Source organism: Cyclopterus lumpus, chromosome 20 (genome assembly GCF_009769545.1).
Source record: "Cyclopterus lumpus isolate fCycLum1 chromosome 20, fCycLum1.pri, whole genome shotgun sequence".
NCBI lineage: Eukaryota > Metazoa > Chordata > Actinopteri > Perciformes > Cyclopteridae > Cyclopterus > Cyclopterus lumpus.
Genome location: NC_046985.1, coordinates 13,317,394 through 13,385,438, shown reverse-complemented (window position 1 = coordinate 13,385,438; position 68,045 = coordinate 13,317,394). Strand labels below are relative to the sequence as shown.

The window sequence follows — 68,045 nt, the reverse complement described above, 5'->3', positions numbered from 1 at the left end:
CCCCATCTCATCACCTTACATCCTCACTCTGATCCCCATCTCATCACCTTACATCCTCACTCTGATCCCCATCTCATCACCTTACATCCTCACTCTGATCCCTATCTCATCACCTTACATCCTCACTCTGATCCCCATCTCATCACCTTACATCCTCACTCTGATCCCCATCTCATCACCTTACATCCTCACTCTGATCCCTATCTCATCACCTTACATCCTCACTCTGATCCCCATCTCATCACCTTACATCCTCACTCTGATCCCCATCTCTCATCACTTCTAAACAGACGATATTTGGTTTCGAGCAGAACTATTAATCAATTCATCAAACTAAGGGTTCATAATGTGCTCACCTACATATTTATGACAAATACATACTAAAAATAGTAAGTGATTGTTTCTTGTCTTTTTGAAATAGTTATAATACAAATAAATGTTAAAAACATACTCTGTATCCTGTAATATCTGACTTCCTGTAAGTAGTCAAAGCTAATTAATTTAATAGTAGCTGTGGTTCAAATGTTCACCTCTTGTGGAGATTTCTTTTATGCCTCAAACTGCGAAAATGTCACAATAGTTTGTATTAATAAAAGCCCTCCAACGATTTATGCTTGAAAGTAATCTGTGAGACAAAGAACACATAACGCTTCATGCTGACTTTTCCTGTTCAAACCCACTTCTTCACTCAGCTGTGCTGCAGTGGTGGAAACAGAGATTATCATTCACGGGACTCTAAACTTCCCCACTGAAACCTTTAGCAACACAATTCTACTCACTGACCACTGAGATGTAACTTTAGATGAGTCACTGAGTCTGTGACCTTTTAGACTTAATCCTGTTGTTATTGGTTGGACACAATAAATACACAATAAATACACTGTGGTTCAAATGTATACAGGAAGTCATCCGTATTCTCCAGATGTGCCGAGTATCAACAAAAAACACAGACTGTAACTTATGTGAAAACTAGTTTATTAAAGACGAAAGCAGCTTCAACACAAACATTAAATTCAGTTTATTTTGTATAGCCCAATATCGCAAAATACAAATTTGCCTCAGAGGGCTTTACAATCTGTACACATACGACATCCCTGTCCCAGGACCTCACAACGGATCAGGAAAAACTCCCCAAAAAACATATAGGATGTCTGAGTACACAGATCAAACGTATGGAAGGATTCCCTCATTGTCCTTTAGGTTCGAGGTGGATTCAATGACCTCCTTGGGGAGGAGGACGGAGCAGCTTCCATGTCAAACCGGACTCATGGAGCTGTGACACCTTGCAGACTTGGTGGAGACCTGGAGTCCAGCTGGAGTCTGGATGTGATGAAGTTCAGGACTACAAACTGTCTGCGATGCAGCTGCAGATGAGGACACATCTGGAGCTGCTCGTCCTCACTGGAAACAGAGTGAAGATATGGCAGATGAGAGGTAGTAACAGGTAAATACTTGAGCAGAACATAATTGAATAAATGTATATTTATCTTTTGAAAGGAGAGGGTTCACAGTGCATCCTGTCTCCTTTCCTCTTCTCTCTTCTGGTCTGCTCTCGTTTCCTCTCCTCTCTAAAAAAGACAAAAGAGGATACAAGAGGAGACGGTAGTTAAAAAACAACTCAAGCAGAGTTATATAACTTAAGAAATAAATGTATATTTATCTTTTGAAAGGAGAGGGATCCCAGTGCATCCTGTCTCCTTTCTTCTTCTCTTGTGTCCACTTTTTCTTGTTTCCTCCTCACGTCGTTTCTCTCTCTAAAAGACAAATAACAAACAATGAGGAGTTACAGTTATTAACTTTAACAGAAGAACTATTGATCAGTATAAATATTCTGATAAAACATTAAGTAAATGTGTACTTATCTTTTGAAGCCTTCCTCGTGTCCTCAACTCTCTCTAAACTACAAAAGAAAGACAAGAAGAGACAATAGTTCATAAACAAGTAAAATTATGAATTAAGAGTTTTGACAACACAAATAAATGTATATTTATCTTTTTTAATGAGAGGGTTCCCAGTGCATCCTGTCTCCTTTCTTCTTCTCTTGTGTCGTCTTTTTCTTGTTCCCTCCTCACGTCGTTTCCTCTCCTCTCTCTGAAAGACAACAAAGGACACGAGAGGAGACAACAGTAAATAAACAACGTCAACAACCGACAACAACCTGTTTGTCCATGAGGTGGTTGACAGTCTCGTCTTCTCTTCAGTCTCTGAAAGACAAATGGCGGATCAGGGAAAAACAGTTCATAACTTCAGCAATGAGGGATACAGAAGGAATATTGACATGAATAAATGAACCTGTATTGATCTTCTTAGACCAGAGAGTTCACAGTTCATGCTGTCTCGTCTCGTCTAGTTTTGTCTAAAGACAAGCAGATGATAAGGAGGACCAAAGTTAATATTTTCAAGTGTTTCTAATATTTGGGTCATCTCACTTCCCCATGAACACAATATATTTAATTTTTCCATCGTCTGTAAAGGACGACCTACCAATCAGCCCACTCCTGGTGTCGTTTCAGAGCAGAGCTGATTTTCATTTACAAGTCAAAAGGTTTCCATCCTTCACAAAGCGCTCAGTGTTCCTCAGCTGGTTGGTCCTGTTACCTGGAGAGACGTGCAGGTAGAGTTCATGTCACCACTGCTTTCCATCAAGCCGTCTCTGTCCTCTCCCTCGTCTTCTATCAGTCTGGTCTCCCTGCCTGTCATTGGTGGGTCTCTCTGTCTGCAGCGCTGTTGTTCCCTTGTGTCCTTCTCTTTCTTCACTGACATTTCAAGCTTGATCTCAACGGATGATGAGTCAGCGACAATATCTCCATTTGGAGTGGTTTTTCAGGAAGTGAGTTCCCCGTAGCTCCCTTTAGTTTCACCAAGTGGACCCACAGGCCAGCTCCAAGAAATAAAGAAAGGTGCCAGACGCACCAAAAACGCTGACCTGTGTGCTAAATCCATAATGACCAAAGTATATCTAAATATTTACTCCTCAGACAACCGTATAGGGTTCATGTGGGGCAGTCTGCAGTCCCGGTGCAAGACGCTACCTGGGGCCCTCCCCGGCCCCGCAAGACGCACAGGCCGGCCCTGAGGACTAAACCTAAAAGTCTCTGTATGCAAAGGTGGACCGGCCCCGGTGCAAGACGCTACCTGGGAGGTCGCTCAGCACACACACATTGTCAGTCTCATGCAGGAGGATCCTTGACAAGGAATCCCTTCAAGCCGTCCCGTCAGACTCGGAGGCGTTTCTCCGGAGGAGACGGGCAGCTGCTGCTGTCTTTTCACTTGCTGCCCTGTCTCCGAGTCGGGGGGCACTGCGTAGACTCTTTAGTGAATCGACAGAGGGCCGATACGAGAACTCGTCCATCTTCCCGGTAGTCGCTCACTCTCCAGCGGTTTTTCAGTTCATTGCTGTGAGAGCGGTACATCGGAGAGATGACTCGGGTCACAGTCCTGCCCGTTAACCTGCGTGCGTCCGACAAAGTTTCTGCAGTCCGCCTTCAGGGCTTCTGGAGTCATTACTGCTGCAGGAGGAGAGCTGGAGTCTGCAGGGGGCACCATGAGACCTGATGGGGCCTCCATCAAAGGACACGTTGTGGCGTTCTCCCTCTGCTCCTGCTTCACGAAGGCCTTAAACAGTATCCGTGGGCTGAAGTGTCCTTTGAAAGGAATTATGGGATACTCTTTGCAGCCTGTGATGAGGTTGTGGTACAAGCTCATAATTGAGTCCCTCATGGAGCCGATGCTGTCTCTGCTCAGAGGACGGTTCCTCAGGTTGGTAAATACCATCTGAAGGAGGCAATCTGGCCGAGGTAGAGCAGCTGAAAGTCAAGAAAAGGAAAACATTAGTCACGTTAGTCAGGATGAGACAACATTTCTAAAAAAAACATACCCAAAAACAACACATCTATACATCTTTGACGTTAAAATCACTCAGCATTTCCAGTATGGAAATCAGGACCAGACCAGGTTGTGATGTGTTTATCTGAAAGGATTAATCAATTTCACCACAATATTTGATATGTTTTTCTGATACTGTTAAAGGTCACATTCTTGATATTGAAGGACTTGTGTATTAATAGTGGAGAACGGTAAACCACATATTTAACCCATTAGGGTTATTACTGTAAAGTATATACTGATAACTTGAAGTTTGAAATGTCATTCACTAATTAAAGACATGGAACAAACTTTTTAGATTTTACTTTCATGTTTTTTGTTTTACAATCATTCCTACTCGTGTATTATAATACATTATTTTCTCTTTTCTAGTTGCATGTAATCTAAAGATTTGGGAATAATAAAGTACAACCACATGAATAGAAATATATGCATTGTTGTATAAAGACGGGTCCAGATATATTTGCAAAGAATTTGCAAATTGTTGTCTTTATCTATATACTATATTATTTATAAACGTGGGTGGGCAGCAGGGGCCTTTTCCTTTGCATATATATATTTACTAGTATATTTATATAAATATATTTATCTAGAGTATATTTACACACATTCATATCTGTGATATCAAGTGTTTGTATATTAAATTGGATCAGTATTTAAAACAGTCATATTTGAACCCCCTTAACCAACTAAATGTGTTTTAGCGTCAATGTTACAATAATATGAAATCAAATAGTATATCCAATTTTTACAGAATTTTACAGAATATACAGAGTACTTTTACTTTGATATTTTCAGTACATATTTGCCAATAATACTACTATTCTTAACTGACAAGACTTTTACTTGTAATTGAGTATTTGGCTTATGGTATACCTCGTCAATTTACACTTCACTCTTGTGATATTCTTAGTACAGAAAGTGTTTTACACCATCTGTTATGGAAGATGTATTCTTCATAGTCTACAAACCTTGCATTTTCAGATTCCAGACATCTGACAGAAATGTCTGTCAGCGAACCGTCTGTCTTTGTCATGAGACAAAGCAGCGCAGCAAGAGAGACGTTGTGACACCGGTAAGACAGCTGAGAATGAGAATCTCAACTCAGATTGGTATGTTCCACCCTGGTAGCGAAACAATGCCCTCAAGGTTACAGAGCGTCGCTCTGAAGCCGAGGTGTGGAGCCGTGGGAGTGCAGGGCAGGGCGGTGAGTAGGTCGTCATGCTCTCTCCAGCCGTTTACGACCATGCCATCGCCTTGTAGAGAGACGGCACACTTTCTAAAGCACTCGACAGCTCTTATGACCTTCACTTGCTCAGGAAATACATTCAAGAGCTGTAGCGCTTAGCTCAGCACATTTGTTTATTTACATCACAACTGCTTGTTATAATTCCGACGTCAGCTTGGAATCTGTTTTATGATTTCATTGAATACATAAAAAAAAAAAAAAACATTGTGATAACGTGGCTATTTCTGAAGCCCTGCTCCAGTGCCAGAATAAAAATAATCTCAACAACTATTGGATGCACTGCCATGAACTTCTTGCCATGAGAGTCTTGTAGAATTTATCTGATTCTCTGGCTTTTCTTTGAGCGCCTCCTTGAGGTCAACATGAGTAGTTTTGAGTTAATTGTCCCCTCAAATGTTGGATGGATCGCCAGGAAATGTGGTGTATTGCATTGTAATAACATGCACCTGACTTTTTCCATCTTCATCTTCATCGAAATGTTCATTTGAATACTTCTGTTCGTGACCAAAAAGCTGCAAAACTGTCGACATTCCCGTTAACCTCAGCTGTACTTTGTGCTTATTATCAAATGTTAACATGTTCACTTGTTAAACTACGAAGAACCGGGTCCACATTAAACCTGCCAAACACCTGCCCATGCCATCTTACCTGTTCTGTTCGCGCGACCTTCTTCCCCTTCAACTTTACTGGTCTCTCCATCCACCTCTCTCTTTTTAATGAACCCATAGGGGACATAAAGGAGCAGTTAAGGCCTCTTCCAGAGACAACCAATGCAGTCCAGCCCATTTCAGAGTGTCTACAAAAATTATTCCAAGCTGTGTTTTTTGCTTCCCTTTTCCCTAAAAGTTTGCTCACACGTGGTAGAGAGACATATCTGGCGACCGACACAAAGAATGACTGCAGATCAAGACGATGTAAGAGACCAACTCTTTCTACAGCAGCTGATAATGGGGCCGCAGACAGGGAGCGCTATGCGAAGGCTCATTAGACGGCCTCAGGGTCAGGGCCTGAAGTGTTGGGCCTCAAGTGTTGAAAGGGTCTTGTTATCCAATGCAGAGGTCTTGGAGGAGTAGATGTCATCCCCGATTAAGTTTGAGAAAAATTTTCACCTTGTAGACAGCTTTACACGCCTGCGTGGTGCAGAAATAGCTGGGTTGATGCTTGTGTTGATTGTAGCCACTTGAGAATTCGATACACTGTTAATCTTGACCATGATGTAAAAGTCCCTTCTCTGCTCCCTAATTGCTGGACATTAAATCAACTTAAAGATAATTAAATTTGTTCTCGGGGCACATGATGTTGGTTGCATTGTCAAAAGATGGCAGTAGATTAAGGTCTCGGTTCAGGAACAATCCCCGAAATTAACAACAGCTTTGACTCCAGACAGCTGACTTTAGAGCTGTGGACAGGGATCAGTTTGTTTCATTTTGTCCTTAGCTCATTAAACCTTTTTTCTTAAATTGAATTGCGCGCACACACACACACACACACACATAAATACACACACACACACACACACACACACACACACACACACACAAAGTGCTTTCACCGGAGCTCAGTAGAAGGAATCTCAAAACAATTTCACAGGGTTATCTTTGTCCTCAAGGTTAAAGAGAAGGAAACAATGCCAGGCCAAAAAGAAGGAGTGTGGAGTTACACTGTGAAGTATCAGTTAGTGCCACTGGGGATCTGCTTGTTGAACAGCAGCTGCGGTCGTGATTTTTACACTAAACTTTAATTGTTACATCCTTTCAACAGCACAAAGAAAAGACAACAAAAAAACACATAATAAAAAATAGGAAACTGACATTTCACTGATTCAGAGGTTACATTTTTTTTATTTAATATATTTATTTTGCAAATGATTTATGTGTTCATGGTGCCACCACACAGGAAGGGCAACCTCCTTTCTTTTGGGCAAACAGTTGTATAAAACACAGAACTGCCTATACTCCAAAAAAAGAAAGTGATGTCCCAGTGTAGGATGTGAAGCAGTGCTGTTTTATAATAGCACTTTCATATTTGGTATGCTCGTGGGTGTGTGAGTGTGAGACAGAGCCAGTAAGTGTGAGGGTGTAAGTCCAAGTTTGATATTATGTGTCACTGTGCACTTGCGATCTGTCATGTGGTTCTCTGAGCTCAAGGACTAAATCCAGGAAACAATGAACCATAAAGACCTGTCAGTGCACCGTTTGACTGACTTTCAGTAGGCCTAGTACTGTCTGTAATCAAATAAAAATATACAGCAATTTAGTGTTGAGACCCCATGTCTACAACCAGGTTTTATTAGCCAGCTTACAAGTTGATTTTAAACCAATACATATCAAAATCATTGACAGATGTTTCCTAGATTGCAATGCAATGCACACGACCTGTTTACCTGCATTCAACCAAAGCATGCACACATGTGATTTGTCAATACTACTCGGACTAGAACCAAAACTGTTGCAGATTCGGCACTCATATGCAGAATTTTTGCTTCGGGGCAATGACCAAGCTGCGATATTTGACGCATAGGCGTAAGAATGTGTTGGATAATCATGTCCGCCTATAACATAGGTGGTGTCACTCGGAGCAAATTCCTGATTAATGATGAAAATAATATTGACCTCAAATCTAATCACGCACAGACAAAAGAATACAACTAAACAATACAACTATGACCAATGACATGTCTGTTAACCACCGGCCAGACCAGGGCCCCTGCTACATATAAGAAGGCTGATGAAGCTTTATCATAAGTGTTGACAGCAGACGGACCGGAGACAGCTGGGAATGACAGCTTCGGCGTTGCCTTTGATGTGTTGAGGAATGGTACGCTGGGTGTCAACAACCAACCGTCAAGGCCTACAAGGTCTGAAGTTGAAGGTGTGAAGTTGTTAAAGTCAAAAGGGCTTGTGTGCTTCTTGAGGAGGTCTTCAGGTTGTCCACTCAATAAACACATGATTTAAGGATCACCTCTGTTAACGCGAGAGTTATTACAAGCATTAGCCTGTTGTCATATATGATGTGTACATGGGGGACGTGTTAAGTGTTCTGTATGACACATTTGTATTTCTTTACACTATGGCCTCTGAAAGCAGGCAGCTGTCATACCCAATCTTTTATTTTAGGTGGAGGAGGGTCAGCTGAGGTCCACTGGGAGGCAAAGACCAGGAGAAGGAATCCAAGTAAAATATTAAAGTTTATCTTTGTCCTCCAGGATAATAGACGACTGTGTTTATTATAGAAATGACAGACCAACATGTTGTGCTGTTGTCTTGGTGTAAGGAAGTTCAAATTGTTATGTAATTAATATTACCACACAAAAACAGGGACAGATCCACATTTTTGACGATGTGTAAAATGTTTAAGAAACATTGTTTATTATAATACATGTTATACATCGCTGAATTATCTTTATATCTTCTATAATTAAAAAACCTGTTTCAGTCCCTTGAAGGACAAAATAAAAATAGATGCTGATTCAATACCAGCTCATACATTTCCATCGTCTGGCCAATGGTTACATGAGTGCTATTGTCCACACCTTTATCTCCAAATACAGATCCTACTTTTTTTGATTAGTGTCCTTTGTTTTCTTGCTCTTCCCTCATAGGTTGGCAAGGTGCCGAAGCTCTGCCTCCTGGATGAATATAAAGAGGGGTTCAGAAAGAGGAGTAAGGACAGGAACACAGCACCTGCAGGTATAAGTATATTTGACACGACTTAACTATCATGTCACATATTGAAAACACATTGTGACTTTTTCGTTGTTTCTATCTAGAGACCAAGCTTTTCAAAGGGGAGAGGAAAAGGAATCAGGTAAATAGCTCTGTTTTTCAAAAATAAAATCAATTATATGAAAATGAATAGACTCAAAATAACATGAATAAACAACAACAGAAGTTTCTGAGGCACCTCTGAATTATATGCAAATGCATTTCATCAAGCTGACTTTAAATAATTGTATATTCTTGATTGTCATAAATTCATAGGTAACTACAATGACTGCCTTTTAAGTTCAGGATTTTTTTTTTTTACGAGAATGAAAGATATTCTGTATGTATAGAAATGCATGAAATCATACACTTGCTGCAGGGACCATGCGATCAAAGAGCGTTCAAACCCATGTTCTCGGTTCACAGCGTTCACGATGTCAGGCGACATCCTTATGGCGGAATTTGGGGCTGCCGCTTCCTTTCTGAGAAAGTCAGATAAGGAGCGTCTGGAGGCCCAGACACGACCCTTTGACATTAAGAGGGAGTGTTTTGTGCCCGACCCTGAGGTGGAGTATGTTAAAGCCATGGTCACCTCCAGAGATGGCAACAAAGTCACCGTTGATACTGAGTTTGGAAAAGTAATTATGTCAGCTATGAACACTGTTTACACTGTGACCTTTAAAGACTTTTACAGCAATTCTAATTGAGATATTCTCTATGGTAAATATTTTCAGACTACAACCCATAAGGAGGAAGATGTCCACCCTCTGAACCCGCCAAAGTTTGATAAGATTGAGGACATGGCAATGTTCACCTTCCTCCATGAGCCTGCAGTGTTGTTTAACCTCAAAGAGCGTTATGCAGCATGGATGATCTACGTATGTAATGAACGCAGATCGATGTTGTTTTTCACTGCATGAAATCTAAGCCCAAATAAATAGACTTGTTTTATGTGTGTTCGTCCACAGACCTACTCAGGGCTGTTCTGTGTAACTGTCAACCCCTACAAGATGCTGCCAGTGTACGATCAGGCAGTGGTCAATGCCTACAGAGGAAAGAAGAGGAGTGAAGCTCCTCCTCACATCTACTCCATCTCTGACAACGCCTACCAATACATGTTGTCAGGTATGTCAAGCTCTTTTTATATGTCATCTCATCTCTAATGCAGTGCTTTACAATCTCTAACACCATCCAAACGTTCAAAGATAACTGAACATTGTCTTAAATCTTGCAGACAGAGAAAACCAGTCTGTTCTTATCACGTACGTTTTTCATAAAAGTCTCATCTGATTCCAATTTTAAAAGCACAGTTTGTTTTGTCTCTTTGAAATGTTCAGTTTGATTATGTTTTCATCTGCAGTGGAGAATCTGGTGCAGGAAAGACTGTGAACACTAAAAGAGTCATCCAGTACTTTGCCAGCATTGCAGCTGTTTCTGGCAAGAAGGATGCTGCTCAGGAGAAAAAGGTTGGTTTGGTTATACTTTAACAGGCTTTTTTATTTTTACGATCACATAATATTAAACTTTGTGGCCTAAATGTTGCCTCTAATAAATCTGCAGGGTACCCTGGAGGATCAAATCATCCAGGCCAACCCTGCTCTGGAGGCCTTTGGAAATGCCAAAACCATCAGAAATGACAATTCCTCCAGATTTGTGAGTTTCCTTATTACTCATTTTTATTAAAAAGGAACTGCCATTGTGCCCATCAGCTCCCCAAACACAGATTTTATCCCAGGCTACTGTGGATGCTTCAATTTCAACCCAGCTCACAGTTGAGTTCCCAAACATCTGTTTTTGGAGGAAATAAGGGGATTTTGCAGCACTAAAACCAAATCTTTATCCTTAAGTTACATTATTGTAATGGTCCAATGAAATTGTCTTTTTTTCCCTTCTCAAAGGGTAAATTCATTCGAATCCACTTTGGTGTCAGTGGAAAGTTGGCTTCTGCTGACATTGAGACATGTAAGCATGAACATGAACATGAACATCTCCATTGTGCAATACAATACCCAGGGAGGTTGTGCACTATAACAGATGATATCATTGTCACATTTGTCAGATCTGCTGGAGAAATCCCGTGTCACTTATCAGCTCAAGGCTGAAAGAGACTACCACATCTTTTACCAGATTCTGTCCCAAAAGAAACCAGAACTGCTGGGTGAGCACTGGGTGAACCATATCATATATTGTAACCTAAAGAAGTGCCACATACACACAGAGACTGACACTTTTCTTTGACAGATATGCTGCTAATCACCAACAACCCCTATGACTACGCCTTCATCTCCCAAGGAGAGACAACTGTAGCCTCTATTGATGATGCAGATGAGCTGATGGCCACTGATGTAAGGAACAGAGTGCATGTTAAAGACTCCATACATGAAGTTTCACAACTAACTTAGATGCAATTATTGTTATTCAAGGCAGCTTTTGATGTCCTGGGCTTCACCCAAGAGGAGAAGAATGGCATCTACAAAATGACTGGTGCCGTCATGCATTATGGAAACATGAAGTTCAAACAGAAGCAGAGGGAAGAGCAAGCAGAGCATGATGGCACAGAGGGTAAAAGATAATCAAGACAATACGGCTTACGTTTATTCTCTTAAAAGAGTATAACTACCACCAATTCATGACTTTTTTGACACAAAACAATGCAGTTTATGCTTTTCCTAAACAAAATCCATTACAGATACAGACAAAGTTGCATATCTTATGGGTTTGAACTCTGCTGACCTCATCAAGGGCCTCTGTCACCCAAGAGTGAAAGTGGGCAACGAATGGGTCACCAAAGGTCAAAGTGTGCAGCAAGTAAGTTGAAAAATGCAGGCACTCCCTTGAAATACATCTGGGGTCTGTTTGCATTTCATTGTAATTGATTTTATGCAATTATCTAGGTGAACTACTCTATCAGTGCACTGGCCAAGTCGGTGTATGAGAAAATGTTCTTGTGGATGGTGGTGAGAATCAACCACTCTCTGGATACCAAGCAACCTCGCCAGCACTTTATTGGTGTGCTGGACATTGCTGGTTTTGAGATCTTCGATGTGAGTATAAAGGGTTTTATTGAGACTTGAGTATAAAATAAACTTTTACTAACTTCTTTCTTTGAATGCTTTTCCTAGTTCAACACATTTGAGCAACTGTGCATTAACTATACCAATGAGAAGCTGCAGCAGTTCTTCAACCACCACATGTTTGTGCTGGAACAAGAAGAGTATAAGAAAGAGGGCATTGTGTGGGAATTCATTGACTTTGGAATGGACTTGGCAGCCTGCATTGAACTCATTGAGAAGGTTGGTGCAGAGTTAAATTGTATTTCAGAATTCATGTAACAAGCAAAAGCTAACCTTTGTAACAGGTTTAATAATCAATTCCTTCCTTCAGCCCATGGGCATCATGTCCATCCTTGAAGAGGAGTGCATGTTCCCCAAAGCCAGTGATGCAACATTTAAAGCCAAACTGTATGACAACCATCTGGGTAAAAGTCCCAACTTCCAGAAGCCCCGGGTAGTTAAGGGGAAACCAGAGGGTCATTTCTCCCTGCTTCACTATGCTGGTACTGTTGATTACAATATCGGCAACTGGCTGGTGAAGAACAAGGACCCACTGAATGAGACCGTGGTTGGACTGTTTCAGAAGTCCAACCTGAAGTTACTGGCTGTCCTGTTTGCTGGGTATGCTAGTGCAGATTCAGGTAAGGGGTCTTTGACCACACTGATTATTCATCCTTGAATTGTTCAGATTATCATCAAAGAAGAAAATGACAATGTACACTTTTATATCTACAACTTCTATACAACCCAAGATGCAGGAAGCAAGGGAAAGGGAACAAAGAAGAAAGGTTCTTCCTTTCAGACTGTATCTGCACTGCATAGGGTAAAATATGGCTATGGTTTGGTATAGTCCCAAATGTTTTATATGGGACCTGTTCATATTCATTGTCTTCATTTACAGGAGAACTTGAACAAACTGATGACCAATCTCAGGTCAACTCACCCCCACTTTGTACGCTGTATCATTCCCAACGAGAGCAAGACGCCCGGGGCGATGGAGAATCCTCTCGTCATGCACCAGCTGCGCTGTAACGGTGTGCTGGAAGGCATAAGGATCTGCAGGAAGGGATTCCCCAATAGGATCCAGTACGGAGACTTCAAACAAAGGCAAGAAAAGCAATGTTTATTGATTGTGCTTACATAAATCTCGCAATGCACTTGGACACAACATAAGTGATGTAACCTAGTGTCATCGGGCACTTTGGGTCTCAGGCCCTAACTTGTGTATAGGTATTCTGTGTAGTCCATGAGTCTTGATCCAAAGGCATCACTCTCATTGCTGTTGTCATTTATTTGCTAATTCATTATTAAATTATTTTAATGATGTTACGGTTGTACCACTTCAGATATCGCATCCTAAACCCTAACGCTATCCCTGAGGGGCAGTTCATTGACAATAAGAAAGGAGCAGAAAAACTTCTGGGATCTTTGGATATTGATCATGAGCAGTACAGACTGGGACACACAAAGGTTGGTTCTGTTTACAAAGAGAAGGGTTTAATGGTGGGATAAACAATTGTGCTGGGGAGAAAAACGTTATGCAAAATGTTCTTTCAATTTCAGGTGTTCTTCAAAGCTGGTCTGCTTGGTGTTCTTGAGGAGATGAGAGACGAGCGACTCTCTCTCATCATCACAGGAATTCAAGCGAGATCCAGAGGACTACTCGCCAGAATTGAGTTCCAGAAAATTGTTGAACGCAGGTCAGTGCTTTACTTTACTGTAAAAAAGATACAGGACACGGTACAGAAAAATAGATTCTAGCTAAATTATGTTGACTACAGGGATTCGTTACTGGTAATCCAGTGGAACGTGCGGGCCTTCATGGGTGTCAAGAATTGGCCCTGGATGAAGATGTACTTCAAGATCAAACCTCTGCTGAAATCAGCCGAGTCTGAGAAGGAGATGGCAAACATGAAGGAGGAGTTTATAAAGCTGAAAGAGGCTTACGCTAAATCGGAGGCTCGCAGGAAAGAGTTGGAGGAAAAAACGGTCACCCTTCTCCAAGAGAAGAACGACCTGCAGCTCCACATTCAAGCTGTAAGATGAGTCATTCAGTCTACCAAAGACCTACAACGGTGTACAAAATGGGATGAATAACACATTTGTTAAATCGGCTGTTTTTGCAGGAACAAGACAATCTCTCAGATGCTGAGGAGCGCTGTGAGGGTCTCATCAAGAGTAAGATCCAGCTTGAGGCCAAAAGCAAAGAGCTAACAGAGAGACTGGAAGATGAAGAGGAGATGAATGCAGAGCTGACTGCCAAGAAGAGAAAGCTGGAGGACGAGTGTTCAGAACTCAAGAAGGACATCGATGATCTGGAGCTGACTCTGGCTAAAGTGGAAAAGGAAAAGCATGCCACAGAGAACAAGGTAATGAAAGCAGCCTGTTGTAGGTTTGCAGTAGCAAACCTGTTCTTTAGAGTGGATTTTGGACCCAAAAACAGAAATCGACCAGAGGTTTCCAAAGGTTGTGCATTTGAATCAACTGAACACACTGCTGGACATTAGTAAGACAGATTTAAACCCCCCAATTCTTTTCTGTTGAGTATTTCAGGGAGTCTCAAGTGTCAGTCAAGCGGATTTCAAACACTACCTGTGCATCACTAACGAGCAGACAAATAAAGATCGCTACTAGCTATTAAAAGTATTGACACATTTAGCATATAAAGACTAGAGACATAAACCAGACAAAATATCGGACAAAAACATGGCTCTAAATGAATGTCAATGTTGCTTTATGTCTGCTTGATGTCTAAACAGGCAGCTCTATGCTAAAAAGTTAGCCATTGACTTCAAAGGTGGCCCAAAAAAAAGACCGGTTACATGTATTAATGAAGAATGTTTCTATATTCCTGACTTAACACCAACTGAGATTTGATTCCGAAGGTTAAAAACATGACTGAAGAGATGGCAGCTTTGGATGAAATCATTGCTAGGTTGACCAAAGAGAAGAAAGCTCTCCAGGAGGCTCATCAGCAAACACTGGACGACCTGCAGAGCGAGGAGGACAAAGCCAATGCTCTGACCAAGGCCAAGACCAAGCTGGAGCAGCAAGTCGATGATGTGAGTACAGTGGTATTTGCAACTATAGTTCGCAAGTTCTCGAGCCACAATTTACAGAGTAATGTTTGACATTTCTGTTAGCTTGAAGGATCCTTGGAGCAAGAGAAGAAAGTAAGGATGGATCTGGAAAGAGCCAAGAGAAAATTGGAAGGGGACTTAAAGTTAACCCAAGAAAATTTGATGGATTTAGAGAATGACAAGCAGCAGCTGGAGGAAAGACTCAAAAAGTAAAGCTAATTTTTTACAGTCACAATTACCCATTGTGCGCTAACAGATGATTACTCAAGTGAACAATGTTGTCTTCAAATGTAGGAAAGACTTTGAACTCAGCCAGCAGCTAAGTAAGATTGAGGATGAGCAAGCCATGGGTGCCCAACTCCAGAAGAAACTAAAAGAGTTGCAGGTAAAAAAAAAAATACATTTGTTGCATTATCTTCTACTTAAATATATTCTTCCTACTGAAACTTTATAATCATCGGATTAATTTCATCAAGGCTCGCATTGAAGAGCTGGAGGAAGAACTGGAGGCAGAGCGAGCTGCCCGGGCCAAGGTGGAGAAACAGAGGGCTGACTTGTCCAGAGAGCTGGAGGAGATCAGTGAGAGGCTGGAGGAGGCCGGAGGAGCCACTACCGTCCAGATCGAGATGAACAAGAAGAGGGAGGCAGAGTTTCAGAAGATGCGCAGAGACCTTGAAGAGGCCACTCTGCAGCATGAAGCCACTGCTGCTGCGCTGAGAAAGAAAAGTGCAGACAGCGTGGCTGACCTGGGAGAGCAGATTGACAACCTGCAAAGAGTCAAGCAGAAGCTGGAGAAAGAGAAGAGCGAGCTCAGACTGGAGCTGGATGATGTGGTGTCTAACATGGAGCACATTGTCAAAGTTAAAGTAAGACATTGAACGCATTATTTCACATTTTGTGAAATATGCTGTATTTGCATTCTTAAGAGTTAGATGAGAATAAATTATCATCGGGCAGAGCCTGGCTGTGGTTTCCCCCCCCATTTGCAATATTTGTGCTATGCTAAGCAAACGGGCTGCAGATGAGAGTGACATAGGAAGATCAAAACGACGTGTGTTTGGAAAGTGGCATTGATGTCCTCATCTAACTCTCAGTAGTCTAATTAGCGGATTTACCGAAATGTTAAACTAGCCCATGTCTTTAATACAGAATATACAGAAAATGATTGTTGGATTGTATACATTCTATGATTCTCATATTAATATGAATAATTTAACTCAGACCAACATGGAGAAAATGTGTCGCACTCTGGAGGATCAAATGACCGAGTACAAGACAAAATCGGAAGAAGGCCAGCGCACCATCAATGACTTATCAATGCAAAATGCAAAGCTTCAAACTGAAAATGGTAACCAGGTTAACTCACATTCCTTTTTACTGTTGCCGACACACACCTTCAAATAACAAACATCAGACTATTAGGGCATTCAGATCTACTTTACATTATGTTCAGAAGCTTGATGTGGGGCTTACCAACCGTTATTTTACAGGTGAGTTTGCCAGGCAGCTGGAGGAGAAGGGCTCCTTGATCTCTCAGCTGACCAGAGGGAAGCAGTCTTTCACTCAGCAGATTGAGGACCTCAAGAGACAGCTGGAGGAGGAAGTCAAGGTACAGTTGTTCTTTAGGAACTCATGCTCTTAAAATACAGAGCACGATGTCTACTGGCAAAAGGACTTTAACCGTGTGTTTCTTTATCGAAGGCCAAGAACGCACTTGCACATGCAGTGCAGTCTGCTCGCCATGACTGCGATCTGTTGAGGGAGCAATTTGAGGAGGAGCAGGAGGCCAAATCTGAGCTCCAACGTGGCATGTCCAAGGCGAACTCTGAGGTGGCTCAGTGGAGAACCAAGTATGAAACGGATGCCATCCAGAGAACAGAGGAGCTGGAAGAGGCAAAGTAAGGATTCAGTAGACCCATCACGAGACAGTGATACCATGATATTTCCATTTTATATGAGAGGTAATAATTGCTTTCATTTGTGCGATTAGGAAAAAGCTAGCTCAACGCTTACAGGATGCAGAAGAAGCTGTTGAAGCTGCTAATGCAAAAGGTTCCTCCCTGGAGAAAACCAAGCACAGGCTTCAGAATGAGATTGAGGATCTCATGGTGGACGTGGAGAGATCTAATGCTGCTGCTGCAGCTCTGGACAAGAAGCAAAGAAACTTTGACAAGGTAATGACAAATCAAATGACAGGGATAAGTGCACTACAGTTCAGGGTGAATACTTTGATTGTGTGTATGATTTAATAACGTGCCATCATTTAATATACAATTCAATTAGGTGCTGGCTGAGTGGAAGCAGAAGTATGAGGAGTCCCAGACTGAGCTGGAAGTTGCCCAGAAAGAGGCTCGTTCCCTCAGCACTGAGATCTTCAAACTGAAAAACTCATATGAAGAATCTCTAGATCAGCTGGAGACCATGAAACGAGAAAACAAGAATCTCCAAGGTAGGAACATTTATAAAAACATAATGTTCCTTTAAACATATACTGAATACAGTGGAAAGGTTGGGGCTATAGTAGAATAAATGAATATGTACAAAACAGAGGAGATTTCTGACCTGACTGAGCAACTTGGTGAGGGAGGAAAGAGCATCCACGAGCTGGAGAAGATCTGTAAACAGCTGGAGCAGGAGAAGGCTGACATACAATCTGCTCTAGAGGAAGCTGAGGTGAGCAATATTAAATGCTGTGAAAAATGTACATGACATTTTTTCATTGCTCCATTTGCTGGAATTACCTTTCTGACATACAGTGCATCATTGCTTTTAACAGGGCTCCCTTGAGCATGAGGAGAGTAAGATCCTCCGAAGTCAGCTTGAGTTCAACCAGGTGAAGGCCGAAATCGAGCGGAAGCTGGCTGAGAAGGACGAGGAGATGGACCAGGCCAAGCGTAACCATCTGAGGGTGACGGACACTCTGCAGAGCTCTCTGGAGACTGAGACTCGCAGCAGAAACGAGGCTCTCCGGGTGAAAAAGAAGATGGAGGGAGACCTCAATGAAATGGAGATCCAGCTGAGCTTGGCCAACAGGCAGGCATCAGAGGCTCAGAAGCAGCTCAAGGGAGTCCATGCTCACCTGAAGGTACTATATAGAATACATGTTTTCTTTCTTTTAATTATTAAAATAACGGATTTTAAGTCACACCAAAACAAAAACAAAACATCTTTTCGAATAGGACATGCAGCTGCAGCTGGATGATTCTCTCCGTGCCAATGATGATCTGAAGGAGAACATTGCCATTGTGGAGAGACGCAACAACCTGATGCAGGCTGAGCTGGATGAGCTGAGGTCTGTGGTGGAGCAGACTGAGAGAGCTCGTAAACTGGCTGAACAGGAGCTGCTGGATGTCAGTGAGAGGGTCCAGCTGCTGCACTCGCAGGTATTTTAATTCTTCATGCCATGGTATTTCAGCATATTTAAGTTGCACACTACTTTTAATTTATTTGATCTTTTATTTACCGCAAGGCAATCAGTGTGACACTTTGATTCTGTGCAGAACACCAGCTTGTTGAACCAGAAGAAGAAGCTTGAGGCTGACGCGTCTCAGCTTCAGAATGAGGTGGACGAGGCGGTGCAGGAGTGCAGAAATGCAGAGGAGAAGGCGAAGAAGGCCATTACTGATGCGGCCATGATGGCAGAGGAGCTAAAGAAGGAACAGGACACCAGCTCTCACCTGGAGCGTATGAAGAAAAACATGGAGCAAACCATCAAAGACCTGCAGCACCGTCTGGATGAAGCTGAACAAATAGCCATGAAAGGTGGCAAGAAGCAGATCCAGAAGCTGGAGGCCAGGGTGAGTATTTCTAACTTCCACCTCATAGTACCATTATACAGTACAATACAACACTCCATCCATAACTGCTCTTTTATAGGTGAGAGAGTTGGAAAACGAGGTGGACATGGAGCAAAAGAGAAGCAGTGACGCAGTGAAAGGTATCCGTAAGTACGAGAGGCGCATCAAAGAGCTCACCTACCAGGTACGCGCTACAGACACAACACCGTAATAAACATTCACCAAAAGATGAGAGGTTATGCTTTAACAAGCAATATGTCTTATGTGCTAATTCAACAGACAGAGGAAGACAAAAAGAATCTGGGCCGTCTGCAGAGCCTGGTGGATAAGCTGCAGCTGAAAGTTAAATCCTACAAGCGAACTGCAGAGGAAGCTGTAAGCGAAAAATATTACTCCTTCGATTCCTGAAATGTGGTCCATTTGCCTCTTTATGGCTCGGTTCAATCACAATTGTCCATACTCGCATGATTTTCTAGGAGGAACAGTCCAATACAAATCTGGGCAAGTTGCGCAAGATACAGCATGAGCTGGAGGAAGCAGAGGAGAGGGCTGACATTGCAGAGTCTCAGGTCAACAAGCTCAGAGCAAAGAGCCGTGACATTGGCCCTAAGGTCAGTAATCATTAAGAAGAATACATTTTGAATTAGTAACTATTTTGGAATCATTGCAAAGCAGAGAAATAAATCTGATTATCTGCCATTTTGTTTTTGTACAGAAAGCACACGACGAAGAGTGAAGCCTTCAACGGTTTCTTCAAGGATAAACAGTAGTTTGATGGTCGTCTTTTAGTTCCTTTATTCTCCATGCAACATGAGTGAAATAAAGAATACATTACTGCACCACTTTGTTTATGTCCCCTGTATTTTATCAAATAAATTAATTGAATCACTACACTACAAAGAACAATAGTTCAGTAGAGACTTGCACTGTGAGTTAGTATATCATTAATTAAAAACTCCTGCAGCACTTCCCGAGAACAGCGTTCCAACCAAAAGAGTTGCTTTTCATGTTTCGACACGACAAGAGCGGAAGAGTGAGTTGGTAAACACTTTTTGTCAAAGAAACGTCAAACTGAATATCGGGAGTTGTTTATGATCATTGACAACATCTCATCTGAGTTTGCCTGCAAAAAGCTGACCACAGAATTCATTCTATAATCAAGCTATTGCGAGGATTGTAGGTCACATGACCCAAACAGTGTGGAATTAATCCTCATGGGTGGTGAGCTTTTCAGTTATTATGATTTCACATAACTACAGTAAATACACTAAGCAACCACTAGATGGTCAAAGAGCTCCACTCACAAGAACACATTTCTCCATGATAATCAACATTTTATTTGAACCAGTATATATGTCCAGTGTGGTGGTTAACAAGCGTCAACAGGCAAAAAAACATTTCTCAGAATTATAAAATAACAAAATAACATGTAGAATTATTAAATCTAAAACAGATTTCCTACTGTGTATTCAATACTTAAAGGATTCAGTATATCAAAATAAAACCAGACTACATCATTCCATAACAATATGTATGATATTGTGCCTCAAATCACTGTTCAAAGCTATTCTTTGTTTCACTTTCACACATGCACATGCACACACACACACACACACACACACACACACACCACCTCCCCAGGCTGTTTGATGCCCACATGCCAGGTGCTGCAACTCTCCATGAGAAGTAAAAGCTGTTTGTTATTTCGTGAAAGCTGATACTGCTGTCCTCTGCATTTAGTGGATTCCATACTGCAGAGAATGCAGCTTTACAGGTTCATTTAACGAGACGCACAGATGGAGGGAGCTTCAAATCCTACTTTTTCTCACCAAAATGTTAAGAAATCATTTTAAAAAGTACCTATTCAAACAAAATGTTTCTATCTTATCAGGGAAAATAAAAATGATTGCAAGTCTGCCTCGTGTATATTTGGTTTGTGGATTTGGTAAGCCTTAAATTAAGAATGTTAGTAGATTTAACACAAGTAAACATATTTCTGTGGACTTCACATACATTCAGTATACAAGCTAAGTACATCCGGCTACATTCACCCAATGTCTAGCTATAGCAGCACTTAAATATTGCCGCTTGTGGTCTTTATCATGGTACAAAACACAAGATAAGTCTCTTATCAGCTTCGTGGCCTCAACAAGTCTTTACTCAGGGAACCCAGAGCTCTTGATGAAGCTGCTGGCTGGAGAAAGTGTTTCATCGCTGCAGTGCTGCACTTTGTTTTATGACATATGACATAGGATGGAAAACAGACTCAACATAATTGCTCTGAAGACTATCACATGATGTAAAGTAATAATGCCTTTCCCAGTTGATGTCATGGCAAATAATACGAAGCAGAATGTATTGTTTACGTGTAAATGTCTCTCTGGTACAAATTATACAGTGAAGGGGTGGACAAGGAAACAAAGTACATGACGTGCAAACATACACATGCAGCGACAATTTTACAACTCAATCCACCCAGTCTAATGGATGTTTTATCTAACCATCACCATAACAGTTTATGTGTTGCCACAGCTAAGAACAAAAAGGAAACACCCACTCGAATAATGTGAAACGGTTGAAGCCACACCTAACAACACACACTTTTTAACAACAGCGTCCAGCAAAGCATTGTGATTATTATGGTCATAATTTCCCTGCAGGCTGGATACTTAGCATACCAGTTCACTTATGATGGCATGTAAAGGCTGCGATTGTGTCTGGATAAAGAGTCTACCTAACTTTTTAAGCAAAAAGACTTATTTAACACAAACTTAAATTTGCTGTAAATACTACATTTATTTAAAAAATAGATATTAAGACTTTAGATTGTCACTGTGCAAATAAAAGCAAGCACTGTACAAAGTACTTTATAATGTTTGACATTAAACATTAAATTGTAAGATACAGTATGATTACATATTACCTTAGAATAATTTAAACAAAATGTTTTCAATAAATCTGCATTATGCGATTACCACAATTCATTTCAATCTTCAAACATAGAAGAAAACAGACAATGAAATATTACATGATAGCACATTTATCAACATTACTCAGCACTGGATGAAATGCAAACCTAAAGATAAGTGTTATGGAATAATTATAACTTTACACAGTAGTACACTATAAATGTTAAACAATGAAGATTGCAATTATGCAGTTATATACAGTATACTGTACATACTTTACCATATTTAAAACTTTGCTGACAATATCCTGCTTGCTCATTTGTCTTTTTGACAATGCAAATCATGCAGTAACAAACGGTCTCTATTGACCTCAAGTCTCCTTTGTGAGAATGAGAGAGCAGAGAACAAAAAACAGGAGACAAAGGAGGTCCCTTGACAGAATAAGATACATGTTGGCCCATCTTTCTTCTCGTTTATAATGAAGTTGAGAAAAACAAAGACTTGACAGATGGGAGGATTTAAAGCAATTGTTCTGCCTTCACAATTCTGTCTCTTTTTCTTTGTCTTCACCTGTTTCTAAGTAATATTCATCATCTGTTGTCGTGTCTGAGCTGCTGTCTGAAGACTCCTCAAAGGTACTAAGGCTGGATACATAACCTCTGGAGGGCAAAAGCCCTCTGGGAGACAGGTTGTCCACTTGCTGTGATGCTCCTGATGAACTCGGGAAGGTGGGGGAGGAAAGGCTGGGAGGTTTTGACATGGGTCTGGACACTGGTGACAGGGGAGGGGTTGGAGGAGGGGTTGGAGGACCTTCTGTATCCCATGGAAAGTGACAAGTGTTCATGTTAGGGCTCCTAAGGCGGGCTGAGGTTGTAGTTGTTACAGGTGGAGAAGTTAAGACTTCTGAGCCCGAATTTGCTAAGCGCCTAGTCAGTGATCGAGGAAGAGATCTTGATCTCATTTTACCAGGGTCGCTGGAGAAATATGACAGTTGATGGCCCTTATTGGGCTGGCAATCATATGCTGTGGTCCAATCAGGAGTAATAGACCACTGATCCAAGTCCTTGTGAGTGTCTCGACATGTTAATGCAGAGTCAGTTAGGTCACCCACACTCATGAACCGGGTTCCAGTGGAGATACGCCCAGGCCCTGAGGGACGACTGGAAAGTACCGAACTCACAGAAAACGACCTCCCAGGCTCAATGCCATACTTTAAGTCTGCATAGGAGGATGCCAAGCAGTCCTTGTCCTGTCCTGGACCTGCACTTGGAGGACCAGTAGATGCCCGGCTTCTTCTTGAACCCCCCAGGCGGATTCCCTCTCCCGGTTCGCATGGTGAGGGGGATTCTCTCTGACGCTGTAACTTTGGGCTGTAGAATACACTGTCATCTGTCAAATCCATTGAGGTAAATTGAGAGACAGGGGAAAGAGAGGAGAATGGGGAGAAGGGGCTCCTGGGGCTGGATGTGGACTTCCTGTACTGGGTGGGATAATCAGGAGAGGGGTTAGAGATCGTACCAGGACTGGGATCTCTACAATAGAGGAGCTGGTTTGTTGGTTTGTCATCTGTCCCGTTGTCTTTGTAAAAGTCTAATTGGTGCATTGTTGGGCTGGTTATTGTCAAATGAGGTTGGTTTTCCATGTGTACTGCATAAGCAGTTTGCTTGTCTTGGTCAGTTTCCTGAGTTGATTTGTCTGGGCAAATGTAAAGCTCATCTCCTGCCATTGTACTCCCAGCAGCTAAGGGTGGTATGAGAGTGTATCTGTTTTTTGTTGTCCATCTATTGGTACCCTCTGTTCCCTTCTCATTGTCCTTAAGCAACATCCCTTTCTTCTGCTCTTGCTGCTCTAGCTTTTGGGGATTCTCAACAGTGATATCACTGACATCATTTGATCCACTAAGAGAAGGTGTTTGAGAAGCTCGCTTCCATTTCCATGGAAATAATACATCATCATCAGACCGCCTGGAGCTGAATGTTTGTCTCAGCTTGGTAAGGACCTGGTCCATTTTGTTATTAGTCTTGCTAGCCCTCTCTGACTGGGATCTTGACAAACTGGTGTGTGGTGTGGCAGTTTTCTTCAGTGCAAACAGACTTTTCTTTGGGCTTTGTTCATTGTTGCTCTCCACTGAAAACAATCTGCTTATACCAAGCACATTCTCCTTCATTCTTCCGTTAGAGCTTGAACTGCTACCACTCGAACTCTGATCTGAATGACGATGTGGTTCTCTTGCAGCCTCCTCACTTTGCATTCTGTGTGACTGTTGACTTAACTTGGTCTCCACAGGAGCCTGTGTGTTTGCGGTATTTTGCAAATGTTTAGGTGTGGTCTTCCTTGGGGCAGCTGTATTAGATTTAATACTGTAAACCAATGTCTCAGTTAAACATGTTGAGAAGGAGTTCTGTGCCTCATGAAGTCTGTTGTCGACAAGTAATACCGGACAATTCTGGCAATCTTGACTGTTGCTCTTGCTTTGATTGTTGTTGACTTGATCAGTTTCTGAAACCCCACACTTTGCATTTCTTTTGGTGGTGGTTTTGATTTGGAAAGGCAAAGATAAGGGCGTGGGGAGGGTGATAGGCAACAGAGGAGGTTTGGACTTGGGCAAGGTCATGGCTGCAACTGAATCAGTACATATAGAAAGATGTGGCGTATAATTTGACTGAGACTGTTGGAAGAGGGGTGATCTGGGTAATATAGTCTTTGTTTCTCCCTGTGTTGACCTGGTAGAGATGAGAGTGGAGTAAGGTGGGGAGCTATAGCGAAGCTTATAACCACTTGAAAAGTCAGAAGGGAGGGAGAGAGGAGCAGAAGAACAGTCCTGAAGTGTGCCAGACTCCGCTGAGAGTGTCCTCTCTGGTCTGGGTGTGGTTATGTCCCGTCTTCTTTGGTCGAAGATCATAGTGCCACTAGGTGTTTGCTCTCTCGATGCTAAATCAGCAGAGTCAGATGACAAGGATCGATACTTCCCTCCTTTCTCCACCTGTATGCTGGAGGTTTTTGGGCTAGGGGAGCAAAGATGAGATGCATTTGTGGTTGGACTGCTTGATCTGTGAAAGGAAAAGATGGACGGAACTTTGCCGCCTTGCGGAGAGCTGGAACTCGTTGGGACTTGAAATAGCTCTGACTTCTCACCTGTCACAGGCTCAGAATGCTTCAGATCCACAGAGTCTTCCCATGTAACTCTTCTCACTCGCTTTCCTTCTACATAGTGCAGTTTCTTTGGATCGCTTTCTTGGCTGTTTGAGAATGTCTTTCTCTCCTTAAGGCTGGAAGTGACTGAGTCGTTGGAGCTGATAATGATAGTGGTAGCAGGTGGGGTTGAGAGAGAGGAAACAGGGATAGTAGTGGAAGAAGATGCAATGGCACAAGTTACAGGAGAGGTAAGGAGGGATGTGCTTGGAGCAGTTATGGCTGCAGGATGGCTGCCAGTGGCAAAAGAATAGCTGGTGGAAGCAGAGGATACTGGACTGTAGTTTGTTTTAGAGAAAGCATGGTCTGCGGTACTCAGACTAGATATAGTTTTATGGTGGAAAGGCTTGTGAACAGAAGAAAAGCTTCTTTCAAAGCCAAGAGGTGAGGCATGGGTTGTGTTGGTGAATTTGGGTGTTTGGGAGGAAGAGCCAGTGTATGGTGAAGTGCAAATATTGGTCTGTAAAGCAACTGGATGAGAGTGGATGGAGGAAGTAGTTTTAGTGTTTGTGGTGAGGGGTAGACCGGAGATAGTTTTTGAGGTAAGAGCTTGACTACTAAGAGTGTTGGTAGTCGCAAGAGAAAGAGGCGGTTTGGTAAACTTTTGAGAGTCCTTGTTGTGTGAAGATGCGGGGGTGCTGTTGGTTTTGGATGTGCAATAATCATTATTGTACTTGCTGCTGCTCTCAGTGGGTGTATTTGAGCTCTTGGGATTTAGCCAAGTAGGTAGTAATTCAGTTGCGTTTGCTGTAAATGACTTAGTATTTACATCATGCCTACTGAGATCTTTGGGAGGATGACTCAGCGTTGTTTGCTCTGTAGCTCTGCTAATTTTAGAACAAGAGAAAACATCAGACAAACTATGAGGTTTTTGTGGTTCTCTGTTGTTCAAATTGGAGCCATATTGTTGTTTGACAAGCCTGTCTGATCTTTGGTCAGGTGAATCCTCAGCTTTTCTTTGTTTGAGGTTCTCAGTTCCTCCCTGATTTTTCATAATAAGGTTCATGTTACCTTTGCCAACTGACTCTGTTGTGTTATTGGTGTCTCCGTTATTGGGGATTTGACTACTAAATCTGTTTGTGTCAGTTGGACTTGGAGAGGCAAAGTCTCTATTATCATTACAGGGTGGAACTACGGGTGTGTTTGATTTTTCTTTGATTTCTTTAACTTGTTTCCAAAAGGAAGTGGCTGTTAGGGCAGTCCTTCTAGAGAGGGAATGGGTATTTAGGAGGGAATGTCTCGTTGAAGAGGCAGAGCTCTCTGAGAATACATTTGTACTTTTGTCTGAACCCTTGCAGTTCTCTCGCCTCTCTGTTGGCCCTCTAATTGGAAATGCTTGTTTGAAACATGAAAGACTGGATTCGGTCCTAGACATTGTTTGAGCTTGTTGGGCAAAGGGTGTGTCTTCACTTGTCCGTAAAGCTGAAGAGAAGCATGTTTCAAATGTGTTCCTTTCTCTTTGGCTGGAGGATGATTGAGAAAATATCGGCCCAGTTTCAGTTGTCCTATAAGAAATGGGCGGTGAAGAGAGGAGAGGCTTTGACCTTTCTTGCCCATAGTTATTATTGAGAAAGGTTTGAGAAAGGTGTGTTGTGAATAATTGTCCATCTTGATCACGTGGCGAACTGCTCAGAGGCAAATTATTTTTCTCAGGGATGGGGGAGGCAGCATTACTGTTCTTGCCATTTGAGTTGATTCTTCTTAAAGACAGAAGCATACTGCTGGTTGTTGGTTTTGAGCTTAAAGATGACAATCCTCCTTGATGATCTGTGTGTGGATTCCTCCTTTGTTCGTTTGGTTCAAGGGAGAGGGGAGACAGAGGGGCAGCTGTGGTAACAGGGCTTACAGCACCTCCATACATGTTTTTATTGTTCATCCTCCCAAAGTTCACATCCAAAGAGACAGTCTGAATAATTTTCCTCTTAGATTCATAGTCAAAGCTTGAGGGTCCACTCTTTGTTGACCAGTCCGCAGTATTCCTCCTGGTACCCAGAAATGGCGCCCTTGGTTGCGCTTGCGATCCATCTGTCAATGAGCTGTCTCCAGTCTCCTGAAAGCGTTCATGGGCACGGTTTGCCGCAGTGTTTGTCACATCTTGTAAACTCCCCTGGGCTTCGGAATTGCCTGTAAACTCAGGTCTTTTGGTCCGTTTTTGCCGGCCATTCCGGTGTGGAGCAAGAACTGTTACCACAGTGGAAGACAACATGGTTCTAGTAGGGTTGGACAGTTCCACAAGATCAGTATGCTTCTCAAACCTTGTATGGTCTTTTATATCCTCTTCAAACTCAACTGATCTAGCATCACTCGTTGGTTGTGGCCCACATGGAAATATGTGCAAGCCAATAAACTCATGTGATCCAAACTCCCCATTTGAGAAACTATGAGTTATACTCAAGTCCCTGGTTGTCTCTAGTTCATTGCAAACATCTGGGATGACCTCTTCTTTCTTCTTGGCTGGAAATGGTATCCTTTCAGATAATGTAGAGTCACTGGCTTTCTTTATAGAGGTGTGGGCTAGGGACGTTTGTCCATTATCCTGTCAAGAGAAAAATAATAATATAGATACTGTATCCTGATTTATATTTAAGAGATTAAGGCCATGACAAACAGGTTATCTTGAAAAACAGGAGATTTTCAAGGACACACACCCAAAAGTACACACACCCTGTCGCTAAAACAATAATCATTCTGATGTTTTCAAGAACACGCAATGCCACTTATCATGTTGGGATGTTTACACAGACAATTACTTTGTGAATTTCAAAATGCATTCGCTTTTAACTTATTACTTGTTACTGTAAGTATTGATTGGTTGGGAATATGTTTAACATTTGTTTTTAGATAGCATTCTACATTGTAATGATTCCAGCAAATTCTTACTTGACAGCTGCGGTTGTCAGTCTCTGCCTGCTGTGTTTCAGTTAAACTGGCAGAACAGAAGTGAGGGAAGACATGAAAACCATTAGTCATACTATTACAGATTCCACCAGTCACGTAACTGCAGATTGGACATAGTATACAGTATGCAAAACATTTTACAGATACCCTCTATATGAAGACCGAAGACTGTTTTCTTTAATTTATGATATGATGAATATGGTTGCTGTGGAACTTATGTTATTACATATATATACTGGTCTGGTTGAATACTCAATTCTGATTGGCTGCATTGTGTAAGTCTTTATAATAGAGACCTACTTAGTAGTTCTAGTTAAACTGTCTGCTCTCCGGTTTAAATTTATGGAGCCTGGGAAGGGACATGAAGGGGGACATTTTTTTATTAGGTTTTTATAGGGTATGCAATGCCGTTTTGATTCCGGGTCATTTCGGAAAAAAACCACAACAATGGAGTGCATACCTAGAGAGAGGTTCCTAGAACGTTATTTTGAGATTGGTGTCAAATAAAAATACACTTAATCAGTGCTACTAAATACTTTCAATTAAACACTGTGGTTAAAGCAGGGCAGTCCAGGGGCCAAAAGTAGTCTGCACTGATCTATGAATGAATCTGGGTGATCTGCTTTTCACAGCTGCTTTGAAGGCTACTATAAAAGCTCCTTCAGTCCATTAAATCCCTGCAGCATCAGAAGGCAGCAGGACACACGTGACGATAAATCCATGTGAGAAGTGCAGCACCAGAGTGCCGCTGTATTTACCTGAATTTATCATGAATTTGCCTAAAACAACCCAAGGGTGCTGATGCACCCTTGGGTTGTTAAAGGTCATTAAAGGTCTGCATGTTTGCATGCAGACCTTTAAACACATCACACTTGATATTTCGAGTGTGATGTGTTGCACAATTGATTGTTACAGAACTATGCTTTAGTATTGTTATTACTGGTGTTAATCACACAATAAATCAGTTAATCAACTAGTTGCACTGTTGTACAAGTTTACAGGAAATATACTTTCAAAGATACATCATGGACACTTAACTTGATTGAGAGGAGAGAATGTCTTTCTGTCTGTCTTGGCTTTTGATGTTGTGTATTGTGCAATATTTCATATTGAGATGTTGGGGATTCTTGATTGTTAAGTAAGGTTTGACAGCAAGACTTAATTGGCATTAGGACCAACCAGCTAAAAACATTATAAAACTGATAGTCTGGATGTGAAAATAAACTGTTACATAATTTGATTGCTGATACAGTTTAGAGTAAAAGCTAATAACACAGGCAGATATTCTGTGCTCGCCACTGGGTTTATGAGACACATTTGAGGGATTGGATGTCTCACATTTGTCACAGCAATGCTGATCAACAGGATGGTCAGCATTCCTCTCCTTTGTTCATCTTTCCCTGACTGTTTATTGAACAATTTGCTTTGAATATGATAGCGCATGGATCACAGATGGGCGTACTGCACACACACACAGACACACATACACAGTGCCAATTGTCTATATAAGGTTATGTTGGATGGCATGAACATACTGCAGGTGACAGGCAGACACTAAAAGGGGTGTGTTCTCTGTTGAACCAATAAAGCCCGTTTGCAATCTCTATATGGCGTTTGCAATCTACAGGCAAATATGCTCAAGGGAAAATGTGCAGCACATACAAACCTTCTCCACCATTCACTATGTGAAAAGCAATTAAGTCATATCAGATTATATCTAAAGAAAAGTACAATCACTTTTCCCTCAGGAGAGAAGTCCAACCTAAAATGACCTCCAATTAATTGTCTTATATTGCTGCCTTGAGGAAGTACTGTGATGTAAAAATAAACAGCCGACTGGTAGATGGTTAATGATAAGGTGGGTAAGGAAAGTAAAAGCTTCCCCGAGAGCTTTTTATTTTCCTATACTGGATACCAGGGCACGTAGTGTGAAGTCACCATACTAACAAAGATGTGCATGTCGTTAACTGAGGGACAGACAAACAAACAGAATCATCACACCACGTCTGACCTACTAGTGGTCACATAGAGGTCACACAACCGGGTGTACTTCCTTGTTAATACAAAGAGCTGACGCTTCCAGATAGCGTGCCACATTCTTGAGTATGCAGACAGGGTTCAGTGGTTCAGTTACTGTTTGACTAAATGTTAGAGAGGACTTGTTATTTCAGTGACTGAGCACAGACGTCCGGCTGGTCTGTCCGGCTTAACAACAGCCCATTGTTGGGGAAAGTTTAGGGAATAGCAAGACTCATTTAAGATAGCAAGCAGCTAATAAATACAGCATGCACATTATAAATCAGCACTGAGTTTCATTAATACTTGGCTCAGGAAATAATCTATTTCTTTCCTTGCTTACCTGTGCAAACAGGGGTCTAAATTCGTCTTGAGTCTTAGCTCTGGCTTGTCAAGGCCTGCATTTTTGGAGAGTCTAAGGTGGAGGCAGGCGGTGAATCTGGGTCCAGTGGGCTTCTGGTTTTGGACCTTTGACTCAACACAATGAGCGGCCTCTTCCTTTTTTAGTTGATATGGCCTTAATATTAGTGCTGCAATAGATTCAGAATAGGGGATTATGTTTTGGTCACTGCTGTAAATTTAAAGATGATATAGAATACCGAAGTGTACAGAATACTGTATATTACATGCTGTACATTTGTCTGATGTGTGCGTGTGTGTGCAAGTCACCTTTGTGTGTATCTTCCTGTCTGATGGCTGATGGGTGACACTGCTTTCCAGTTTCTTCCTTATTATCATCATCATGATTCTCCTGCTGGAACCGTTCACTGATCTTTTCATTCTGCTGTTCTCTAAACAAAAAAAGGAAACCCAGAGAAGATGAGGGAGTTAATTCTAACGATAGGCTAAAATAATTACGATTTTCATTTGTGGAAAAATGTAATGTGCTGGTTCCAGTCCTACCGCCCGTCACAGTATAAACCCCACAATGAAGCAGCTGGGGCCACAAAGATAGCGTTCCTGCTGCTGCAAGCCCTTCTTCTACATAGAGTTTGCCTTTCCCGATGGCCGGAATGTCATTTATTTTAGACAGAAAAAATAAATACTACTAATTCATGAAACTGTGCAAGTCACTGTCCAGCAAAATATGCAATACAATGTCCAAATACTGTCAAAATAGGCCAGACCTTAAATCACAGCGGAAAGCATTTCAACAAGGGGTAAATCCAAGCTGGACATGGTCGACACAAGGTGTGGATTAAGCTTCTTAGTGCATGTGCTCTATACACAGTAACAAACAATGAAGCTTGAATTCAATTTCTTGCCCAGCATCAAATGGGTAAGTATGGTATGTATTTTTAATATGCTGAACATTATAAATCATTAATCATTTTGTCTCCAAAATGCCCCCTCAAAAAAGTACTGTTCGAGCACAAGGTTATAGACAATTTAAATAAGTACCAATGGTTCATTGAAGGAAAGCCAGATCGCCGTGCTTCTCTCTTCTTATCAGTTCCACAATGCTGGACTGATACACTGTAGTTATATAACAATTCCACTTTGCTCTCCCCACACTTTCTCTTACAACCAGAGCTAACACTCCCACAGTCACTAAAACATGCACATGCACATGCACATTTTACTGCTGCAATCCAACGCTGCCCCACGCTACTGTGCCAACTGCTGAGCACGATGATGACACCAGAACAAAGGTGAGGCAGTTATCTAAAGAAGTCTACGTGTCACTAGGACCTTTGTTCATTGACCATAACACATTAAATGGACAGCTCTCACAGTACATTCCAGGATCCCTTTCTCTCCTTTGCTGTATCGGGTGCCCTGTGGTGGTTCGCGTGATCACAAAGTGAAGCATTTAGATTTTTCTTTCTCTACCTTTTTTCAATAACAAGGAGCATCTCTACCTCTCCAGATCCACCTTGCCTTCAGGGCCAACTCATTATAGCTTAATCCCTGTTTGCTCATTGTAAAAGCCTGACATGACATAAGAGAGAAGCAGGGAGCAACAAATAGAGGGAGGATCTTTATGCTCTCCAACAGCTACTTCGGTGCCAAGGCCGACATGCCTTCCATGTGGAGGGTACTGGGGGCTTTTGATCCTACCTCTCCCGAGGCAGCAGAAGAACATGATCACATCACACTGATAGCGGTGCATGTAAACCTGTAGATAACCATGTTTGTTTAGTAAAGCAGTAAGAGTTGATGGGGCGATGTTTCCCTCTCATTTTCTCTACCTGAGCTCAAAAGATACAGAAGTCTGAGGTTTAAGATTACTGGTTTAGTCCATAAAAGAAAGTCAGAAGCATGCCCATCACAAGTCTCTAGAGCCATTCAGTTGTCATCTTCAATTGGCTTGTTTTGTCCAACCAAACATATAAAACCCAAAGATATTCCTTTAGTTTGGGTAGAAAGCTGCAAAATGGTATGTTTTGGGAAGCTTTTTAAAAAAAAATATCTAACTTGTCAACACCAGAAAGCACATCGTCTGTGGCTGTAGGTGTGAATAAATAAAAGACATATTAATCCAAAACAAACAAAAGAAGCTATTCAAATGTCAACTTAGGTATTGAATTATTTCCTGAAATTGTAAAATCCAAAAGACGATTCACTGATTAAGAAAACCATCAGCAAGCTTATCAATATTGAACATATGTATTAGTTGCAGCATCAACTAATACATAGTTTGCACAACATTTTTTCGACAATATTAACTAGAACAGTTGGTGTTAAAAAGGACTACGGTTGCAGTCGGATAATGTGACCAATCTACTCGAGGTTTGTAATTCTATTTGAGTCGTGATTTTCTTCCTACACATGATCAATATATTTCTTCACATCTTTAAGTCTGCATTTGAGGGCTTTTCTCATCGGTTATTTACTACATTAATCTATTCATTGTAAAATGTCAGAAAGTAGTCCAAATTGACTTACACAAATTGTTTAAGTTATGTAACCACCAGTCAATAACCCAAAGAGATATAATTTAAAATCACAGAAGACGAAGCAAACCAGCAAATATGTTTACTGTGAAGAAGCTGTAACAATTGACTTTTGGCAATTTTGATTAAATAATAATTTCTGGTCTATTCGTTTGAAAAAAATAAATCTTAAATTTAGCTGTGCTACTCATCAGGCTCTCCAGGTACTTCTCAGGAACTACAACAGACATTCCTGTAATACAAGTATGAACAGTTGGGAACAACAGTGACAGTTGATCAGCAAAAAGAAACTAAATCCAACAACAACATTTTGTGACTCAATAAACGATTTTATTCATTCTCTATATAACATATGAGGATTGTTCTGCTTTCCATATCATTGCATATGGAATGAAGCAAAGCAAATAAAAAAATGCCAGCATGGGCTTTGGGAATTTTTAACAGCATTTAACAGACATGAGAAAAATAAATGACAGATTAATTGAAATATAAAATATTTTGTTGGTTGCAGCCCTACTTTAGAGGACTAGTTTTCCCAAATGTGTTGTGATGAAACAAACAAACGGTAAACTCCAGTCAACGCTGCATGTTGGGCCGTGAGAACAGTTTGTTCTGATGGTTTGTGATTGTATGCATAATTGCCATCTTTGTCTTTGTATCTTTGGGCTGCTCCATTATGCCCATGGCTCATACAAGTATGTTGGCGTATTCCTCGCTTCATGTCCGCCTCGCCGTGGGTGTGTGGTCGTATCTGCCAGCACACACTTACATAATTAGCGCGGCCTGAACTTCGGTGTGGGTGTGTACTCAACACTGACAAACGTGTGTAATGTTTCCAACCACCGCAAATGATTTACACCCTAAACGTCTTCAACCTAATGACTTTAAGTGACTGCATGAGGCAACATGAAACTTGTTTGGTTTGCTGACACACCTTCATCGGCTGTCAGACTTCCAGGGGAGCTGTTTACTTATTTAGCCTATAGGTGGTTGTACAAGAGGTATAGGTTTAGAAGGTATTAGCAGGAGGATGTGCAGACAATCAACAGAGGTAGGGCTCCGAACATGCACAGGCAGCTGCCTTGTGTATCCATGGCAGGCCTGGAGGTGCATGTATGAGCTCGCCTGCTGAGCCACTGAAATAGAACTGAAAGACATCCACTGGATGATGCTGGGTGGCAGTATGTTTGGATTACAGTGTTTGTTTAGAGTCCAGCAAATGCATCCAAATACAACTCAGCCCAAGTATGCATGTTTGGAATTGAACGCATCACGAGTGCTTACAGAACAGCCACAGTGCTCAGTCCAAAACCATACGCTCAGAATCTCCTCGGATATTTCCGATATTTATTCTCTGAAAGTGATCTCGAGCCCAGATGTGCACACGAGTACACACGAGTTAGAAAAAGAGCATGTCAAACTAAACCGTATTTTAGTTGTGTTGCCGTCAAACCAAGATCAGTTAAAATGGTTATACTGCCTACTCTCCAAACACGGGACACCTGTAGTTATCCAACAATATCAACACAATACACATTTTAGTGCAAATTCGACTCTCTGAACAAGTTATTCCCGTGTTTAAAACACTGTGCGGCTGGCAATGTGGAGCCGAGGACCCGAGAGTCGAATTCACGGCCAAGCTCCGAGCCGAATATCCTCACATGTTGGCCGTTGAGTCGTGAGGCACTTTCGTGTGACTGAGCTGACACGGACATCTTTCCAGACACGCGTTGGAAACTTAAACATACACATGTATACACGCAGCTCGGCTCCCTTCAAGAGACTCGCGACGCTGCTCGACAACTCAAAGTCTCCGGAAAAGCAAACGGAGACATAAAACGTTCGGCGCAACATATGCAAGGTCGACAAGAAGCACGACGGACACTGGAAGTGTACTAACTCGTTGGTGAAGGGCCCTTTGAATACTAGTGTGCCCTTTGAGTACATGGTGTGCCTACCTTGCGCTTGTGGTCCGCGTTGCTCGGTCGGTTGCTCGCGCTGTCCCGTGAAGAGGCGTCGCTGTCTCTCCTCCTCCAACTCTGAGTTCCAACTCTCCTGCGTCACTTGTTGACATCCTGATTTAACCGGTTTAGTAAGCCCTCGAAATTCAGGCGGACAAGACGATGCAAAAAAAAAAAAAGAAGAAGAAGAAGAAGAAAAAGAAAAAGAAAAAGAAAAAGAAAAAGAAAAAGAAAAAGAATTGACCGCAGCTGACCTGCGACTGCAGTGGAGCAGTTGATGCCTATGTGTCACTGCGGAGGTGAAAGTTCAACACCTCCTGGTCGTCAGGTGAGCGGAGCAAGCGCCACCATATAATTACCCCCCTCCTGCTCCCCCCTCGGCCATTCCCTTAGCAGGGCACTTCAGCTAATAGATGCTACATTGGAGTTCCCAAAGCGTTTATTAGCTATAGGCTACAAATACCTTATTTACCCAAATTATAATTTATGTTGCTGATGTTGTGCAAAAACCTGAAATACAAACTTTATGATGCACGTGTGCCAATTCAGAAGTCCTGATCAGTCATACAGTCGTCAGCTCCTCATCTCAAAGATAATAAAATAAAATATGGCCGTGGGTGTTTTCAGATTTTTTGAGACAGTTAATTCCCGTGACCTCGACACCATCAGCAGTGCAGTAGCGGAACACGCTCCACCACCACCTGCCAACGCTCTGCAGCTTTGCTTTCATGCAGAAACTGCATGAAGACGGAGAACAGCTCCCCCTTCCTGTTCCGGCTGTTACATCAGAGCTGATGGAGGGACTTCATCCACATTTAGAGGTGGATGAAGTTCAAAAGTTTTGCTGACAAATAACATCAGATGCAGAGACTTGACCAAATAGAAAAGGTTCACATGTTCCTCAAGTCCTTCTACCCCTACCATGGTGGCTTCGACAGTATTACTCAAATGGGTATCTTCCAAAGTGATGTACTTTCTTTCTGTACAGAATTCCCTCGGTTTGTTTCCCTGATGTTTTCTTGTTGAGCTGCAGTGAAGGGACGGTGACACGAAGATGGCATTCTGCTTACGCCTCATATTAACTACAGATACACTTTGGGATACATTCATGTGCAGAATGAGGACTATGGATTGCATCTCCCACCACTTACATTGGAGGCAACATAGTGAAACTATCCTTTAAGTTGTTTCAGGCTAAACGTTGAAGAGATACATTGATACAATTAAGGTGGATCAAAAGAAGCCCACAGTCATTTCAATTAAATGAGGGTTAACGTTATCTGAGATGTTGCATTGCTGTTAGTGAAGGCTTGATTGCTGTGTTTATTAATCTCGGACTCTCTGATCGAGGTGCAATTTCAAACTAAACCTGACGAGGTCAGTGTTGCCTCACAAAAAACTGCAACCGACAGCAGTTCATCGATTCAGCCTGACAGATACATTTTAATCTAGGTGATCATAGATCATAATTATACAACAGTGATATTGTAACAATAGTACATTGTATTGTTTTATTGCAGTGCAATTAGAATAAAATTATTATAGGATAACATTGATATCTTACTGTTCGTAATTCACTGTGTATTCATTTTAGTTGTGTATGCATGCATTCAGATGTCTATACAATAATTTAAAAAAAGAGACAGAGAAAACGATATTGAAAGCCCACCCCACCATGTTGGGTCTATCTACGATTTCTTATCTCACATTTAAATGTCTCCAATTCATGCTGCGGATGAAAGGGTTCACTCTGCGCAGTTACTCAGTAAACATAATCCCGTAGTGCTTCGGAGGAACCCGATGGTCCTCCTCCTCCTCCTCCTCCTTCTCCTTCTCCTCCTCCTCCCACAGAGGATGCAGGACAGTGTGGAGTGGTCCTGAGCTCTGACTCCTGACTGCAGAGAGAAGTGGTCGTGATCATCACAAGGACAGTCAGAAATCACGCTCTTGGATCAGATTTGTTTTTTTTTGGTCTGGCTTGCCCCCCCTCAGCCCCCTAAGAATCCTACACTAATTTATCTTGACTCCCGAGAGCATGACGGAGCTCGGACTTGCACATTTGGGATGATTTTAATAATGGTTCGCTTCAAACGCACATTTCCACGGAGCTGCAGTTGAGGTTTCAATCAAAGTCCGACTGGATTCTCGCAGCGTGATGGATACAAATGAGTTCACAGTACTGAAACTTTTTGTTGTCGGGATTTTGGGTGAGTGTGATGGATCTTTATGATTATTATAATTTGTTCCTGTTTTTGTTCTTCTTATTTGTAGATCACGTTACATTACAAAGACTGAAAAATGCATTTTGTGTTAAGACACTTGTCCCAGCATTACAGCAGAGCCCCTGCTGTGATGCTGGGACAAGTGTCCCCACTATTCAGGTATCCAATAGCCTTCAGCAACTCCATGGTATTCCAGTGTATTACTGCTCAGGTGTATTACTGGTCATCACCATGCCTCTGCCTCAGCGTGTCAGGTTGCAAAGTGCACATAATAAGGATTGCTGTGACGGATCAGGAATACCAATCACATCTCATAGCGCATGCATTGAACGGGGAATATACAGTACTGCTCCATGCCCTCATGACCCAGCGGACAGACCTGACCTATATCGTGGCCAATGGGAACTTCTGGACCTGGCTCACTAGCTAGTGGCACAAGGAAATTCATGTATGATGTGTCATGTGTGTGACTGGTGAATCCACTGAAAACGTACACACTGGTTGAACTGTTGTCATGATTGGGATGTTTGTGTTGATGCTGCTGGATGTGCCCTGCTCCATATTGACGCCAGAGTGATACTCAGCATTGATTGAGATGAGTCAGAAGCATGAATCTATATACTCTGCTGTTGTTATTCTAAGCCCTGTTATCTCCTATAAGTGCAGCAGTGAAAGTAGAGGCAGTACAGGGCCCATACGACTCAGTGGTGAAGAGGAGTTCAGATATTAAGCTGATATGCAGCACAGTGGGCTCTCTCCTCCAGCTGGTTAATAAGATGAGTGCTCTTAGTGAGCAATTGTGGAGTTGATATTTGGTCTTGGCGCCACCTGGTCTGACGCTGAGAGAATTTACCTGGCTTCCTCCCATGTGGACACACAAGCCAGGCGATAGAGGATTTCAATTTCAAGGCCTGTGGTCCAGAGAGACTTTCAGACTGAGGTGCTTATCGAGAGGAGTGTTGTGCCTCTGGAGCGGTACACCTAAAGGTGGATCAATAACGAACAAAATAACCAAAGATGCAACACTCTTCAGGAAGGAGTTTTACCTATAGTAGATAGTAGAAAGTGGTCCATGTCTGGCCAAGTCCTTCAACCTGGACTCCTCTGGATCTCAACCACGTGAACCGCTGTGGCCCTGCAGCACTGTGCGGCCAAGCTCGGATTGTGACTTAAAGCATGTATTAAGCTCAGTCTCTCAAAACGCTACTACGGTAATGGAAAATAGAGAACAAGATTTGTGTGTGATTTGACTGCAGCTGCGGCGGCTATCAACGCAAAGAGAGGCTGTGTTCCCAATGCTGTAAAGACATGGTGCTGGTTTCCTGATAGCTCGTGTCTAGCCAAAAAGAGTTTCCCCATTAGGATCTTCATTGGAGAGAAGAAAAGGTGGAGGCCAGATGCGTTCAAGGAGAACCAGATCACTCTGATTACTTTCAGTGTGAGGCAAGTGTGGTTGATGCAGCAGGAACCAGAGTCAGCGGCCCCCATCTGCACCGTATAAAAAAAAGAAAGAAGAGCGACTCCATCTGACTGCGAAGCATCTGCTCAGGCCAATAAACAGCTATTCATACACTCTCACAGCAAGGGGAAATGCTTCGGGCTTCATGTGTTCCTCTGCCATCTGAAAAATAGCACTTTTGTGAATTATTTTTGTAAAATGCTATTCATAGACCTGGTGATGAGTTGTGAGTGCGTTGAGCTCGGTTCAGTGCATGTGGCTGATGCTGATATGCCATGCAGTTTTTACACATGGTGGTGTTTATCATCTGCACGTTCCAGGAACGTTACTTTTTGTCAGATATCAGGAAATGGGCCGATTGTGTTTTTACACTCATAGTCTTCTTAGTCTTGTCATCCTGATTGTCCATACTGTAGTTTGGCCCTGTTGGTTCATTCTGTACACATCTATTACATATCTCTCTCTTGGGAGAGACACCCCTCATCTAAAGTTCTTCCTGAGGTTTCGTACTTTCTTTTCTCCATTAGTTTGTCCTTGTAAAGATAAAAGATGTAAAGGATGGAAGGTGTTACAAACACTTAAAGAAATATTTTAAACCATATTTCTCAAAAAACACCCAGTTTTGTGAAAAGTGTCCAAAGTTACAAAAACTACAGATGTGCAGTCAAAATGTATAAACCTGCCATCCCACAGGGTGATACATTTAGATTAAAAGTATTCAGTAGGGTCTCTGGTGTTCCCGACACTCACAGACACATAAAGAAACGAAATATCATCAGAATATCTCGGATTAGTCCGGACAGTAGATTGTCATTGCTTCATTCTGCCATGCTCAGCTTGTTCAGCATTCAGACGTCCACATCTCTGTTAGTCAGAACATTGCAAACATGTGTACGCATACAATGTGTTGCTCATTCACACGTTTGAGCATTCTCTATATAGCGCAACTGCAGTGGAAGCATGTTAAGAGCATTATTAATCTTTCAGTTGCCTGTAAAAGATTCATGCCCAAGAAAGGTCTTGCTCTTTGTCTCCTCACTCCTCCTGCTCATACCCAAGTCTAATGCTGATCCCGAGTCGCAGTGTGTGTCAGACCGAGCACCACGTGGTCAGAAGACTGCGGAGGCGGTTTATACTTTGTAGATGCGCATATTAACTCAACGCTTACCTGTTATGACGATTCCATCTGCCGCAAATAATGTTTTTACATTAGAAATATATTTGTATTCATTACTAACTAGTTTTGACCAGCAAGTCATTTTTTGAGGCAAACATTCATTGGTGTCAGCTTCTCAAATATGAGCATTTGCATGTTCTATGACAGTAAACTGATTATCTTTGGGGTCTGGACTGTTGACATGGATGGAAAAAAAAACACAAAATATCTCGACTTGGGCAGTGAGAAATTGTGATTGAAATTTTTTCACTGTAGACCAAACAATCAATTGATAGCTCGAGAAACTCAAATTAATGCACAGGAATAAAAGCTATGCAGTCAATGCCACTGCATACACTATATTTAATCCATGAAGCAGCCGGCTTCAATAATGGCTCTCACAACGTCACACGCGCTTCAAAACGCTGCAAGTATAAGACTTTAATTTGAATGACAGCTCGAATAGTTTGAGGAAGAAGCAAGAGGACAAACCGAGTTCTCATTATCTGATCTCATTTGCAGAGGACGTCATACACTGGTACTGGTTCCTCCAAGGAGCAGCAAGAGGGCAGAGATGGAGGTGGAGGGTCGCTAGTTGTCTCTTTATATCAGAGCATAGGAGATATAGGAGAGAGGTGGTTTTCTGCCACACACCAGCCAGATACCCCGTTTTCAAAATCGAATAATAAATATGAATATTACACTTAGCATTGAATGGAAGTCGTAACGGGTGATTGAAGTGAATGGCGACAGACTGGAAATAGCTAATGATGACAGGAGAGGGCCACAAGTTGTTTTAATAATTTTTGGTTGCACGGCCAAGAAGTAATTTTCCAATGAAATAAGTTCCGAAGACTACAGCAGACACGATGTAATGAACTGAAACTGTAACAAATTGAATGAATTCAATTGGGTTCATGGCGCTTCTTCAGTGTGACCGTCGACACGTTTGAAAATGAGAAAGATGAAGAAATCTGGAAATCTAAGAGTTAGAAAGAGTGTACCAGCCCTCGGCTTGCTCCTCGTCTCTGCTTGAGGCTAGCTGCAAAAATCTAAACAGTGAAACTACTGTAAATACTTTCACCGTTGAATCATTTATATATTACTGTAATTACAATGAGTAATATGTGGGATTTTATGGTCCATGTGTTCTCGCATATTTCCTCTTTAATAAATACCCTTACAGCAGTCAGATCTTGTAACGGTTATTATAAGGTGAGCGACCAGACAAATTAGCACGAGTCCGATTTGGATTTTGTTCATTTTTAATGAATATAGTGGAGAGCAAAGAGAGCTACTTCAACAAAAGGGCTCCTGCGGGGTTGTTACAGTTCTCTCTGGTATTGGACCTGAACAAAGATGTCACTGAAGGTCTCAGATTCATTAGTGCCCTTTTTACACTCCCGTCGGTCCTCACAGTTCCTGCCCCGGTGTTGCAATGTGAATTTATGACTCTGCCACAGCGTCTCTGTCTCTGCATACCAAACTTTCTCTCTCTCCGTTTCCCTTTTTGCCTCCTCTGCTGTCTTTTCTCTTTCGCCCTTTTGTCTGTCAAAAGCAGGCAGATGAACAGCTTGTTGGCACAGTGCTGCCGCCTCCAAGGCAAAAGGTCTTTGGCAATGTCGACGAAACCGCTGACGGATAAAAAAAAACTTTAGTTTTTTTTTTGCTCAATTCCTTTATGCAATCAGTTTTTTCAAAGAAAATGGGGTAAATGTGAAAGGATTTGACCATCGCTTTATGTGTTTACTGTATAATCCCATCCGTCCATTTGTATATCCATTACATCCCCGGTAAGAATTTGGCCAAAGTCGGAGCGATAATGCATTCCTTTGGTGTGCTCTGGCTTTTATCACACAGATTGTGCCAAGGCGCTGTAATTAATGGCCAGAACAAGTTGACATATTTATAACCGATCGGCTGTGTGTGTGGGGGAGCTATTCATGTGAGAAGTAAAAATGACCCATTTCAATTGAACCTTGTAAATATATAGCTTTGTCTTTGTGTAGCGATGCAACTGTGATTCCTGTCAGAAGCATTTAGTATTTTTCTGGAGAGAAAAAAGCCTACATAAAGGGGATAATTAATGCCTGCTGTGATGTTATTCCAAACAATTACTTTTCTTTGCTTTTGTTGAAGGCAAGCGCTCCAGCGGAGCTAATTTTTGTGGTTTGTCAACAATGGGGTGAACAAGAGATCTTTTGAAATTATACAGTTGTCTGGTGTTGAAGAGACGCGCATGAGGAATATTCTTCTGTTTAATTACCTTTTTCTAACCAAGAATTTATGTGCGCTGATTCTGCCAATTCAGTGTGTTAATAATCAGATTCAAGCTCCTTATCAACAGCCTGCACTGTGGCTCTGTGTGAACACAACTGTTTGGGCTCATGTGAATACTCTTTTTCACCAAAAGAAATGCGAAAGCACCTTTTTAATTCCAATATTTGGTCTTGGCGCTCCACCATAGACATGTTCATGAGACGCTGAGTGCAGCCGTGGTAGCTTAGACAGATGGATTCTCCCCGCGGGGGCCTTTTCCACTGAAACTTGGCCGTAATTTTCCTCTCCACATGACAAATGGACTGCATTTATATAGAGGTGTTATCCCAAAAGCCTCGTATTCACCCACAACATGCTGTCAAACCACGAGCAAAGCAATCACAAGCGCACCCGCTCCACCAGCTGCCTCACTTACATACAAACTGTGGTTAAACAGGTTAAAAAAATTGCATTTGCCTTCGGAAAATCCCCCATCACAGATTCCCTCTTCTCCGCCACTGGCATTTTATTCTCCTCCCCCTCTTCCTGCTTTTGTTTGCCAAGTAGCCCTCTGTCTTGGACATGTGTCATTTTTCCTCTTCCTCTCTCTCTCTTTGACCCCGGGACCCCCCCCCCCCCCCCCCCCCCCCCCCCCCCACACACACACACACACACACACACACACACACACACGCACACACGCACACACACACACTGATAGGAACAGCCTGGATGCGTCCACTCAGGCCTGAGAGAAGGGTATATCCGTCTGGGTTTATCTGGCACTGCGTGTAAGACACTCTTCTTCATTGTAGTTTTTTTTTTCATCTTTGAGGGGCTAGCTTTGGTTAAAAACGAAATCAGTGGCAAGTTGCGCTGAACCATGAGGATACAATATTTTGCCTTTGCAATATTCATCGCCCAGATTGACCTCTTTTTCTACTCTTCCCAATGGCTTTCTTGTTCAGTCTCGGTTTGCTCATTGCTCATCCGCTGCTTGCTGAATAATGATCACCAATCAGTCCATCACTGCGGCCTTTGCTCATTAATTACGTAGTTTCCTCTCATAGTTTTCTCATCTGCAACGGGAGGTGATTGCTTTTGCTTTTCAGTAAAATAACTTCAAGACTAACCCAAGGACCTTACGAGAATCACACGTGTTTCTGTTAGGTCTGTTGCTCTGTCATGTGACTGTGGGTATTTACAGATTTGTGGTAAACATCTAAATCAGCAGCGGCGGCAGACAGCTGGTAGCCATGGCTGGCTGAGGAGAAATATAGAATGAAATGTCCTTAGAATTGATGTTCCTTCCTCCATTTAATGCTGTAAAAACATGATTGCTTGCTTCCATTCACGTCCGGATTTCTACTGATTTTCCCAACTCATTCAAGAGTCTGACTATCAGTCACATATGTGCTAAAATTAAAGCTGCTGTACTTTGGCACCATTCTAAATTAGGAGAATATAGAGAAAATTGAGAAGAAATCATAACTTAAAGCTGTATAGTAATCAATAATAATATATTTAGAATACATCAAATTAATATGTATAATGCAATATGAGTTGCGTGTACGAAGCCACAAATAATTCTTACCCAACTTTGCTGGACCCTAGATTATTTGCGGTAATTGCAGTAACAAATATTGGACTTAAAGCTTGTTGTCACCAATAGTCTGAAAGATATTCTTGTTGCTCTTTCCGAAAACAATGTCTTAGTCTCTCAGGAAAATCCACAATCCACACTGTAAACTATTTTATTTGAAACTATTTTCTATTGCATTTAGAAAATGTAGAAACAATCCCTTTAATATCTGATATCAGCCAGTGAGGATAAACCCGCTGTACGAAGAAAAGTTCTTTGTGAACACGGCGACAGAAAAACTGTTTTATAAAGAATTTCTTTCTCATAAGCTTTTATTTGTCTGGGCCACTGAAAAGACTTTGTTACTCCTAAGAGGCTTAGGGGCATTTCAACCCTGAAAAGAAAATGTATTATGGGGAATGAAAAGGGAACATAGCAAATTTGGGACAATAGTTCAGAAAAAGATATTAGCTATTGATCGGTGTACAAAGTACAAAGATATGGGTATGTCAATACTTGTATTACATGTATTATGCCGGGACCATAAATAAAATATGTCTTTCCTAATAGCTTAATATTTGTTGACCATTTTCTCAGACTGAGCAACACCGTGTACTCAGTTTTATTTGCTGTTTGTTTTCTTTTCTCTTTTCTAACCTTGGACCAGCAGTGATAACCTCTCACACAACCTAACAATGATTTGTAGTGATGCTCTGTAACCCAACGTGACCCAGGCAGGTCAGTGTTTCCATCCCAACAACATCCTTTCCTTGTTGTTTTGTCACATGAGGACACCACGATGGCCCTCTGTGGTATCCCTCTTCTACAAGGTCATTTATTTTCCAGCTCGTGAGCTCTACAGAGAACATGGATGACTGAGTCTATTGCAGCCCATTCAAGTCAAATGCTTACGCTTGGTTAGTGGTCCTACGCTTCAAACCGTGGCGCTCCAGGTACCCCTCTTGCATCAGTTTGGATGTGTCAGAGACAGCCGCTCGTTACATGCAAAGTGTCTTTTTTGTAAGTTTACGTAACGACTTGGTGAGGAAAAGACGTCGAAGGGTACTGACCGACTTTTGGGAATGTGAACGGGTTTCCCATCACTTTCTGTCTGGCTAAGTGTTATTATTGCTGCTGGAGGGTCAAACCACTGAGAAGCTGTGGAAATCTTTCCTGTAGCTTCCCTCTACAGCTTGTTTAAATGGTAAATGTACTTGTATAGCGCCTTTCTAGTCTTCCGACTACTCAAAGTGCTTTTACATGTCATGCACCCATTCACCACCATTCAGACACATGCAAGGTGCCACTAACTGGCTACTGGCTAGTTATAATGCATGTGTATCATAAATGAATAAGATAAGAATAGATAAAACCGTTAGCTTCAGACTGATCCCTACCTATACAGTATATTGGCATCCTTTTAAACCCAATGGAAAAATAAACTACCTCAAGGAGGAGGAGGAGGAGGAGGTGGTGAGATAAGCAGCAACATCCTCTGTGAGGAATGTGGGAAACACTTGTACTATCATGTGTGTGAGGCTAACAATCATCTGATTTGCTTAATTCAATTACCATAGTTAAATAACACCTTCTATGATGTAAAATGGTGTTATATGTGCTTGTTCCCTGTGTATGCCCACATCACACTCTTCAGCACCTGCCATTCACTTCAACTCTGTTTATGCCTGCTATGGTTAAAAGGCTTTCTATTCATCTGTAGGGGAGTGTGAGTATTTCTTAAAAGCAAGCTCTCTGCCTCCGTGACCTCAGTCGGATAACCTCAGTCATTGTTTGTAGAGCTGTGAATTCCCCTGGATCTGAGAAAGAAAAACACAGGAGAAAGGAGTAACTTTATCCTTGTAAAAGCAGAACAATTTTAATTGTGGGTCTTTTCTAAAGAGTCTAAAGGTGTTTGTTATGGCATAAAAGGAATGAAAAAAAGTAAAGTCTCTGAAGATTCTTAAAATGGTCTTATTATTGGGATGTTTTAAAATCTCAATCTATTACAATTTCTGCAGAAAAAATCTGCAAAACAATTCCTCACACAAGTCTCATTTGACCTCTATTCTAAAATAACCATTATATCACGTCGCTTCTTTCTGGCCTGCTTAGATGTCATCTGCAATGGAAAAACTAATTAGCATTTCCTTCGGAGGGTTCTGTTCTTATTGATATAGCTTGTTTTAGTTGTTGTTCTGCAGCTGGGGAACACGGGGGGCAGTGCGGCTTGAAAAGCCAAGAACTCAATGATCTTCAAAGTAGAGTGGGAGGTCAGGGTGTTATTCATGAATGCTGAGCTTTGTTGGCAGATAAAAAGAGCCTCAAATGTATTCATAAAACAAAGGTTTTGCTTGATTCATGTCACATGTCCACAAGTTGTTCAGAAACTTAATTGGTCTTCAGTGCTGAAATGTGTACATGAGCACAGCCCTGTAACTGCTGCTGTTCAATAGGTCACCCTTGTTATCAGAATCATCCATACATTTATAGTTATAAAGCCCAGCCCTTTTTCTTGCGAAGGTTTTCATACCCATACTAAAACCAGTTTATCCTCCTCAACCACAAGGGCTATTTGAATAGAATAAAGATACAAATCGTGAGATTATATAAGATGGGTGTATAGCAGTATATGTGTTATTGTTTTTAGAATTATGGAAGACTGAACACAGAAGAAATTAAAAAAAAATCTCTTTTAAATGACGCATTTGCCAGCGTTCACTTTGCCGGGTCCAAGCACAATATCTCAACAGTCTCTCTGCGAAGTTTGACTTTGATAAAGTGAAGTAGAACATTTTGAGAATTATTTTAGTACAGACATCATCAAATCGTGTGTTTCTGATTTGTGTGTGATATTTCTATGTTCTCATGTAACGCACTCTTTATTTCACTTTTATATCACTAGTGTCCAATACATCCACATACAGTAGTAACATACACTAAATAAACCAAAAATAATGCTTTTGTGTCTTCAAATCATCATACATATTTGCACATGTCAATTTACTCCAATGTAAACCCATCAGCTTGAGATGCAGAGCAACAGACGTATTAATAGCAAGAAAGTCTGCGAAGACATTATTAATAGGCAATACAACGTGCATTTCTCTCCCTCTTTTCTCCACTCTTGCTCACCTTCTCTTTTTCCATTTATTTCTCAATGTGCCCGTACGAACTTCAGCGGATTTTCCGCGACACAGTAGAAGGCAGACGGTGCAGCAGGAAGAAAAATAGACAAAAGGACACCTGATTTATTTCCCTTTTTAATTACTCAGATTAGATTTTAATACAGAAAACATTATTGCCCGAGGCATAGATACAGAGTAAGACAAAAAACCTTCCTCATATCCTGTTTGGTGTGCATTATTCCATCCTCCCATGTGTTTAAACCAACAAAAGATGTTGTAGCGTCATGAAATCAGAAATTCAATTTGCAGAAAAAGTGCAGCCAAAGGCCAAAACTCCCCTCTCTAATCAAATCTGACCGTTATTACGAACCCTTCTCTGCCCCGGTACCTTCCTGTCCTGACGATGATGATGACGAAGATGACAAGGCAGACTTGATCTATGGCGGAGGTTGTTGAACAAGTCCTGCCTCTTGCTTTAAATCTATTTGAACAGTTCTGGCAATTCATCTACTTCCCTTCATCTTCTATTTTCTTCTCATCGATATTTATCTTACCAACCTAACTGGCAAACGATGACAGGGTGCCACCTGAGCCGATACTCAACTGGCACGCAACCAGCGTGTAACACCCTCAAGCAGCTTGATTTAGCTCTGCCTGGCCTGCATAATTTTTAAATTGGTTGCTTTAAAGTTTGCCCCGAATGACAAGTATTTACTGATTCTTGCTTTTAGGTGCCAGCATCCTATTCAAGTGCAAGTTGTCGTTTTGTGGATTTGGTATGGAGGCCTAATGAGCCTCCTGCAGTATGGGTGATTCCTTCTTATGTGCAATACATTAAGGAACAAAAGGAGACTTCATTATGCCAGTCTTGTTACGTTTGTGTCTTTTTATTAGTCTATCAATAGTGTAATGGTGATTGCGCCATAAATAGCAATGTGAGTGCATTTTCATATTAAAGCATTCATTTGACAAAACAATTTTATTTAAAGGGTTGTTGAAAAGCTACTACATTTTTACTTTGCCCAAGATGTTTAGAAAAGGTGTACTCCGCCATGCAAGCAGTTTCCCCTTTATGTGCCAGGAAAGGCTTTATTAGCATAGTTGTGAACCTTAGCGAAGAGGAACCTGATAAGTGTTTTAAATTAAGTAGGAGCGGCTAGATAAATGAGCAAATACAAAAACCATAAGAGACAGATTAATTATCTGGAGTACCCCATTGTGGTTCTTAATCAGAGGCTTGAATGAATTAAAATTGAATTACATTTTAGTTTCATTTACATTTTCTTAGAAGTGAAGACAGATACACAGACATCTGTTTCGCTCAGCTCATTCAATTCAAAAAGGGCTTTTGCACGCAGATACTGCAAATAGACACTATTGGTTTCAATGAATTGAATAGACATTGCTATCTACAGCTCACGGCCAACTCACAGTGTGTGATAGCAGTGGCAGCAACAGATAAATTGCTTTGCTGCTGTATATGTCAGAGCTGCTGCTGGGAGGCTGTTATTTGTTGGTGATTGTCTCCTCCGATGAGCTTTGGGCTTTTCTAGAGCATGAAAACAGATACGACACGTATACATGCTGTATGTACATGTCTCAAAGCTGTTTTTGTTTTAAGACCTGCAACTTTACAGAAACTTCACTGTCTTAATTTATGATTTATTGCAGACCAAGATCATTCTGAAATATGTGTTACTATGGGAATTAAAGCAATAGATTGATATTTATAGAAGTCAAATTTGCTTTTGTGTGGAGAGCGGCATTTGATGCTGCACCCAGCAGCAGCTTAGCTTAGCACAGACACTCAAAACAGATGCAAACAGCTGGATCTCTCCAATACAAAATCCCCTGATTAGCATCCCTAAAGCCCAATAATAAACACTGTACATCATGTTTAATACGTACAGAAAAGTGTAAAAGCAACACATCTTGGTTTATATACTGAACTATAACTGGATGCTGACTGTAGCTTCACATTTAACTGAAGGATCAATCTTCCCATCTCACTCTTGGCAAGAGATAAGCAAATAAGCATCTATTTCCCAAAATGTCAAATAATTCCTCTGCATCTGTTGGGTGTGTAAATGACCAATTGGCTTTCACATTCACTGCAGCAACTTTACAATGTGGTAATGGCAGTGTTGTGTTTACAGCTTGAACAAACACACAGTTAATGATGCTTGAACAGTGAGTTAAAGTCCCCCCCCCCCCTTCCCTCCCCTCTGCATCCACCATTTAAATCCAGAATGCTTTGATTTGGAAAACTGTCACACGCCAGGATGAGAGACGCACCAAGCAGCTATAATTCATACTCTGGCGCCTATAAATCAACCACATCTACCAGATAAACACTCACTGCTGATTCCCGCAGCTCATGAAGCTGACAGAGTGGATTTAGTTTTAAACTTGGTGCTGCTGTGCACAGCTCATGCTGAAGGGAATCCTGCTAGATTATTCTAGGTTCCTCTCTCCTACTCGTGTTTAATTATTCCTTTCAATAACCTCTTTGATGGGTCTATGTGTCGACATCTCATGAGAATCGAACTCGCACAAGAATAAAAACAGCATGATTTGCCCCGTGTGAATAGCGAAAGCTGCATTCGCCTTGAAAGCGCCTTGATTTCCGTCTTCTCAGATTCATTCAGCAGTGAGTATGAAACTGTGCGGTTGAACTTTATGCTGAACAGAAAGCCTCGTCCGACACAGTTTATGTGTTATAGCAGCACAGATTTACTTTAATGACATTACTGGGAATAATTTGCATACAACATGAAGAAGAAGTAGCATTCTAGAGACAACATATTCCATTTAGCAAATACAGATATACCCAACCCTTGGAAATGAATGCATTTGGTGGAACTATTGCAGATGATTTACAGTATTTAGTTTTGTTAATCTGGACAGTGTAATTTGGTCATGTACTTTATAAAAACATAAATCAGTAATGTTAAACAAAATCAATCAATTTATATTTTTTAATCAATGTAGTGTCCAACGTGTCCGGAGTTGAGGGGAAATGAAGTGCCACAGGAGACCTGTGGGAAACCGGCCGGCTGAAAGACAACTACTCAAGTCGGAGAACTTTCAAAGAGTGCAATTTTCAGAGTGCTCTGTAATTTGCCATAATATTTGATTTGATGTATTGATTACTGGACACAAAGGACATACTTTCTCGGAATCTGAAGAAATGATTTTCTGTCTGTGTGTGCCTTGAAGAGAAGACAGGAAGTGGATTCCTGAGGGAACAATAGTCCACAGAAAGAGCTGTGTGTATTTGACTTTGTGACATCTGACTAGCTCTGGGATTTCAGGCTGTCTCTCGATCCCATCTAATGAACTCGCCCGTCACCTTCAGGGCCCCTAAGTCCCTGTCATCTTTAAACTTTTACTTGCGTTTTCCTTTTTTGTTTAAAAAAATCCAATGCTGCGGGAATTATGTGATTGTGCATTCTTGCTCTTATAATGCTTTTGATAAATCCTTGAATGCAGCAAATTCAGATTCTTCGATCTGAGAGGTTGAGATTAAATAAATCACTTCATTTGTTTTGTGCTCTTTGTATTAAAAAAAAACAAGACGATACAGTGGACCCCAATCACAAGGAACATGTTAATCAGATTTCAAACCATCGACAATTTACTCCTGAACCACACATTTGTCCAAAATCTAGTTTTCAATAGCAATACTGGTGCTTTTAAGTTTTGCGCTAATATTAAAGCAATAGTTCGATATTTTGGGAAATATGCTTATTTGCTTTATTACAAAGACGTAGAAGAGAACATTGATACCACACATCTAACTCTCAACACGAAAGCACACATTACAAAAAGTCAGATCATTCCTTTGTAGGATCTGTAAACGTAACCATCTGCATTAAAAAAAATGATCTTGTCGGGGTGGAACGAAATAAAAAAGCAACTCAAAGTACAGCTAATAAAATAAAGCCAGAATATTCAAGACGAACATCCAAATAGAATAAACAGAATCATCTCCTCCCGTCACAAACGCTGCACCTCCAAACATCCTCAAACAGGGAAGTCTCCATATTTAGCACGATAACGAGGTAGCAGTCTTTGTCCTGAGGGGCATCTTTCCAACTGATTCTTCGCTTTGTAAGCGTGGCACTTCAAAGGGAGAATCGCCTTCCTGTGCAGCCGCACGTTTAGCTTTGGTCAGACGTAACACTCAACAACAACAACAAATGAGCTGCTGTGAGTTTGAAACAGACAACAGGGAGGCGTGAGAAAAGTCATTAATAGTGTGTACGATGGATGCACTTTTGAATTCAGCGGTATTATTGGGACACTTCCCTTTCACTGACATTTTTTCGTCTCCGTTTGTCTCTTTCCTATTTTCTTTACCTCAGCTGGGTGTTCACCAAAAGACTGAAAACATGAAAACACAGGAAACTGAAAAGACAGTGCATGTTACAAAATAATGCATTGTTGGAGATCGTTAGATTTGTTTGTTTGTTTCATTCATTCGCAAATTTAGTCCTGCAAATGGAGGAACATTAGAGGTGATCTGGTTCGTATATGTCACACATAATCTGCTGATGTTTCGCAGGCATTGCCATTTACCACTGTCGCTATATCTTATGCAAACATTAGTTGGCACTAAATACAGACGAGGCTCATGGGAAGTTTTGCTGCCGGCGTGGCTGAATTTGCAGTGGATCTCAGGCAACAGGTCAATAAAAGGCCCGGGGGTTGGGAAACCTTGATGACATACTTGTGGTACTGATTCCCTGCAGTAGGAACTCATTGTGCCGTTACTCCCTGCATTGTGCTGAAAAAAGCTCTTGTTGATTCCTTGAAGCTATAGCGAATAATAGAAGTCGTTACCACCTTCATTTCAAAAAGCACAATGCAACGCAGCTGCGGACGCTTCACAATAAAAGTTCACATGTGATTTGGCAAAACTTTTGATGTGAAACAAGAGCCATGGGAAGTTTGAGTTACTTAAAATATTTAGTTTAATAATCATTATTCGGTATCAACTTTGAACCCGACAAAGATTAACGAGTTGATTTTCGATCAAAGTTCACAGAGGGAAGCTCAAATGACATTCATGTATCAGAAAATGTAAAGTAAGAAATATTGTTGTTGTTTTTTTTATTGAATGTGTGTAACATTTGGGAACCTTCGTCACCAGTTCACTCTATTTGACACTTGATTCCATTTTATTTCTTTACAGTCAATGCCTGGATGATGGGGGGGTTGTCAGGTAAGAATATGCACCCATCATATAAAATGAGATGAAAACTGAACTGAATTGCTGCTTTACTGACGTGACCATTTCTCAGAGGTAAAACCCACAAAGCAGGATATGTGACCCAAAAATGCTCTTCTTCTTTCTGTCCTCTCAGCCACTGACAGTTTCAATATCGATCCCACTACCCCCCAGCCAAAGAAAACCTGCAATGAGTCCCGTCTGCAGTGGGAGGTGGAGGTCTGTGGAGAGGGCTTCAAGCGGGACATGGGTCACATAGATCCACAGCAATGGTGTAACCTCACATACTTCATCAGGTACGACATTATGTGTATAACAGTATACAACAATGTTAACCGGGGGGGGGGGGGGGGGGGGGGGACTGGAGGGTAGGTGCATGCTACAGCGTGTTCATGTTATTTATCCAATGGACGTGAAGGGTTAGTGAAAATAGAAAAGGACATTTTAACAGTGAGTCAATACCAGTCAGAATTGCTCTGGGCCATATTGAAAGGACTTTCATCAAATATAGGCTGTGTTTATAATTGGAGGAGAATGTATTATGCTGGAATGAAAAGCTATTGACTTCATCTCAATAAACGATGACTAGTTATGCAGATAACTCTCCTGAATATTGAAGTTAAAACTGTTTACAATCAATTGTCTTTATTAACATGTTGGAGATTGTGCATCAGGGAAAGTCATGCTGCTTTAGTTGTTAGCACTAACATGCAGCACAATAAATGAAATTGATGAAATAATACAGCACCCTTTCTTTCGGATTTCTAAAAAGATCTCCGCCAGTCCTCTTTTCTCACGTACTGTTGTCTTGTCTGTTTGCTCTATATTTGTAGTCTCAGTCAAGGGGTTGTCAGTGCTACACGGTGACACTTTCAACAAAACACTTAATTAATAGATAGACTGTAATCCATCTCAGCCTCATGCAGCTGGTTGGATTTCTGTGGGTGGGAAGACAGCTGGAGGTTTGCTTCCCAAAACCAGAGTTGTTTTTAAAGAGCATCTGAGCCTTGACCACCCATCTGTATCTATCTTTATCCAGCTTTTCACCTCATTCCTTCCGCTCACCTTTGACCTCTCGCATTTAGCTTTTTTCTCTTTAAATGCGGAGCCAGAAGGGGAGGGAGAGAGTTTTGAGGTTTCTCGCACATACACACACACACACGTGGGAGCTTAAAGTCAACGTCAAGATAATCATCTGATTCAACGATTTCCAGGAAAAACAAAGTAAAAGATTCTAGGAAGAGGAGCCGAGAGCTTCATCCATCAGTCAGTCTCTTTATTTTCTTCCAGCCATACACTGATTTATTTAAAAAATATATATTGAAGTGTGAAATGTGAGACGAACTACATCAAGAGTAACTGTCAACTAAATATGACGCTCATGAAGCCAGACGACTGACTTTAGACACGATGGTCAGGGTAAACATATGGGAGGTCAGTTAGCAACTGACGCTTGCATTTAGACATTTCAACAGCCATCTATTGATCTGCTGTCAGCGGTGGGACCAAGTCGGTGTTGGCAGTGCAGTCATGAGTGCCATTTGGAAATGTATATAAGAATTGCTTTGGCACAAATGATAATTGGATAGAAAATAGCAAAACTTTAGTGCGATGAAATGGGAAATTAGATGCAGGCAGTTGTCAAAGCAAATCAAAGTTAAGGCTGCTACATTCGATTTTCTTCTAATGGATCACAGTACTACTTGTGTGTCACCAGAGCCAGTCATCCAACTCTGCATTTTCCCTCAGCCTTATGGAGTGCTTATTGTTTTTCAGATTGTTTTTGTCGTCTGGCAGGAAAATGTTCTGTTTTGATTTCCTCGTAGTGTCATTCCAGACACAGCAGGCAGATGTTTTCGGAGAAAAAGCACATCGCCTGTATGGTACCGGCGCAACACCAAACAGCAGCTGGCGACTAGCTGGTGAAAATAGTGGAACATTTAGCAGCTCAAGAGCTGGTTGGAGAGTTGGTGGAGACCAAAAACAGAGCTAAAAGAGAGTGAATATTGGACTTATTTTCGTTGGGTAGAAACAAACACAACTCCAAATGGAGGCACATATTTGCATTCAAGTTTGCACCATTAGATTAAAAGGTATACCGTATTTTCCGCACTATAAGGCGCACTTAAAAGCCTTTAATTTTCTCAAAAAAAGACAGATGCGCCTTTTTTATGAATTAATTCTGGTTGTGCTTTCTGACCTCGAAGCGATTTTGTGTGGTACACGGCGCTCAAAATGTTTTAGTATGACTTTGCTAAACTACAAAGCCGCACCGCTTGCAGCATTATGGTGCGTTCACACCAAACGGCTTTATAACTCGCGTCAGTTTATTCGCCAGTCAAGTCGCGTCAGTTTATTCGCCAGTCGTGGCTTATCTCCGTGGCTTGTCTCGGTAAAAACAGTTATAATTTCCTCCATCCACCACGGTCGAAATAACCACTAGTCCTGCTTTATACTTGTTGTGGACATCCCATAAAGGTCGGAACATCTAACGCCCTGGTGTTTGGGTTCATAACATCACCCGTAGGCTCACACAGCTCGGGGAGTTTCACCGACTCCGTCTCGATAGCTTCCGCTTCCAGCGCTACCAGAGCAGCGGCAGCCCAACGGGCGGAGCATCTCAACGCTGATTGGCTGCTACCAGAGCAGCGGCAGCCCAACGGGCGGAGCATCTCAACGCTGATTGGCTGGCGAGTTGCGAAACTTTTTCAACTCGCGTTGGAAGTTGAAATATTTCAACTCTGGCGAAATTTCGCAACGCGCGAAACGCGTATCGCAACGCCCGGCGAATTTCAACCAAAAGCGTCTGTGCGTTGACTTTACATGGGATCCAGACGCGAAAGATTCGCAACGCATTTAGTGTGAACGCCCCTTTACGACTACCGTACTCAGGAGCGTTGCGGAGTAATACATACTGTGCTTCGTAATAATATTACAGTGTGTGTGTATAAGGACCCCAAAATGGCACCTGTCAAGAGACACGCTTACGACGCGGACTTCAAACTCAAGGCTATCAGTCACGCAGTAGAACATGGGAATAGAGCCGCTGCGAGAGAATTCAACATTAATGAATCAATGGTACGGAAGTGGAGGAAGGAAGAAGATGACCTGCGCCAAGTAAAGAAGACCACACAGAGTTACGCTAACGTTTGATTTAGCGGTATCAGCGGTAACGTTTTTTTTTACGTGTTACAACTGAACAAGGTTTGGAGTTATTGTGAATACGCTCATTAACGTTTGAACAATGTTGAGAGTTATTGTGAACACGTTTAAGAAAGTTTGACTGACTATAAAATAAATAAACCCTGATGAATAGCAGCCCACGGATTGTAGCCACCTTGCCCGGACAAGGGAAACCGGGGCACCCTCCCGGAGCCAGACCCAGGAGGGGAGCTCGTCGGCGAGCGTCTGGTGGCCGGGCTTTCGCCCATGGGGCCCGGTCGGGCTCAGCCCGAAAGAACAACATGGAGCAGCTGTCACCCTGTGGACCCACCACCCGCAGGGTGAATTATCGGGGTCGGGTGCTATGTAGACCGGGCGGCGGGCCAGGCGGGAGACCTGGGCGGGCCGATCGCCGGCAGCATAGACTAGCTCTAGGGACGTGGAACGTCACCTCACTAGCGGGGAAAGAGCCGGAGCTGGTGCAGGAGGTGGAGCGGTACCAGCTAGATATAGTTGGGCTCACCTCCACGCACAGCATGGGCTCTGGAACCAAGCTCCTGGAGAAGGGTTGGACTTTGTCCTTTTCTGGAGTTGCCCAGGGTGAGAGGCGCCGGGCGGGAGTGGGGATACTCACGAGCCCCCGGCTGAGCGCCGCTGTGTTGGAGTTTTCCCCGGGGAACGAGAGGGTCGCCTCCCTGCGCCTACGGGTTGCGGGGAGTAAGGCTCTGACTGTTGTTTGTGCTTATGCACCGAACAGCATTTCGGAGTATCCGGCCTTCTTGGAGTCGGTGGGAGGGGTCCTGGAAAGGGCGCCGCCTGCCGACTCCATAGTTCTCCTGGGAGACTTCAACGCTCACGTGGGCAATGACAGAGAAACCTGGCGGGGCGTGATTGGGAGGAACGGCTTGCCCGATCTGAACCCGAATGGTGTTTTGTTGTTGGACTTCTGTGCTAGCCACAGTTTGTCCATAACGAACACCATGTTCGAACATAAGGTGGCTCATAAGTGTACCTGGTACCAGAACACCTTAGGCCGGAGATCAATGATCGACTTTGTAATCGTATCATCTGATCTGCGGCCGTATGTCTTGGACACTCGGGTGAAGAGAGGAGCAGAGCTGTCAACTGATCACCACCTGGTGGTGAGTTGGATCAGATGGCGGGGGACTCGGCTAGAGAGACCTGGCAAGCCCAAACGTGTAGTGAGGGTGAACTGGGAACGTCTGGCAGAGGATCCTGTCCGGGAGGTCTTCAACTCCCACCTCCGGAAGAACTTCTCACAAATCCCGAGGGAGGCTGGGGACATGGAATCCGAGTGGATCTTGTTCAAAGCCTCTATTGTGGACGCGGCTGCTCGGGGCTGTGGCCGGAAGGTCATCGGTGCCTGTCGTGGCGGCAACCCTAGAACCCGGTGGTGGACACCGGGGGTGAGGGTAGCCGTCAAACTGAAGAAGGAGGCCTTTCGGGCCTGGCTGGCCCAGGGGTCTCCTGAAGCAGCTGACGGGTACCGGCGGGCCAAAAGGGCTGCAGCGACGATGGTCGCGGAGGCTAAAACTCGGGCATGGGAGGAGTTCGGGGAGGCCATGGAGAAGGACTTTCGGTTGGCCTCAAGGAAGTTCTGGCAAACCATCCGACGGCTCAGGAAGGGAAAGCAGGGTCTACCCCAGGCTGTTCTCAGCAGGGGGGGGGAACTGCTGACCCGGACTGGGGACATCGTCGGGCGGTGGAAAGAGCACTTTGAGGAACTCCTAAACCCGGCCAACATGTCCCCCGGAGAGGGGGCAGCGCCGGAAGACTTTGGGGTGGATTCACCCATATCCCTGGCAGAGGTCGCTAAGGTAGTCAAAAAGCTCCTTGGTGGCAAGGCGCCAGGGGTGGATGAGATCCGCCCTGAGATGCTGAAAGCGCTGGACATTGTTGGGCTGTCTTGGTTGACATGCCTTTTCAGTGTCGCATGGGGGTCGGGAACAGTGCCCATGGACTGGCAGACCGGGGTGGTGGTTCCCATCTTCAAGAAGGGGGACCGGAGAGTGTGCTCGAACTATCGAGGTATCACACTGCTCAGCCTCCCGGGAAAAGCTTATGCCAGGGTGCTGGAGAGGAGGCTCCGACCGCTTGTCGAACCTCAGATTCAGGACGAACAGTGCGGATTCCGTCCCGGTCGTGGAACAGTGGACCAGCTCTTTACCCTCGCAAGATTACTGGAGGGGTCCTGGGAGTTTGCCCAACCAGTTTACATGTGCTTTGTAGACCTGGAGAAGGCTTTCGACCGGGTCCCTCGGGGGTTTTTGTGGGGGGTGCTGCGGGAGTATGGGGTGCCGGACCCGTTGGCACGGGCCATCCGGTCTCTGTATGCCTGCAGTAGGAGCTGTGTTCGTCTCCTCGGTAGTAAGTCAGACACGTTCCCGGTGGGTGTTGGCCTCCACCAGGGCTGCCCTTTATCACCGGTCCTGTTCGTGACCTTCATGGACAGGATATCTAGGCGCAGCCAGGGGGCGGAGAGGATCCGGTTCGGGAGTCTCGGGATCGCCTCTCTGCTGTTTGCGGATGATGTGGTCCTGTTTGCCTCCTCGGACCGTGACCTCCAGCATTCACTGGGGCGTTTTGCAGCCGAGTGCGAAGCGGCAGGGATGAGAGTTAGCACCTCCAAATCTGAGGCCATGGTGCTCTGCCGGAAACCGGCGGATTGCTCCCTCCAGGTGGGGGCAAACTGCCTACCCCAAGCGAAGGAGTTCAAGTATCTCGGGGTCTTGTTCACGAGTGAGGGTAAGGTGGAGCGGGAGATCGATAGGCGGATCGGTGCGGCTGCAGCAGTAAAACAGGCGCTGTACCGGTCCGTCTTAGTGAAGAGGGAGCTGAGCCGGAAGGCAAAGCTCTCCATTTACTGGTCGGTCTACGTTCCAACCCTCACCTATGGTCACGAACTCTGGGTCGTGACCGAAAGAACGAGATCTCGGATACAAGCGGCCGAAATGAGCTTCCTCCGTAGGGTGGCCGGGCTCAGCCTTAGAGATAGGGTAAGGAGCTCGGACATCAGGGGGGAGCTTGGAGTCGAGTCGCTGCTCCTTCGTGTCGAAAGGAGTCAGCTGAGGTGGTTCGGGCATCTAGTTAGGATGCCTCCTGGACGCCTCCCATTAGAGGTTTTCCGGGCACGTCCAACTGGTAGGAGGCCCCGGGGAAGACCGAGGACACGCTGGAGGGATTATATCTCCCGGCTGGCCTTGGAACGCCTCGGGATCCCCCAGAATGAGCTGGAAAGTGCTGCGGGTGAGAGGGAAGCCTGGGTCGGCCTGCTGAACCTGCTGCCACCGCGACCCGACCCCGGATAAGCGGGTGATAATGGATGGATGGATGGATGGATGACTGACTGACTTTTGTTTCGCTTAATGCGCCTTATAGTCGGTGCGCTTTATATAGGAAAAAAGATCGAAAATAGACCATTCATTGGCAGTGCGCCTTATAATCCAGTGCGCCCTATAGTGCGGAAAATACGGTACTTGTTTGTGTTGTGTTCAAAGCTCATTTCCACTGCTCCAAAAAATCAGTTTAATGCAATTTTACCGAAAACGGTATCAATCTGTTCGCATCCAAGTTCAACCCCTTCCTCTGTTTCAGACTCAACTCTCCCCCCCAAAAAACGATTCAACCAAAAGTACATCAAAACAAGTGTTACTGATTTTCAAATAGATCGACACTGAACACTGACCTGAGTTCATGAAGCTGGTCCAACTATGAGTCTTCAAGTGGACATATTGCAGAGTATCAAGTCGTTTACATCACAGAGCTCAGGTCCAAATGGTGTCTCAAGTAGGATTAAAGTCAAAGTACAGGCAGGTCTTTTCTGACATTTGTCGTGTTGAATTCTGTCTGACTTTCACTTTGAGAAATACAGATTGTCTCTGCTGGTTTTCAAAAGAAACACCATAACACAGGACTTCTTTCTACTTTGGCTGAAATGTCGAGTTCGACTGCTCATGGGGGAAGTTTCCCTGAGGGGTTTATTTTAACCCAAAACCTAACCAAGTAGGTTGGTTGCCTAAACCTAAGGAGATTTCTGAGGTCCTGGAGGCAAACCTGTCCCATGTGCACTTGGACTTCAGGTTGAACTAATTAGATTGTCAAATGTCACTGTCGCCACACACAACACATTTATGGCCATAACTCAAGAATTAAAATGCTAATTATGACAAGTTCACACATATGTCTACATTTTGATGAAATACATTTTTAATGTGGTTGTATTTGTGTACGATACTTAATTTGAGCCTGGAGGAAGGGGATAAGAAGGCGTGAGAGAAAGGCCGATCGAAAGGCACAAGAGGAACAAGAAAGTGGTGAGCGGCATCGGGCTTGGAAGAGCAAGGGGCCTCATGTTTAAACAAAAGCGACCCCTGCAAAGCTTCCTCCCTTTGACAAATGAGCCGTGCCCCTCTGCAGTGCTAGCTGCTGGCCAAACACTCAGCCAGCGTGATTGTTATTGTTGGAAATAAACCGACACCTCTAAGACACAACCTGTGAGTGTGTGTTGTGTGTGTCCGTACAAGCATTTACACACTTCAATCATTTACTTCTAATATTTATCGGTTTCCTGCCCAGAGTTGTTTACAGCTCAGAGAGTAGCCAGCCTTAATGTCGAGCACTAAGGAACAGGGGAACTATCTGGACCTTTTAATAATATACTGGATATTCACTATTAGGAATTATGATTGGTCCCTGTACGGACCAGATGCTGTTCCCTACTGCCACTGATGATAACTGATGAACCATTTAGATGAGCAAGCCTCATTTTAAGTGGGTTATGTTGTCCACACAACTGGCCGTTACCAACAACTGTACCAGCCATGGAAAGAGAGAACAGTTAATGCTTAAAAATCATAGAAAGATGCTCTGCTTTGCACAACGGTATAAGTACCATAACATAAGATGCATAGTCCTAAAAAAATAAGTTTGCTTTGCCTCATTCTGGAGAATTTCACTTCCGCAGTTTAAGTAGAGCCATCGCTCTCAGAGGATAAACAACGGAAAAACAGTAAATGCCAATGAAGAGGAGCGGCATTGCATCCTTATGCTAGTGTGTGTTAGTGTGTGTGTCTGTTGTGTGAATGTGCCAAGATGTGCGCTTGATGCATATATTAAGTGTGTGTTAGTAGCAATCTAATATCAGCTTGTCAGTGGGTTATCTTGCCCGAGCAGTATGATTAGTGTGGGGTTAAATGGGAGCTGTAATGTCTAAGGGGGAGTTATTGAAACATAATATTTTTGGATTAAATAAATAATATTAGAAACTAAAGCTAAGCTCTGAGTCATATTCATGTGCTGTAAATGTGTTTGAGATCATGTTCGCAGTTATATAATGTATCCAATACCAAGTTATTCCCTCAGTAAATCAACTCCTAATATTTGTACACACACACACACACACTATTTTTATTGTGTGTGGGTGACAGTTTGAAAACCTGTTAGCTGTTGTGTATTACATCTGGGGAAGAAACTTCAAAAGTCTTGTTATTCCCCACAGTCCTGAATGCTGCATTTTGAGCACTTATGTCTGAAAGCTTCCATTTTTTATTTCTCTCTCCATCCTTATATCTCACTCCCCCAGTCTTCCGCAGAGGTGTAAACCACACTTTTAGAAATTTGTTGACGTTTATGCACATATAACAATCCTTATTTACTTATTTTATTTAATTAGTTTGATAGACAAACCATTTACTAAGAGCAAAAAGATATGCCGTTGGTAGCCTACATTAAGATGGCCATTTCCCAGTATCTTGCAACATTAAGCTAAACAGCTCAGTTTCCACAAAAACGAGCTTCTAATAAACTATTTGGGCCTCTTTGCCTTATATGTAAATATATATATATATATCATAACAGATACTAGTGGAGTGGAAAATACACACTTTCATCATGTTAGATGTTATTTTGTCAGGGTTTTCAATAAAAATTCAGTGAGGTCCAGAAAGAGAGAATTTACATATGCAAAGTTAACGAACATCAAAATAAAGTCTAATTAGCACTATGATTTAGTTCCATGTATATTGAAATAACCGACTGGATGTAGTCAACAACTGACTGTCCAATCAAATATAGAAAGTTCAATTGAATAATATCTTAACCAGATTTCATATTAAACTGGATGAATTATAAATAATATCTACTCTTATCATGAATACATGTTCTTCTCTTATTTCTAGTAAATTAAATTACAACTTTTGGTAAAATGCGCATTTTAGAATAAAGTACTTCATTTTAGAATAAAGTACTTAATTTTAGAAAAAAATGTTTAACTGAATTGTCTTTGCCGTGCATGCCGTGATGTTAACCAAGAAAACCATGATATCAAATTCTTATCTTCTAAAGAGAAATTTGTGTGCAGGGACTTTATCTGTTGAAACCCAGAGGCGTTTGTAGGATTCCAAGAAAGGGGGGCCTAAACAGTTCATAGATTGGTTTAATCAGAAAGAGTGTGATTTTGCTCTGTAGTTTTGCTTGCACTGAGAGAAAGATGAACTAGTTCAGTGTCAAATATACCATTCAATGGAAAAAAATGCAATATTAATCTATATTAATGCAAAGAATAGAGAGAAGTCGATAGTTATTTCTTGTATTTCGAATTCGCTCGTTCAGACTCTCGCTCACTGGAGACAGTTTCTAACTTCCGTTTCATTTGCCTCAAGTAAACCTGAATGTAAACAGGTAACACTCGTTAACAACTACAGACAGACACATTCTGTAACTACCTGGACTTACAGGTAAACCTGAATGTAAACAGGTAACACTAGTTAACAACTACAGACAGACACATTCTGTAACTACCTGGACTTACAGGTAAACCTGAATGTAAACAGGTAACACTCGTTAACAACTACAGACAGACACATTCTGTAACTACCTGGACTTACAGGTAAACCTGAATGTAAACAGGTAACACTCGTTAACAACTACAGACAGACACATTCTGTAACTACCTGGACTTACAGGTAAACCTGAATGTAAACAGGTAACACTAGTTAACAACTACAGACAGACACATTCTGTAACTACCTGGACTTACAGGTAAACCTGAATGTAAACAGGTAACACTCGTTAACAACTACAGACAGACACATTCTGTAACTACCTGGACTTACAGGTAAACCTGAATGTAAACAGGTAACACTCGTTAACAACTACAGACAGACACATTCTGTAACTACCTGGACTTACAAGTTCAGTCTGTGCATCATGTACTTTGAGGTAATCCTGTCTGTCATTGATGAGAGACGTTACTTGGCAGTGAGAAAGCCAGCGCAGCAGCCTCCCCAAGGTCCTAATGCCCGGGGATTATGCCGTTAAGTATGATGATGGGCTATTGGATTGTAATTTGAAGGGGGAGAAAACATACAAACCAGAACACACACACATATGTAGCATGTTAGAGTCCATGTCAGAAACAATAGTTTAATTTAATGACATACACACTTTTTAAAGCCAATAATGCCAAATTATTTGGGGGGGCTGAAGAACATTTTGGGGGGGGCTAAAGCCTAACGACGCCCCTGTTGAAACCTCTTGTTTCCGCTCAACTACACTCACTGTGAACGTCATTGTTAACCAGCGAAGTCATGTGTTCGGATTCTGATCATATTGGGCTCCGACAACATTTATTTTCTGTGCCTTCATTTTGGATGCGAGTGGGTAGGTTTGCTCAAAAGATTTGTGCTTTGTCTCGTAGGGGCGCTTCACATTGCCTCTTTTAATAATCCTCACGGTCTCTGAACATATGAGACACACTGGATTTAATTAAACTACCCGTAGAAAGAATGAAGATATAAAAGTCTCTCCATTTCTGGTTAAAAGCTGTGGTCTTGGAGACACTTCTTTCTTCTCTTCTTGGAGAACGCCATTTGAAATAACTTCTCAGACCGGTCTGTCTCCGTCTCTCCCGTGTGTGTGTCTACATGTCACTGGAGCTGCAACGCTTATCAGAATACACACATATTGGATCCGGATCGCGGTTTACCTGTTAGTGGCCCCCGCGTTAAAGGGTGCCTCGGTGCATCGAGGCTGCAGTATTTGGGAGTGAGACAGGGTTCATACCACTGTTGCTCAATTTACTGTTCTGCTGCTGGGGATCCCAATGGCTCCAGAATGTCTTGAGAAACAAACCTAGATCTGATGGATTGAAATTCAGGATGGCGAAAAAGGCAGGATTAGGGTTGGCTGAATGGATTCATCAAAGCAGAGCTCTGAGCCTGGAAAGCATCACAGAGGCTCTGAACAACACTGAACGCCTGTTTAAATAGAGGAGAGTAGTGGGCGGAAAAATAAATGCCCCAGTTCAATGATGGATTAGTTACCGAATCTCCAATGCTTTGAGGAATACTAGCTAAACAGTAATATGGTGTTAAATGATTGTGTGGCCAAACAGAAGTCAGTTGTGATTTTCTTCTGATCATTCCCCTCTCTTCCACCCATTTCTCTTCCCAGTGAGTACTACGTCTTCACCAGCTGCACAGAGACAAAGGCCGAAATCGTCAGCTGCTACTGGCCCAATCCACTGGTGGAGAGCTACATCATCGGTATACACAAGCACTTTTTCTCCCACTGCCCCATGGACCAGGTGGTATGGGTGGATCCGCCGGACGAAACGCTAACCATCCTCATCCTCGTCCCCGTTTTCCTCACATTGGCCATGATCGCCCTGGTTGTCTGGTGCAGCAAGAGGAGTGATGTTCTGGCTTAGAAGGAGAGGAAGATGGAAGAAGATGGAGACGTGCGGCGTTCGGACGTCTCTACTCAAACTATTCTGTACAGAGGAGTGCGCAAAAGGTTTTAGGAGATTGCTTCAGCTCGTCAAATGACCCCATAAGTGATGCCACAAATCACCTAAACCTTCAGGGAAGATGAAGAAAGTAGGGCCTGGGAATACAACGTAGTATTTTCTTTCATATTCTGATATATTAAGTGTGATTTTTCACAGTTCTGACATTGACATACAATCACTCAACATGTTCAACTGTTAAAAAAGTATTTTAAGCACAGAATTTAGTTCCACTGTTGAACATCTGATGTGTTAATGCTTATCAGTAGAATTTTTGGGAAATGGTCTTTTTGCCAGACACAGGAGGTAACAGGCCGCCTGGCTCTGTCCAAAGGCAGAAAAACACAGCACCCATGAAGCTCACTTGTTCACAATAGTTTATTTCGTACCAAAACAGAAGAGTAATAAGTTTTAGAGCAGCACCTGAACAAGAAATAGTAAAGAATCTCCCATAAAACCACAACTTATCGCTTTTTTACACTTTGTAAAACAAGATAAAACATGTTAATTACAGCGCTTCAGAGGTGCTGGTAGGTGGGTTTTGTTACTTTTGGATGGCGCCATATTAGCTGTTTCCCTTGTTTACCGCCTTAAAGGCATACTTTACTCAGACAACGACCATTTGTATATCAATTACCATCACGTGTTACCTGGGATTCTTGAAGAGATTGATTTTTTCCTTGCATGCTGCTGGGGTAAACAGAGAATCCCAAAAAAAGGTGGAAATAGAGTAAATCCTCTCGGATTTAAAGTATTTTAAATAGTCAGATTTTGGCAAAAATGCATGTGTTTGTACTGAGCATGCGACTGGATAAACAAGAGTTTATTTCACATGCTGTGTCAGAGTTTGGTTATAGTTTTGTTGTTGTTTGACACGGCCCCAATTTACTCGTTTTCATCAATAATTAAAGGTAACACATGGTGAGTAATTGATGTACAAATGGTCATTTTATTGGTGAAGTATTGCGTTAAACTAAGCCAAGCTAAACCGCTGCTGTCGGTGGCTTCTTTCTCTAGCGTACAGACATGAAAGTGGTAATCTTCTTATTTAACTCTCGACAAAAAAAGCAAATCATCCTATTTTCCCAAATGGTCAAACTCTTCCTTGGAGACACAGAGGAGTTTGACATCGACATCACTTATTGGCTAAATTGACCAGCGGGACAATCGACCAAATTATTTGAAGCTCATGGATCCGGACCGCTGACCTCGGAGATTTATGTCTGAGCTCTGAACCTTTGCTGAAGGCCAAAGTATCCACTAAGCCTTTGAGGCAGTGACTGAAGTCTAAACTGGAGGGAGATGACTCCCAGAGGACACCATTGTAACATGATACTGTATGATGGCTTGGATTTATTTTTTTTAAAGAAGAAGAAGACACATTTGGACTTAGTAATGATTCTGCAAGTTTGATCTTACTGTTGAGTTACTGAAATGACTGTCGCCACTGGAAAGGATACACTGGCTGTCCAACCCAAAGACAATATTTTGGGACTAAGATTTCTTGTGTGACTACCTGAGCCTCAAGGGACTGTTTTGTAACTTATCAGATACTGTTGAGTAAACTACTGTTAATACTCACAAAGAGAGGGTTCTCAATGGAAATGAAGAACTATGAACTAACCTCATTCTGTACAGTTATGCTCTCTGTCCGTGCTGCCTACTGTATCTGCATTGACCCTCCAGTGTTACCACATCGATGCTTTGAAGTGAATTCCTTTGGGGAACGGCTTGATTTAATGTACACACTTCATTGGTTCTTTGAACTCTACAGCCACGAGGCAACTAAACCCAGCACTGCTTTTTATTCCAAAGCATATGGCATTAACCTCTGTATGTCAGCCCTCACCTGCACACTTTTGTCTATGGAGACTGATTAAATATCTCTTAAAATAAGTGGCTGCTCGCCTTCATTACATGAACAAAGCAAAGTACACAGAAAACAAGCACTTTCTAAATAAAATGTTGCTTGTAAATCTGGGATTTAACTCATTGGGTCTCACGCAATAAGCAATCGTACAAATAAGTTTGCATTCATCAATTTTGAGTGGTCCAGACCTGTCATAGAAGTTATCGGTTGTGCCATTAGCCAACCGATAACCAAGCCTAAGGTTTTCACTTATGGATCGTATATTTCATTACTTTTAAGCAATTTGTTTTGTTTGTTCTTCAATAGTTTGGACTTCAATGTAGGACATATGGGGCAGGATGCAAAGCCCGATATGGTATTAATGTGGCCTTGCCTAACAGTTATACACCACTTCAATGCCAACAAAAAAAAAGGAAATACACTTGTTAGATTTCGAGAAACCTCTTAAACTCCAGCTACTCAAGGTAAATATTCTTAAGATTTCAATAAATCAAACCCTGTGTTTGACACTATATGGTCGCCATGTTGTCCTGCAAAAGCCACTCACGTATTTACATTATGTAACTATACATCTCTATCCAGACTTGTTAGCGGCGGAGTCCACCATTTCCACGAACAACTCCTTTAGACTTCACTCTTCTGGTGTTTTCTTTTAGTATGATTGTTTTTGTGTAACCTCCTTTGGAAAGAGCTCCAGCCCAGCCCAGGTCAGAAGGTGCAACTCATATTAAACCAACACTCACATGCTCCACATTCAGTAAGTGTTCATCGCACGGCCTACAGGTATTTCCTACATGAAACCAATCCGCCTAGAATCTGGCGCCTCTGAAATTGTCGAGAAGCTGCTCCACCCCACAGAGTGAGCCCTCGCTTACAAATAAAACCTGCCAGGCTATCTCATTTCCCTTATTAAGTAATTTCATGTGTCATCTGAGAGGTATGATAATTGTCTGTGTGGCACTAAACATCCATCACTGTCAAAAGGAAATGCAATCAGCAGGCTTGCGTCGGCATGTTCATTTTCTCATTTGAAGATCCGCTCGCTGACTTGATTACTGTAGATATAAGGTCACAAATAAACTCAAAACAAAACTAGAACTGTGCTTCATGTCCCCGTTTTTTCTTTTCTCACCGTTTCTTTAGCAATTGGGAGAACACACCATGTGACACAAATACATGACGCTGCAGACACATCCAATCTCTGATCTATCCAATCTGCATTGTACCATGAGCGAAAAATGAAGCTCTTCTTTGTCATTCATATTTACCTCCGTGTTCAGCACTATTATCAGACGAACAATTAGAATGACAAATGCACATTTGAAAGGACAGTGAGGTCACAGTATGAGGATGACATGTCATCTTTACAGATATTTAAAGGGCCTGGTGGTGACAGCTGTGTCCAGCTATTCTGTCTGATTAGAAGTACATAAGGTCATGAAACTACGTGAACCAATAGGAATGACTACATGTTCACGTGGTTAAAGTATGTCTCCGGCCTAATTCGTACTGCACCAAACACCTGTGGTCACACCAGCATCTGAAATGACAAAACGTATTTCATTTCAGTGGGTTTGCTGCTATCAGTGGATTAGCTAGTGAGGATATGTTGTAAACTTGCTGTTGACTATTTACATTTTAATTGTTGTGCAAACTGAGACTCTGTGTGTCCAAAAAAAGAAGGAGACATCCGTAGCTGTGTTGCAGCTTTTATAAATGTAGTTTAATTTACTAAGCATACTTATCGACCTTCCTACTTTTATTTTGGTTGCCTACAGTTTATAAACTGTTCCACAAATAGTGGCATAGCTTTTAAACAAAAATAGACACGTCGGTTTGATAAACTTGTTAACTTAACAGTCCTGAAGCGACCGAGCAAACGCCAATGAACAAAAGGCCAGGAGGAGAAAACAGAGAAGAACAGAGAAAATAATGAAACTCATAGAGCTATTAATTAGAACGAGCATGTTTTTGTAGTGCTAGGGCGTCAGCTGCTACCTTGTCAGCTTCACTAACTAAACCTGCGAGCCTCACTAAACCTTAACTCTGTATACAGCAATGAATAACAAGTGGCACAACAAGTGGAAACTCCTGTGTAGGATTATCAAATATGTTTGGAGCACAAAAAAGTGCCCGTAACCGTCGCAGAATTCATCACTCTCAACTCTGTTTCAGTTCATTTCATTCTGTGGCCTTTCCACCGGCATTAGACGAGCTTCTTTCACACTGCAGTGAAAAGGTGCTTTTTGGAAAATTAATCGAGGTGGTTCAGTCTCAACAGCTCAGAACACTCTGAGAGTTTCTCAGTCAAGCATGTGTGTGCGTGCGTTCAGCCTCAGACATCATTCTTTTATGAAGACAACAATATTATCTTGACCTACACAAACAGACAGGACAGCTGAATCCACGAATGATTTGCTGCGCGTCTGTGTACATTTCGAAACAATACAAAGAATACCCAGTCGTGCAGTTTCAAATCTTATCTTCGCATCATGTAAATAGACTCGGAGTCAAACAATGCAGTCATCTC

General features: G+C 42.3%; 3 protein-coding genes across 5 annotated transcripts; 2 read left to right on the top strand and 1 right to left on the bottom strand.

Annotated features, from left to right (window-relative positions):
- Window positions 1-8,723: 8,723 nt before the first annotated feature.
- Window positions 8,724-19,568, top strand: LOC117749547 (myosin-6-like). The gene is made up of 39 exons (XM_034560166.1): window positions 8,724-8,823; window positions 8,904-8,941; window positions 9,265-9,476; window positions 9,573-9,716; window positions 9,807-9,963; window positions 10,073-10,100; window positions 10,199-10,304; window positions 10,399-10,491; window positions 10,737-10,800; window positions 10,898-10,996; window positions 11,080-11,183; window positions 11,262-11,400; window positions 11,528-11,646; window positions 11,733-11,882; window positions 11,961-12,131; window positions 12,223-12,532; window positions 12,644-12,714; window positions 12,793-12,998; window positions 13,238-13,361; window positions 13,455-13,591; window positions 13,673-13,928; window positions 14,018-14,260; window positions 14,777-14,953; window positions 15,035-15,180; window positions 15,266-15,356; window positions 15,448-15,837; window positions 16,193-16,319; window positions 16,462-16,580; window positions 16,673-16,869; window positions 16,962-17,145; window positions 17,255-17,420; window positions 17,520-17,644; window positions 17,748-18,056; window positions 18,151-18,354; window positions 18,472-18,768; window positions 18,848-18,952; window positions 19,048-19,143; window positions 19,245-19,379; window positions 19,484-19,568. The coding sequence occupies exons 3-39, from the start codon at window positions 9,273-9,275 to the stop codon at window positions 19,502-19,504; spliced, it is 5,814 nt and encodes a 1,937-aa protein (XP_034416057.1). The 5' UTR covers window positions 8,724-8,823; window positions 8,904-8,941; window positions 9,265-9,272; the 3' UTR covers window positions 19,505-19,568.
- Window positions 19,569-20,047: 479 nt separating this feature from the next.
- LOC117749546 (mucin-3A-like) lies at window positions 20,048-35,320 on the bottom strand. 3 transcript variants are annotated; one of them, XM_034560164.1, is made up of 6 exons: window positions 34,639-35,320; window positions 30,453-30,574; window positions 30,127-30,313; window positions 27,750-27,795; window positions 24,813-27,405; window positions 23,518-24,682 (listed from the first exon to the last, which is right to left on the bottom strand). In XM_034560164.1, exons 1-6 carry the CDS (start codon window positions 34,752-34,754, stop codon window positions 24,609-24,611), a joined length of 3,138 nt encoding a protein of 1,045 aa, XP_034416055.1. In that variant the 5' UTR covers window positions 34,755-35,320; the 3' UTR covers window positions 23,518-24,608. The 3 variants fall into 3 exon arrangements, with proteins under 3 accessions (XP_034416054.1, XP_034416055.1, XP_034416056.1); XM_034560163.1 differs by having other exon boundaries at window positions 20,048-27,405; window positions 34,639-35,286; XM_034560165.1 differs by lacking the exons at window positions 23,518-24,682; window positions 27,750-27,795 and having other exon boundaries at window positions 27,326-27,405; window positions 34,639-34,813.
- Window positions 35,321-36,691: 1,371 nt separating this feature from the next.
- LOC117749723 (receptor activity-modifying protein 3-like) lies at window positions 36,692-63,567 on the top strand. The gene is made up of 4 exons (XM_034560429.1): window positions 36,692-36,848; window positions 51,642-51,671; window positions 51,814-51,973; window positions 63,312-63,567. The coding sequence occupies exons 1-4, from the start codon at window positions 36,797-36,799 to the stop codon at window positions 63,565-63,567; spliced, it is 498 nt and encodes a 165-aa protein (XP_034416320.1). The 5' UTR covers window positions 36,692-36,796.
- Window positions 63,568-68,045: the final 4,478 nt, after the last annotated feature.

Coding starts and splice junctions, on each gene's coding strand:
- LOC117749547 (XM_034560166.1), top strand. CDS start 9,273: ATGTCAGGCGACATCCTTATGGCGGAATTTGGGGCTGCCGCTTCCTTT. Junction 10,492..10,736: donor ATGACAATTCCTCCAGATTT/GTGAGTTTCCTT, acceptor CCCTTCTCAAAG/GGTAAATTCATTCGAATCCA. Junction 19,380..19,483: donor GCCGTGACATTGGCCCTAAG/GTCAGTAATCAT, acceptor GTTTTTGTACAG/AAAGCACACGACGAAGAGTG.
- LOC117749546 (XM_034560163.1), bottom strand. CDS start 34,754: ATGTCAACAAGTGACGCAGGAGAGTTGGAACTCAGAGTTGGAGGAGGA. Junction 30,314..30,452: donor ACAGGAAGATACACACAAAG/GTGACTTGCACA, acceptor AATCTATTGCAG/CACTAATATTAAGGCCATAT. Junction 27,796..30,126: donor TTAGACCCCTGTTTGCACAG/GTAAGCAAGGAA, acceptor CTGTTCTGCCAG/TTTAACTGAAACACAGCAGG.
- LOC117749723 (XM_034560429.1), top strand. CDS start 36,797: ATGGATACAAATGAGTTCACAGTACTGAAACTTTTTGTTGTCGGGATT. Junction 36,849..51,641: donor TTTTGTTGTCGGGATTTTGG/GTGAGTGTGATG, acceptor ATTTCTTTACAG/TCAATGCCTGGATGATGGGG. Junction 51,672..51,813: donor GATGATGGGGGGGTTGTCAG/GTAAGAATATGC, acceptor CTGTCCTCTCAG/CCACTGACAGTTTCAATATC.